A 72089-nucleotide genomic window follows, 5' to 3' on the forward strand; every position below is an offset into this window, starting at 1 on the left:
CATCATTCTGTGTACACATTTAACTCAACTGCATCATGGGAGCTCAGCATGGCAGGGCTGAAGGGTGAATGAGTGATGCTGTGTTCATACAGCACTCTTACGGCTTGGTATGAGTCATATGTGCAGAGAGCTTGTGACACATCCAAACAGCAGTAATTAAACTGCAGCACAGTGACACTGCCAATCAGAGTGCCCAGGAGGGGAAGGAGGACAGAGCGTCCGGAGATGATGAGGAGCCGTGAGCACCTGACAATCAGAGGACAAGTGTCCACATAAAGCCGTGGGGTGGGGATGCCGGGCAGCAGAGCGGGTGAATAGAGGAATTTGATTTCTTTTTACTTTAACGTGTATGAGTGCATTCCCTGCACGTATGTAGGTGTACTTGTGTTGCGCAATGCCTGTGGAGGTCAGAAGAGGGTGACAGATCCCTGGAACTGGAGGTACAGATTGCCGTTAGCCACTATGTGGGTACTGGAAATTGAACCCAGGTCCTCTGCGAGAGCAGTCAGTGCTCTTCACCGCATTTGATTTCTTTTTACTTTAACGTGTATGAGTGCATTCCCTGCACGTATGTAGGTGTACTTGTGTTGCGCAATGCCTGTGGAGGTCAGAAGAGGGTGACAGATCCCTGGAACTGGAGGTACAGATTGCCGTTAGCCACTATGTGGGTACTGGAAATTGAACCCAGGTCCTCTGCGAGAGCAGTCAGTGCTCTTCACCGCTGAGCCATCTCTCCAGCCCCCGAAATTCAGTTTTAAAAATGGTGTTTGAGAGCTACAGTAAGCAATGTGTAGAGAGGAAATCCTTGACTTTCATGTGTTCAAATGACAGAGGCTTTGTCCAGCCTTTGGGAAGTTACACTAGGGTTGGGGGACGGCTAAGAGGGTAAGAGTATTTGTTGTGCAAGAATATGGACCCAAGATTCAGTCTCCAGCAGCTACGTGAAAAGAAGCGGCAATGACCACAGGAGTGTCTCTGTGTCCCTGGGTGTCAGGCTGGTGGTGGATAGAGATTCAGTATGAAGGGAAAAGACAAACAACAGAAGAGCAGGACACTGGGGAGTGACAGAGCAGGACGCCTGATTCCTTCTTTCTGGTGTGCACATGTCCCACAGACACACCGGGACAGACACAGACACACAGACACACAGACACACAGACACACACACAGACATACACAGACACACACACGCACACAGACACACACACAGACACAGACACACACACACAGACACCCACACACACACAGACACACACACACATAGACACACACACAGACACACACACACACGCACACAGACATGCATGCACTGTATAAAACATGATGACCACGTTTTTTCACGTACAAGCCTGTTGACCTTCACATTCCTCTGCCCACCACACTTCCTTTGTTACCTTCCTCCCATGTACCCCTATTGAAGTTTCACTGTCCTTCTACAGCGCTGACTTATTCCTTACTCTGGAGTCTCTGAATGCCAAGGGAACCATGAATGAAGGAATCGAACAGAGTAGTTGCTATTTCTCAGAAGTCCAGAGTCCTCTGTTCCTTTTGGGTATTTTATGACTTAACCATGTGGGAAAGTACTGACCTCTGTTTTCCGTTTGTTCTCAAGTGCTTTCCTGATTTTGCCTATAGATGGTTTGTGGATGAGTCTAAATGAGAAGCTAGAGTCTGAAAACCCTAATCTTGCCCTTATAGAGGGAGCACGGGGAACAGACAGACATAGAGGACAGCCTCTGGACCCACATCCAGAGTGACAGAACGTTTTTCCTTTCGCTTGTTACTGTCGTGGGGTTGTTTGTTCTGCTGTGGGCTTTGTAAGCATCTCCTCTGCCATGATCCCACATCTTAACCCTGAGAAAAGATAGCAGGATATTTGACAGTTTTGTCTCTGTCACACTAGTGCACACAAAAGAAGTGAGGCTCTATGAGAGATGTCCAGTACCAACAAGAACCGATGGAAAATAAATGGAGAAAAGAACAGCAAACGTTTTCTCTCAGACCTCCTACAAACCTAAAAAATGAGGTAGATCGGAGTAAATCAAAAAAACGTGTTACATAAAAAGCCTTGATTCACATTTCTTAATTAAAATATTGACAGCAATGATTTTATTGCTTTGCCTGTATAGTTATGTGACAACCCATATATGTTGCTTCGATTGTAAATTTCATGTTTCTATCCTCTTCTGTGTTATGGCCACTTTGGTGTTGGAGCCTGTACATGCTGCTGCAATCATGTTTTACCACTTTTCAGCTACGGATCAGGAGAAAGAATGTATGGCGGGGGTGTTATTCTGGAAAAGGAGCTGAGGGAATAAAAAACTCCCTGCCTTTTATTTTACCTTGGAGGGGACTGGGGACAAATTTGAGCCAACCCAGGGCTACTTCCTGTCCCTCCCATATCCACCCTAGAAGGTCACTTCAGTCTATTTTCTTCCTAAGGTTTAAAATAAGGCTGGTGAGATTCAAATGTTTATGCTCCAAGCAAAAGAACCTTTTTCATTGTTTGCCAATCTGTGTCAGATTTAATCTAGATCTGTAAACAGTACTGCATTTTCAATTCTGATGCAATTTCCTTAAATTCACCCTACAGTGGAGGCCTTTATTGTTATTGTTTTCTTGCACCTTGTTTTTTAGTAATCTTAGATTTAAGAAAAGTTCCCTGAACCAATTGGTCAATCGATTAACAAATTAACTGCTAAATAATGGATTGGATCCTGTCTACATAGTGACAGGGAACCAAGAATAAAGTATTTCTCCACAATACATCTCTGAACATATGCCTAACAAACCAACACTTGCTTCTAGCTCGTTTACACAAATGCCTAGAAATGGAATGGAAAAACATAGGCCGATAATATTTTATCATTCACACAAGCTGAGCAGACTCAGGCACTGCATTGAGAAATGAACAAAACTCGTTTTCCTTTGAATTAAATTTTAATGTAGCAGAACTTTACATGATCCTTTGAACATAAATAAATGCAAGAAGACAACAAAATGTTTTCCACTTCTAATTATGCCATTTACATTGAACATGGTGTAGATGTACAAAAGAAATAATGGTACTAAATAGAGAAAAAATTGAGGGCAGTGGATGACAGGAGGGAGGGAACGTGACAGAACAGCATAATGAAGGTTGCGTTATGTAAGAGTTATCCTCCGCTGCTTTTCAAGTCTTGGTCATTTACCTTGAGGCTTTTAGTGTGGACTAAGAAGACACGAACAGTCATCAGGAGCCAGGCCGCAGGTTGAAATCTTGGCAAGGAAACATGGAAAGTAGAAACAGGAAGGAGCTGCGGGTTTGCTCTTCACTCAGAATATTCACACAGCTTCCCCAAAATGCATCACAGAAGACAGCAAGACTCCCCTGCCTGCCTCTTCTGTTCTTTGGGGTAGTTAGAGTGATGATCTGGAGAGGTGCTTGCAGATTTAGGTCAGAGGTGATTTTCAAATTTCCAGCTTAGAGGATTTCCTCAGAGTCTGGATTTTTAAGATGTTTCCACACAATGCAAAACATCAGATGGTTGTTGAAGACCTAAATTTTGAGGCCCTTGGCCATCTTGGGTATCTAGAAATGGGCATACAGGCATGTGCAGTAACTGACTACTTACACCCAGCCTTATGCTCTGTACCTGTTGGGGAGGAGTGTGGGAATGCTCCCAAAACATAGCATTGAACCCTATGAGATATACAGGGAGACGAAGAAACAAACGTAAAAATGGAGAAAATATCAGCTAGAAGATTAGGTATTTGGTCCTGCTTTGATCTGATTGTGGGGTTGGGTGACGGTCAGAGGATGCAAGGAAAATAGGTTGTAGAAAGAAATAAATTCATAACTGAATGTTGATTATTAATAATTATGTTTCTAAGGGGATAAATCGATTACTTGACAATGTTTTACTTTAGTGTGCTTGGATGTCGTGTGTTATTAATAAAAAATGTGACTTACTAGTTCAGAGTTGGGAGGATTGTAGTTTGGCTAGGACAGTTTGAAATTTACATGTCCTCTTCCCTGGGACATGGAGCTAAACTTGTGGCTATCTCACCAGAAGTGCTGAAACAGTATGTGTGTGATATTAAAATGGAAATACTATAAGAAATAAATATGTGGTGAAGCTTATCAAGGAAGAGAGAAGCAGTCCATGGGCAGCACAGTAAATAGAACATATTCCAAGTATATATATTAAATATTAATAAACACATAAAGGAATTATAAACAAATATACCACCATTCTAGAATTCAGAACAAAGGGACAAAACCATGAATAACTAAAACTCATTCAAACAAAAATAAGAATTATTTTATTCAAGAAGTTGATTCTATAACTAAACTTCACCAAATAGAAAACTCAAAACAAACAAAATAATATGACTTAACTCTGCAAAACCCTTAGGGATGAAATAATATCTGTGTTCATAATGGGATTCCAAAAGTTAACCTACAAAAAAAGTTTGATATATTTCATATAAATAACGTTAAGATATTAACAGAAAAGTCACCACACAGAAGTTGATATGGTTGATAGAAATAGGACGTCCAGACAATGCAAATATCCATGCTACAGCCTACATATCAGTAAGGTGAACACTAGCTATTAAAAATGAATGTTAAATTAAAATTGATACTTCACAAAGATGCACCAATGAAATGAAATCTGATCTCATTAACAGGAAGTTAGTTAAATAAAAACAAAACACCTTTATGTCCATATACACCACCTACAATTTAAAAGAATACAGACAGAATATTAGCCATAGTACCAGAGAGATGGCCTAGGGTGAAGGACACCTGTTGTTCTTTCAGAATTTGATTCTTAGCACTTAAATCTGGTGGCAAGTGAATGCCTGTAACTCCAGTTCTGGGGTATTGATACACCAACTTTTCTACCCTCTGCCACACCTGCACTCACATGCAGAAACTCACACATAGACACACACACACACACACATACACATAAGTAAAGGTGAAATCAATAATTAAAATATTTGCAAGAATCTATCACACATGAACGTATTTGCAGAACTACCAGAAATGTAAATTGATCTGTGGTCAAATTATTTGATGTCATTAGTGAAACTGGATAACCATTATCTCCACAACCTGACAATTCCATGGGTGAAACGCTAGAGAAGTCTGTGGACTTTTACACCAGAGACATATTTACCAAAGCATTTGGAAATGTATGGCCATTAGAGTTATAAGAAAAAGTTCAAGAATCTTTTAATAGAACATAAGAGGATAAGAGGCTACAAGGAGACCCTGTCTCAAACAAGACCAAAAAAAAAAAAATTAGAAAAATCAGTGCAGTGAATCACAAACTAGATGCACAAACTGCACACAGACTTTGGCTCCATCCAAAGTATAAGAACATATGAAGAAAAACATGGGAAGATGCCAGACACACTTAGGGGAAGATGAAAGCATGCTGCGGCTCCAACACACGAGCCTTAGCCCCGGAGTTCCATGAGCTATGTGCGTGTCATCAGGCAATGAGTGAATAGGGATGGCTGTGGGGTGTGCTGCTTGCAGCAGACCCAGGAGAGGAAACAGCAGTGACTCAGAGGCACCTGGGTGATGTAGGGGCTCAGCACAGGTCTGCTGTGTCTTTTCTTTTTCTATCTGACTTGTGTTGTATTACATGGGTTTCTCATGATAGGATAAATCCATTGCATGTGATAAAACTCCATGCTTTGTGAATTATTATGTGTATTTCATTATTCCTGCAGACAGACACCCCTTACAAGCTTTGTTCTATTTTTTGGACTTAAAGTTTTGTGTGTAGAAGGCTCTTACAGTACTTTTCATGTGAAATCCACATAATGATGCTTTCTAAATTTTCTTGGAGATATGAATAGGATGAATTAACTGAAACAGAGCAAATGGTCTTGGTCTGCAAACAGAGTCTGTTGGTGAAGAACTCTCTATATTTTTAAAATAAAACAGGAGTCAATTAGGGTAGATGAGTGCTGAAAAGACAGATTGGATATTGGTGCCCTCCGCTAATTTTAAAGTGTATTTAACTCAGGGGACCAGAGGAAAGGTTCAGTGATTAAGAGTGCTTGCTGTTCTTGCAGAGAATCTGAGTTCCATACCCAGCACCCACATGGGAGCTCACAACTTTCTGATACTTCAGTTCAGGGGATCCAGTGCCCTCTGGATTCCATGGGCACCTGCACACACATGGCCTACATATCATAGACACACATAAACAAATACAAATAAATCTTTAAAATCAGTTAAATCAGTTAAGCACATACTTGAGTGACCCACCACCAGGTAGGTGAAAGGGGATTCCTAACTTGAGTAGAAACAGATCCAAAAAGCATCACGACATTTCAGGCAAAAATTAATGCTTCTAAGGAATGTGAGGAGGCATCACTGTCCTCTTTCCATTTTTCATGTAGATTTGACAAGATTTTGGCCTATTGCACAAGTTTATGACTTTCTTTTGATTTTACTGGACCCCTGTAACATACACTTCACACATTAAAGAAAGCAACCCTTCAAACACCAAACTGATTCTCCTCTCAGAGCTGCAGGAAGGGACAATGGAACGTATTCTGTAGAGCTCCAGGACCCTAGGATCTCCTCCCTCACTCAGCTTGGATCCTGCCTTTTTCTATCACAACCACATATTCTTGCTACTTATCAACACAACACACAATCCTGTCATGTCTTCTCTCTTGGAACTGATCTTACCTGATACCTGTTATGGTCAGGAACCTCATATCACCATAGACAACCATGCCAGCTACCCTACCTGCAGGAACCATCTTTTGCTCCACTCTCTGCTCCTCTTTTCCCTTTGTTGAATTCACACTACCAGGCACACTTTATACTGATCGTATACAAAACTTGCAGGCACACTTTATACTGATCGTATACAAAAGTTGAATTCACACTACGAGGCACACTTTATACTGATCGTGTACAAAACTTGAATTCACACTACCAGGCACACTTTATACTGATCGTATACAAAAGTTGAATTCACACTACCAGGCACGCTTTGTATTGATTGTATACAAAACTTGATCAGAAGTTAATTGTTGGTATCCATGAGACCAAGGTTTTTCCTCTTTCTGTTTCTTCACTATGGTGACAATGCTTTAAAAAGTATCTGGAATACATGGAACACTGTGTGTACCCCAAAATATGTGGAGTGGTGTACATGGAGATATTTTCATGTAGAACTGGAAAATTATAAACAATTCATTTAGGAACCCAACTTACCTTCTGTTTTAAACTTTCCTACCTTACAATAGCTATATTACTGTAAATGTACGAATTTTATCTCACATAATGTGATATCTTCTCTGAACTTACGCGCGCGCACACACACACACAGACACACACATACACACATATACACATACTTCTACACTAAAGCATATATAATCAATGTTTTGCTAATCATGAAATACATTTCTTTGCAAAACTAAAAATTATTTACCTATGTATGAAAGTGTCAGTCACTGTCCAAGGAGATACTGAAGCAATCAGTAAGACCCATCCAAATGTCTCATGGTATTTAAACTAACTCACAACTGAACATAATGTTGTTACACAAAGATTATACATCTGTGTGTTTACAAGAGCCGGACATATATATCTGAGTATTTTTAGAAAACTTTTGCCAGCCTGTAATCCCCAAATTAAAAGTCATCTTGAGGTCCCTACTTCTGTGCTATTAGGGTATTTAATTTCCAACTTTTTCTTCCTGATAAAAATATTGTTTATGAACAAAGGAAGGTTGATATCTTGCCCCAGGAAATTTAGTTGATAAGAACTTCCTGGCTTATTTCACTATCATTTGGGTAATGGAAAAAAATAAGTTACTTAGAAGACAAATTTTCCAGTATTTTCAACACTGTTTATCTAGAGCGAAGACAGTTTGTATTTCTTGACTAACAGGTATACTCAGGAGAAATTGTGGCATTCCCGTGTATTAAATGTTATGAAAGTCCACGAAGAGAGTTTCATATGGAGAATTTGAAGTGTAGGGGAGAGGTACCACACTCTGATTCCCTCCCATGAAACCCCGCTGGATGTGCTGAAGGAGAATTTCTTCCTCCATTCCCACACACGTGCTCTGAGTTCATGGAGGCAGCAGGCTTGGAACAGTATTCCAATCAGATCCCTCCCCGGTCTGTCCCCATCAGATTCCCCCACATTCTGTCCCCATCAGATCCCGCCCCGTTCTGTCCCCATCAGATCCCTCCACCTTCTGTTCCCATCAGATACCTCCCCGTTCTGTACCCATCAGATCCCTCCCAGGTCTGTCCCCATCAGATCTCTCCCCATTCTGTTCCCATCAGATCCCTCCCCGTTCTCTTCCCATGAGATCCCTCCACATTCTGTCCCCATCAGATCCCTCCCCATTCTGTCCCCATCAAATCCCTACACATTCTGTCCCCATCAGATCCCTCCAAGTTCTGTCCCCATCAGATCCCTCCGTGGCCTGTCCCCATCAGATCCCTCCACATTCTGTTCCCATCAGATCCCTCCCAGGTCTGTCCCCATCAGATCCCTCCCCATTCTGTCCCCATCAGATCCCTCCCTGGTCTGTCCCCATCAGATCCCTCCACATTCTGTCCCCATCAGATCCCTCCCCGGTCTGTCCCCATCAGATCCCTCCACATTCTGTCCCCATCAGATCCCTCCCCATTCTGTCCCCATCAGATCCCTACACATTCTGTCCCCATCAGATCCCTCCAAGTTCTGTCCCTCCCCATTCTGTTTCCATCAGATCCCTCCCAGTTCTGTCCCCATCAGATCCCTCCCCATTCTGTTTCCATCAGATCCCTCCCAGTTCTGTCCCCATCAGATCCCTCCCCATTCTGTTTCCATCAGATCCCTCCCAGTTCTGTCCCCATCAGATCCCTCCCCATTCTGTTTCCATCCTACTCTCCTGTCCCCAGGATCTTCAGCGTTTGCTTCCCAGGAATCCTGTGCTTTCTCATCTTCCTCTCTCCTCCAGCCTCTCCACTGCTGACAGTAAAATGGTTTGAAATAACCGTGTGCAAATGCAAACCAGTCTCAAACACAGAGGGGAGAAATCTTATGTCTAAAGTTCTCAGGACAATGAGGTTTCTTGAACTAAGAGAAAGACAAGGTTTATCATCACCCATAGCTGTGACTTAACATTAATAAAGATATTTGTTGTTATTGGTGGGTTTTTTAAGTACAGAATGTGTAAGTATGCTTTGTAGGTACAAAGGGTACAACTAAAGTTGTGTGTGTGTGTGTGTGTGAGTGCGTGGTGTGTGTACACATTTCTTTATGTGAGTTTCTGTGGTGTATGCGTCCCATAAATGTGTATGGGGCACATTTGTGTACACATTTACGTTGTGTGTGTGTGTGTGTGTGTGTGTGTGTGAATTATAAAGTTGTTTTCACAATGGTTTTATGTAGCTATGTGACACACCAATGTCAATGACAGTGTGTTTGAAAGAATCTAGCCTTGTAAATAACCCTTCCCCTGGGGCTGTTACTATCCCTGGGAGAATATTTGATGGATCAATGGTTAAGAGTGCTTCCGCCTCTGTCACGAGGACCTGAAAACACTGGAGTTTGCATCCCAGGACCAATGAAACAAGCAAGCATCTGGAGCATGCCTATAACCCCAGCTCTGTGTTGTGCTGGGACAGAAGGATCGTTGGAGCTTGCTGGCTCCTAGTCTAGAGAAGAAAGTGTGAGATGCAACCTCAGGGAGAGCCTCAGAGGGAAAGAGAGTGGTTTCCTCTTGTGCATGTCTACTCCTAGAGGCATGCACCCACACACATGTCACACACATTCATACACAGACACACATACACAAAATAAATCAAATAAACATATATTTTTAAAAGAAAAATCCCATAGAGACCCTTTGTAAACAGATCACAAGGCTCTAGTCTACACCCTACCGAATCACCACCTCCAGGGGAGTTTCATGTGTAAGATTTCAAATTTAAATCTGTCCTGGATATTTATATGACTCATTTGTAGATGAGATAGTTATTAAAAGGCTACTTTTCTCTAGCATCTTAACAATTGAAAGACTCATGGTGCATATGGTAATTTGCTTCTCGAATATCTTGGTCCCCCAAGTTGTTTTTGTGTATTTTGTGTATGTATCAGTCTCAATAACATAACTTGGCAGTTGAATCTCATAATGTTACTAGTACTTCATTTTATGTTAAAACATCAAAATAAATGAGACAGACCCACTGTATAGATATCAGACTCTACAGGCATACATATGTGTGTGTGTATATATATATATGTATATATACATATGTATGTACATTAAGTGGGGGGGGCAGTGGGGAAGTGCTGATAGGGAAGGAATCTAAATACCATCAATCGAAACTGTATGAAGATCACAAAAATTCAATAAAAACTGCCCAACATCTCAAAACTGAATGTTAGCACGCTTAAAGGGAATCCTTGATCTGATTCTCTGCAGAGTGCCCTGCTGGGTTGTCCACAGGGCTCCCCCAGTGCCTCGGAGCCTATCCAGTAGGTTCCTTGAAGCAGGTGTTTGCTGCTCTTGAAGCTGTGGTGTCATTTTCTTTCTCTGGCAATCTCCCTTTTGATGCTTTCCCTCACACCCAGGACAGAGCCATCATCCTCACACCCAGGAGAGGGCCTTCATCCTCATCCTCACACCCAGGACAGAGCCTTCATCCTCATCCTCACACCCAGGACAGAGCCTTCATCCTCATCCTCACACCCAGGACAGAGCCTTCATCCTCATCCTCACACCCAGGACAGAGCCTTCATCCTCATCCTCACACCCAGGACAGAGCCTTCATCCTCATCCTCACACCCAGGACAGAGCCTTCATCCTCATCCTCACACCCAGGACAGAGCCTTCATCCTCATCCTCACACCCAGGACAGAGCCTTCATCCTCATCCTCACACCCAGGACAGAGCCTTCATCCTCATCCTCACACCCAGGACAGAGCCTTCATCCTCATCCTCACACCCAGGACAGAGCCTTCATCCTCATCCTCACACCCAGGACAGAGCCTTCATCCTCACAGCCAGGACAGAGCCTTCATCTTGGATTTGGTTCCCTGCTTCCTTCACCTCTGCCAGTGTAACTCCTGCTGCTTCCTGTGAGGGGCTTTCTTCTTCCCAACATTTAAAATTTCTTTGTATAACTCTGAGAGCCATGCGAAATTTGTCTATTGAAATTCAAAATCCAACCAAGCTGACCTCATTTCAAAATAAGAGCAAATCTCAAACCAGCCTACTTTATTCAAACCATTCTTTTCATATTTTGATTTATTTATCTGAAAATGATTTTTTTCCTGTGGACATTTTGTGTCTTCAGGAGAAAGTGTACAATGTTAATGAGAAAGAGGCATGATCGGGCCTTGGCATTTACATACCTTTTACAGCCCCAAACCCTGCTGCAAACACCATTTGCTGGAGTAGCTTTCTTGTGAGCATATTGGGAAATTGAATATATCTCCCTGGCCACAAACACAGGGACAGATAGACATGTGCACAGTACATATGAGCACACACATACAAGCCATCAGTGGGGTCTCTAAAGGCATATAGAATGCATTGACCAGAGGCTGCAGATGTGAAATAATACAGGCACTCATGAACAAACAAAATCACACACACACACACACACACACACACACACACACACACACACGCTCCCAGTAAGTTGTATTTATGATGTAACCTACACCCACAACCGCATGATGAAACTTGGGCTATTTCTTACTGGTTCCATTTTGTGTAGCTCCTAGTTCACCTGGGAAACGTGGCAAGTTGCACTTTGACATTGAATCCTTGTGGAAAGAATATTAATGTCCAAATAACATGGAGAAATGTACCAGATTTAAGAGGTGCGTTCTGAAAAGAAGCCCAGCGTTGCTTGGATCCGTGCCTTCCCACCTTCCTCAGCCCAAGGGCAGTCTGGCTTGTCACTGAACCATGGTATTTGATAACTGGAATTTCTGTAAGAGGGGTCAGATTAGAAGTTTGCTTCCTACATACCACTGACAAAATGAGATACTGAAGAAATCCAGTAAGACTCTTCTGGTGGGATGTCTTTGTGCCTTACAGTTACAAGACAAAGAGAAGCTTCCTTTGATTCTCATTATTGATTTTAGACACAAAGTCTGGACCAGTTGCTGTCATTTTACTGCTTGTCCAGAGGAAGAACTTTTGAGGTGGGCTTTATATTGCTTGAGGTCCAAACATCCCATCTGACCCAGTTTATTCACTCCCACTGATTTCAGAGAATTCCTGTCAGATTTGCTTTACCAGGACCATATCACAGTGTAGCCATGCTGGTGTCTATGAACTGGCCCCAAAAGATTTCTTCCACTAATATCCCTCAGGCAGGAACTCAGAACTAGGAGACCAGGCTGGGAAACTGGGATTCAAGTGAAATGTCAATTTGGGATTAGGACAAACAGGAGGGATTGCAGCAAATCACAAAAGAAATATTGACCGTTTGAAAATAGGGAAATCATAACTTGGTCGACTGGAAAAGAAGAAGGGGATTGTAACGCTAGGGCAAAGGGACAGAAGGAAGCAGGAGTTAGAGGGTCTGCACACAGGGACCTGGCCGGTGTGTGCGCTGATTCTTAAAGGTGAATGTCTGCAATTTACACGTACTTCACTATTTCCCTTTCCCTCCTTCTCTCCCCCTCCCTCCCTCCCTCCCTCCCTCTCTTCCTTTCTCTTTTCATTTGTTTCTTGGTTCATTGTACTGCACAGACATCATCCTCTTGACTTAGCTTACTGAGTCATGGAATTGTAGGTGTGTGTTCCAAGACGTGTCTTTTCAAAGATATTTTTATATGTATTACAGAGCAAAGTCTGAGGACATAGGATTGGTATTCCAAAATTGCATTCCTACTTCTTTAGTTTCCCTAATATTTCTGAAGGCAGTCTCTAGCTTGACATATTTCCCCTGGATCCTGCTTGTGGAGCCATGATCAGTGAAGCTCGCTGTGGGAAACCCAGTCTACTTCAAGGAAAAACAATGTCCAATGGAAAGTCCTAGAATTTACTGTTTATACAACCACAGCAAGAATATTATAGGTACTTTTATTTTGAGATTACCAAAAAAGGAAAATTAAAATAAAATATGCATACCTAAACTGGATACCAAAGCTTTGTGTATGCTGACTACAGGCAAATCGTAGGATAGTGTCCAGCATAGACAAAGCAGATTTTGTGGTGGAATTAAATTTGCTAGAGAGGTCATAACACACTTGTTATAACATGAATTGAAAACACTGAGTGTTAAAGTGCAAAAGTTGCACTTTTTAAATTGACTCAGATTTTTATTTAAATTACATCTCTGTCTTATGTAATCATTGTGTCAGTCCCTATACACAAATACAGTTTTACTTTTATTTTGCTTCTTAAACGGTATCACAAGAATAAGAAGAAGACGGGCTTAGAAACTACATGATGATGCCCTTTTAAACTATGTAAACCTGGTTTATGCAACAGTGTCAGCAAAAATATAATCAGCCTTTGGAGGAAGATTAGTGGCTATAATTATTTATTCATTTTAATTCATTACTAAGGCTCTCATTTTCTATTTGTGGCCATTGTATGATGAAAGATCAATACCCAAAAGATGAGGAATTGTGGATGATGATTAAGTATCGGGGAGGAGGCAGGTAGGCAGGTGCCTGGTATCTGTCTGCTAACCCCACTCTAATCCTAGTGCTCCACTAGTCAGCATCTTCCTCCCCTTGAAACAAACGGGAAGGGAAGGGGCCCATTTCCTTCCCACCGGTGGGCATCCTCGTTACTACCACATTGGGTTTCGGTCAGTCAGTCTCAGTGTCTGGAGAGGCACCTGAAATGCAACCAGCATGTAATATATACTTGTTGAAAGAATAATAAAGATACATGAAAGACTTGGAGAAGGATCATAACCTGTCAATGTCATTCAGCTTTCATAGTAGTCTTTAATTCTCTGTGAGGAACCACAAATCATCAACCTGTTTAGCTTTTATTTTCTGAGACAGGATAGGTCTCACCATGTAACCATGGCTGGTCTGGAACTCACTGTAGAGCAGATGGCCTTGATGTACCGAGATGTGCTGGCTTCTGCCTCCAGCATGCTTGAATTTGAGATGTGTGCCCCTCCCACCTGAGTCCGTTCTTGATTTGTTGTATTTCAAGTTAAATATTCAGAAAAAGAAATTTAAATTATTTTTCTTGTTTGCGATGTAGATGATTTTATTTTCTAAGTACCTCATAATCAATTGAAAACCATATTTTTCAATAATACAAATAAGAATACAAATAACACAACAATACAAATAGTAATATACTATCATGGTGGAAACATGACAAGTTTTGCAGGTAGTGATTCCAGAAACATGACCGCTTTCCAGGAGTTTCAGAGGTTGCCCTCACTGGGCTCACAGCTTTGTTCCTGTAAGACACCAGTCCACAGTTGTAGAAAAGCAGTGATCCTAGGAGAAGGACTATGTAGAGCAGGACTTCAAGAAATGAAAATATATTTGATCACACACACACACACAAGAGCAAAAAAAAATGATTTCTCATTTTTCTATAATGCCTGAGTACATTTATGTTCCTCATAAAGACAGAGTCATCCCTTCCACTCAACGCCATGCACCTCTGCTTATTTGGCCCCTAACAGTACTGCCCTTTTCAGTGCTAAATACTAACCATAGATTGTGATACTTAGTTTGTGCCTAAATTTTCCCACTAAAAGTTTTAGCTACTATGCATAAAAACAAAAGTCATATCCATTGGTTGTTTACCATTTGATGCTTGGTGCCTTGTATGTTGTGGGGTTGCGGAATGGAGTAAGCATCTGTGTCTGTTCCAACATCTAAAACCAATCTATGGTGAAGAAACTCAAAATTGTGTCTTCAGGGTCTTTGAAACGTTGAGTACTTGGTTCCCCTCAATGTTTACTGTTACCTCAGGCACAAACGTGTGCACAGACATTTTCTTTTGAGACTGGGTCTCACTATGTAGCTTTGGCTGGCCTAGAACTCTCTGTGTGGATCAGGTTGGCCTCAGTCTCACAAAGATCTGCCTGCCTCTGCCTCCTGAGGGCTTGGATTAAACCTGGGTCCACCACATCTGGCAATGTCTTTCTTCCATCATTTTTTCAGTTTTATAACTTTGACTCATCAGCCATTTCTCATCCATGACTGTAGACTTTAAATGTGGTAACGGAGCTGTACACTGTCAAAGTTTAGATCTGATTTGGTGAGCCCTTGTCCTTATGATGCGTTCTAGACAAATGTACAGGATACATTATGGCACATTCCTGATGCCTTTGGTCCAGAAGCCCTGTTGGGCTTGGTGTCAAAGTGCATATCTTGTATACCCGTCTCCTTCAAGATGAGTCTCCAGATCTCATGACTTTTCTGGAAGCCCAGTTCGTGATTGAGATTGTGGTGCCCATGGGGTCTCCCGTCACCACCTCGCTGAGGCAGAAAGCCAGTTCTTCCTGCTTCCGTCTTTGCAGGAGCCATTCTGCAGGGTTGGTGTGAAGGTGGGGTGGGGGCACGGAGCACGGGGGGGCAGGGAGACAGCGGCACTGCAAGTGCAAGTTCCTGGTCCCTGGAGGCCCTCCTTTCTGCTTTTGAAACAACTTAGAGCTAAGCCATCAGCTGCTGGCCCTGTCCTGACAGGGCTCCCTCCTCCCTCTTCCCAGCCTCTACTAATCATGCACCTGTACACGCCACACTTCAATGACATGTCGTTCATGTTCCACAAAGTAGCATGTGATCTATTCTGCATGAATGACAGTCTCCTCACAATCATCACAAACAGCGTTAGTTTCTTTTCTCATTGCTGTGGCCAGATGCCTGAAGCAAAGTAATTTAAGGGAGGAAAGGTTATTTCGGCTCACAGTGTGATTGCTCATCACAGTGGCAAAGGCTTCGCAGCGGAGGACTGAGAAGGTGGTACAGAGACCTATCAGCAGTCAGGGAGTGGAGAGGGAGCCACTTGGAAAAGGGATGAGCCAGAAACCTCAAGGCTCTTCCCCCAGTGACCCTCTTCCCCCAGGTGGGCTCTGCCTCCCCAAAGTTTCCATCCTTCTCACAAAGTGCCCTGACTTAAGGGAATAGGTCTTCAATTGCCTGAGCCTGTGGGGACATCCTATACTCAAACCATACTAGAAATCAAATTAATACTGTATTTGGATCTTATAATAACAAATTAAATTCACTGTGCTACTTAGCTCATATACCTTTTGGTGAATATGTGGACCATCTTCCCCAGACTGTGCATTCTCTTTCCTCAGTGACCCTGTATCGCATTCTTACAACTGATGCACAGAGGGATAAACCTTTGGAACAGTCTGATCTTTTGTCAGATGGCTTAGATCTGACTTTGAAGGGGAAGGAGTATAAAAGAAATTAATATGTTAGTTAAAAACATTAGAACCTGATTCTTAATGAATTGACATCATTTTTAAAGCAATACTAGTTCTTTTGGCAAGAGGGTCTAATTGAAGTTATGTGATCAAAAATGAATAGTGGCCACAATTTGCTATGATGTGTGATTTGATTTTACTGGGCAACCCCACCTCCCTCAGAGCAAGGAAAGAAATATGACACTTGTGCCTGAGGATATGGCTCACAGTTGACAAGGCCTGCTATGCAAACATGAAGACCTTAGGTCAAGTCCCCTGAACCCACTTAAAAAGCCAGGAGTGGACACACAGTTCTGTAACTAGACTGCTGTGGGAAGTGGAGACAGGAGGATTGTTCCACTTGCCAGACAGCATCCCAGGTCAGGTTCAATGGAAGACCATGTGTCAAGTGAATAAGACAAATAGGGACAGAGCAAGAGACAAGAAGTTCTCTGGCATGGGCATGGGCATACACACACACACACACACACACACATGCACACACACACAAACACACACACACGCGCGCACACATGCACTCGTGCACATACACCACAGGAGTGTGCAGATATATGCACAAAGAGACACAGACACACACAAACTCACACACACACACATGCACAGTCACACACACACACACACACACACAAAGGACACATTGTAAAGAAGCTCCAAAGATATAAACCTCAGGAGGTGGCACAAGGGAGCTTCTATTTTGATGATTTGCTTTCTACAGCAGAATTTAAAAAGAACTACTCAGACAATAAAGTAAGTATGCTGTCAGTCACCTGACTTTTCTGGGTCTCGGTTTCCTCCTCTATGAGATAGAATGAGAATACACACCCAGCATGTCGTCTAGGAGATCAGTTGCTTAAGCCATGAAATCTCTAAGGTTCTGCTGGCCACATCCCAGGCATTCCTACACAACAGAAGCTCCTTACCTGTGTGGATGACCTGCCATATCATCAGTGACATAATGAGGGCTCTCAAGTCAGTTCAACAAAAAGAGATGGAATTGTCTGTCTAAATAATGTTTAAAACCCACACTAAATATTCAGTTTATTGTAACATGAATTTTGAAAAGAACTAAAATTGGGACTGGAGGGATGGCTCAGTTGTTGAGAGTGTGCACTGCTCTTGCAAAGGGCCTGAATCTAACATCAATGTCAGACAAAACACAACTTTCTGCAACTCCAGTTCCAAGAGATTCAACAGTCTCTTCCGGTCCCTGCAGGCACTGGCACTCACACGCATGCACACACAAATGGAGACATATAATTCAAAGATAAAGATAAAATTTAAAAACCTACACATCAGATGCTCTTAATCCCGGTATTTGCCCTGTTGCTCAACATTTCAATGTGAAGTTTTCATTGCATATTTACCTTTGAGTGCATAGTGACATCACTTCAACAGCCACTTTTTCCAGTGAGTGTAGCTGAATTGCCTAATAAACCCAGAGCTTTTCAGAGCATGTAAATCTCTCTCTCTATATGTGTGTGTGTGTATGTGTGTGTGTGTGTGTGTGTACGTGCCATAATACATATTTTTGTTTGCAAAGGGACTCACATTTTATTTGGAGGCTTTCCTTCTGTGAGTCTTATATCTGTGTGCTGACATTACTTTATTCATTTGGTTTTAGAATACAAGCCACGAAGCTGTACAGGGACAGGGGAAAATGCTTCCTTTTCATGGTCCATCAAGTGTACTTTTGTTCTTGGTGCAGAACCGAGTTGTATAGCAAACAAGTTGTTTGGGAGAGATGTGTGGTGAAGTCATTTTGTTATCTTGTCTCATTTAGATCGTTTTAAAGTGGCCAAAGCCTGGGTTTCTCTTTCTTCGGTTATAACCTTCTTTCAGGTTCAGCCATACCTCCCGATCCCATCACACCCATGATGCTTGTGTGTATAGTACTATCCCTAATGCACTATAGTTCTGCTGTTGAGTCATGCTCAGTTTGCAGTCTCTCATATCAAAGCCTTTCTCCTTGAGATTGGAGGACTTGAAACCAGATGGCCAGGTCTCCCACTCTTCAGTTCTATTGCTTTACTCCTTCTTGACATAAAGAACCTAAGAAACTAGACAGGCTGCCTTTGGTCACCTCAGCTTTGGGATCACGCAGTCACCCATTGTCTGGTGTGACCTCAGTGGGAGGCCTTAGGGCAACCGTGTTGGAGGATTTCACACTATGTTCTTGCTATGATGGCCAAGTGTGAGGCCAGATCCACTGATCCCCTCTTCTCCAAATTTAGTCCATATGGTGTTAGAGCTAGTGTTTCCATGTCTAGGGACCAACTACTTAGTTGGGGGTGCCAGGAGGATTGTACATATACCTATAATACATTGAGTAAATAGATATTCCTGTTTAGTCTAGTCATTTTAATTCTGTTCAGCAGTGAAAAAGACCCAGTTCACATGCATATTCCCTAAAATTAAAGGGAAGGGAAGTAATTTTTCCTACTATGACCTATGACACACCATTTTCTTTTAATCTTTTAACATCTTAGTCAGTGGCAGAAGGAGTGGATGTAGGTACAGTCTCCCCCTTTCCTTGTTAGAGCAGAGGCAGGAGAATCACTCATACCCTGAACCTCTGTGTTGTCAACACGCTTCTCTGTTTCATAATGACTGAGAAAGGAGATGGGGAAGGAAAGAGAAGAGAGCCTGACTGAGCTCCTCTGTTGTTAAATAACGTCCAGGCACATTTCCAACCCTGAAGGTTTTGTTGCATCATTAATCTGCATCTCTCCCTTGAGGTCACCTTCCAGTGCCAGAACAATGGAGAGTCTTATACAACATCCTGGCAATCACTGTTTATAAGCAAGCCCCTGTAAGTCCTGTGTACAGTTATATATGCATATATCAATACGCCTATGCACTTACTTTTGTGTATATAGTATGAACGTATTTATTTATTTATACATCTCATTTATAGGGAAGAGTCCACTGCTCAACAGTATACCTTTCAAATGGGAAGGGCTAATAAAATCAAAGCCATAGGTTAACATTTGGCATTTGTATAACACTCCTATTTGCAAAGTGCTTTTAGAATAATTCAATACTTAATCCCCATAACAGCCCGTTCAGGGAGGTCCAGTTATCACCCCCTTACAAATGAGGAAATGAAGACCTGGAAAGGCTCCTGACATGCTACGTGGCTGATTGGTGGCAGCCACCAATGAACGTATGAACTGACAATGGTCTTGACTTAGAGGAGTGTTTCTTATCCTTTGTTCCTAAGGAATCAGATTTCTTAATAAACCTGTGACTCATGGACAAGAGGCCCAGACTGGCTGGAGTTGCACCAGACTGTCTCCACGGCGTCCCTGTGATGACTTAAATCATCTCAGGGCTGCTGAACCCTCTTCAGCAATAAAATAAAAAGTGTATTAAGTGCTAAATCCTGCCCATAACTGGTAGTTCTCATTGACTGCAAGTTTATGGAAGTTGTCAACCTCAGACACCAACTCATATGAAGGCACTCCAGCCTCGGTAGGGAGATGAATTGATCTAGTCAGAAATGACAAGGATAAAATTAACAAATTTAGCAATCTGGTGGAAGGAGGTACACTTGCCATTTTCACCCTCCAGGACCAACTCCATACAAAACTTCAGAGCTCAGGCATTTGCCTTCTCACCGGCATGCACAAGACCCAGACAACTCAGTTTTGCTTATAAACTTGAGATCACCATAGCAACCAGTTAGTATTTATATTGCTAAGACAGAATTCACAGGATCACTCATTTTTATGTGGCCTCACTGGGAGAAGGATAAAATGTTGGCTCCAGCTTCATGATCCCTGTTTGCTTCTCCTACCCGAATTTCCATACACATCTGTTTTGCCTGGAAAAACCACTCGGTGGAAAATACCCATGTGTCTACAGGAAGTTCTACTGTTGTTAATAGTGCCAAACGGAAGTGAGATCAGAAGTGAAATAATCATCTCTTTTGCATGCTGTTGACTATAGGATCTTTGTGTAAAATACCTGTGGGATTCAAAAGGAGCCTCAACACAGTGCCTTCTGAAGCACATTTGCATTACAACACAGATCCTCTCCTGACTTTGACGGAATGGAAATAAGCCCTGTTTAGTTTTACTCAATTTTAGTTGCATTTTAACTTCCTTGTTCTGATTGTAAACAACTTAAAAACACATAGCATCTCCTCATGGGAAGTGACTTGGTAATCTTTGGGTTCAAATTCTGGTCCAGCACTCACCAGTAACAGAGCCATTGAAAAGCTTCCAGCTTTGATTTTTTAAAACAAAATCAGGAGTCTGTCCCCAGAGACAGAGTAAATGGCTTGAGATCTAACTTTGATTGATTCAATACCATTTAGATCTCTCTTATCAACTCTACTTAAATACTTGTGATATTATTCCAAATAAAATGACTTTTATTCTTTCTTTGAAATCATTTTTTATTCAGCAGAAAAAAATTCTGAATATCATTGTGGTATCTTCAAATGCATATATGATTGTGTTAGACTCCTCCCTTTGTCCTACCTTCCCTGAACCCATCTCCTCTCCCCAGGTGGTCTCCCTTCTGTCTTCATGTCATACCCAAGTATACATACACATGTATAAAACACACATTCAACGTGAAGGCAGGCACAGTCCGCCTTCCCCTTCCAGTGCCGCACTCTCCTGTTCAGGTCTCTTTGTCTGCTACCTCCCCACAGCTCCCTTCTCTTCACCAGTAAAGCATATTAATTACAGATTTAACTCTTAATTCTGCACGTGAACTTTATCTTTTTTAATTTTATGTGTGAGTGTTATGCTTGCGTGCATGTAAGTGTTCCCGTGTCATACATTGCTGACAGAGGACATAAAAGGACTTAGGATAACCTGGAACTGGAGTTATAGGTGGTTGTTAGCTGTCATGTGAGTGCTAGGATTTGAACCCAGGACTTCTGCAAGAGCAGCAAGTGCTCTTAACTGCTGAGCCAATTATTGTGAATATTTTTTAAAATATTAATTGAGCCTGCCCTCTGTAGTGGCACACACCTTTAGTCCCAATACTCTGGAGGCAGAGGCAGGTGAATCTCTGTGAGTTCAAGGCCAGCCTGGTCTACTGAGAAAATAAAAAGAAACTAGGCGCCATGAGTGCTCAGGGGCCCACAGCCCACTTGTTAAAACTTAACAAAAACCAGAACCAGCCTTATCAAAAGGCTGCAGGACAGGCAGGCTCCGGTCAAGCTTCACAGATTAAGCCATAAACAAGTTTTACAGACAGAACTCCTGACCACCCTGGGGGCCCGATACCAGGAAATCTTCTGTGCTTCTGAGGCCACCTCCCATTTAGCAATCCCACTTCCCCTCAGCCCCGGCCCTTACCCCATATCTCTGCATACCTTTGAAATTACTGGTAAAATTACTATGTGTGTTTGAAATTAACCAATAACCCCGCTTCTGCTTCTGTACCCTGCTTCTGCCTTATAAAAACCCCCTGAACTCAACCTGGGGAAAGCATCCTACTCACAGCAGGGCGTGGTGGCTCACACTTCTAATCCCCAGCACTTGGAAGACAGAAGCAGGCTATCTCTGTAAAATAGATACCAGTCTGGTCTACATAGCAAATTCCAGGACAGCTGGGGCTACAGGGAGGCTCTGTCTCAAAAAGACAAATAAATGACAAAGTAAATAAATGAATAAATAAATAAATAAATAAATAAATAAATAAATAAATAAAATAAAGTGAAAAAAACAAAAAAATTAATTGAAATTTTGAGATTTTCATACATTGTAATTTGATGGTATTTAGATCACCTTCCCTATCCACATAGCCTCTTACTGCCCATCTGGGCAACTTAATTTCCTGTAACACACACACACACACACACACACACGGCCTATAGAGTCTAATTTGTGTCCCCACCCAGATGTTCTTCAGTATGAGTCCATCCCTGAGTCCTGGTAAACCAAGAGCCACATCCTGGAAAGAGACTGTCTCTGTTTGTCTCAGCTGCCATCGTTTGTCAGGATTTCCTGAGATTGGGTAGGGGTCTCTTGCCCACATCCCATGTCTAGGCTGGGATTTTGTCTGATTTGAGTTAATCACCATTGCTGTGAGTTCATATGAGTAACTTACCAGCTGTCTGAAACGTCTACACCCACCACCTCTGGCTCTTGCAATGTTTCTGCCCCTCTTTTATAATGATCCCTGAGCCAAGAGGCAGAAGTTAGAAATAGGCATCCTATTAAGGAATGAGCACTCTGAAGCTTCTCATTCTCTGCACATTGGCAAGTTGTGGGTTTCAGTCTTGATCACCATCTGCTGCTTAAGGAAACTTCTCTGGTGAGAGCTGAGAGATGAATTAATCTATGAGTATAACAAGAAGTCATTAGGAGTCAGTTTACTATTATAATTATTTAGTAGAAAACTAGTATTCGGCTCTCTCTAATGCCCTGTAACCTGCCTAGCCTCAGGTCCCTAAGACCGATATCACTGTCAGATATGAGCTCCCTCTTGTGAAGCAGGCCTTAAGTTCAATTGGAGAGTGGTTGGTTACCCCCATAATATCTGTGCCACTATTGCACTGATGGGCTATCTTGCCAGACCAGGTGTAGCTGACAAGATTCACAGCTGGGTAAGGTTGATAACTTTTTTATCCTTTTGGTAGCCTGAATAGCCTCTTCCAGCCCTGTGAAAGCTAGCCAGGAGGGATGAGGTGCTGAAGTCAGCACTAACTTGATTTCTCCTTGTTTCTTCTATAACTTATGCACGTGGTGTCTTCTGCGATAGGGTCTTGTTATCAAGGTTTTGTCTGTTTGTTTGTTTGTTTGTTTTTGTTACCGAAATCAAGGGCAGTGGCCAATAGTATTTGAAAGTCTATTCTGATCAACAGCTTCAAGAGAAAGAATCCATTACTGGCATTGAGGTTTTATTATTTTAGACTATGGTGTCTCGAATGGGCATTATCCCCCATTCTAAGGTAACTCTTTTCAGTCTCTTTGTTATTGCTGTTGTTGTTTTTCATCCCAATTCAGCAATATTATCTTTATTTATTTCTTTATTATTATTTTTATAGGTTTTTTTGTGTATTTCATACAGAACATCCCAAACAAACTTATTCATCTCTATACCTGTTTCCTAAATGGCACCCTCCCATAGCCCCCCCCAACTGGAGCCCATATACTCTGTCATCCCTGTTACTCTCCCTCCTCCCTCCCATTAAAATAACCCCATTTTTAGCCATATCTCCCTTATTAGCATTACTTTCTTTAAGAAACAACAGGATTACATTGAAAAACTTTGTAGAGGCTGGAGTATTTAGAAAGGGAGTGAATGCCAAACTTACACTATAGCAACAGCGACAAGTTTCACATTATTGTTGAAGGTTGGTAATGCAGTTTTGTCAGTATTTTTAATCACTTTTTATAATGTATATGCATATACTTTAAGAAGTTTCTACAGTGGTAGGTTTTTTGTGTATATGTTCACAGCTTTGTTATTTGTGTACGCTTTACATTGAGTGGTTTGCTTTCTTTTAAAGTCCTTGGGAAGCTTTTCATACTTAGATGGTAGAAAGTGATATGTTTACTTTCCTAGATTAAAGGTGCGACACACCCATGAGAGCCCTTCCGCAAAGCTCACATTACTGCATAACGTGCAGAAATCATGGTATCACCAGTTACCCATGGGATTTAGAAATTCCCCTCCAAGCAGCATTACTTCTCCCAGGTTCATACTGAAACAGTTCGGCACCCTTCAGAATTAATGAAATCAACTAACAGACTATTACTCTGAACAGCTAAATGTTGATGTAGTTTGGATAAATTGAGTAAAGAATGAAAATTTCCCTTCCATTCAATTTGTTGCAGACTGTTTTAATGGCAAATAAATGGTAAAAGGCCTGTTTGTAGACCATAGAGGAAATGGAACAGCATTTTTGGTCTGGTCTACTTGACTTTAGTCTCTTTATGACAAATCAAGTAAAAGAATCATTCAAATGAACTGACAAATTCCTTAGGCAGATCTCAGTGCGTGTCCTAGATGCTCCCATCAGACATCCCCAACAGGGACCACAGCAGCAGCATCTGAAGCAACAGCCTCAGCTGCACCAGCACAGAGCCTCCTTCACACAAGTGCACCGGGCTCTGCCCTTCTAAGGGTCACCTCCTCCGGTCAGCTTCTCTCTGTATCAGCTTCAGTTCCACATCTCTACATACCCTTCCTGTTCCCTCCACCTTGCTGTCCATAATACTATTCCTGTTAATATTGACTTAGGGATACCTATTAAATTGTAGCCGGTGCCAAAATGATACAACTAATAAGCACAATCATATGAAACCAGGCTTATCTGGGCTTAACGGATAGAAAGCCCTCCATACTGTTATTTTTCTGATAATTTCTTTTTTCATTTTCTTCCTATGTATAGAGATTCTTGAGGTGTTTTTTTTCCAGTCAATATATGGACAAGTTGATTTTCTTTTCTCCCAGAATAGTCAGTTTCAAAGGTGAGAGGAGATCAAACCGTTAGATATTTCTTTATAACAGGCATTTGATAGGACGAACTTTAAAATGGTTACATTGTAATGCTGCAGATAATTGTAGAAAAAATCCAAAAGACTAAATATCGTAGGTGTGTGAGATTCTTTCTTCTTTGGGAAATAATTCATCCTCTCTTCAAAAGTTCATTTCTGTTCCATAGGCCCGCTAGTTCAATTCAAGAACAGTTCACTCTGTCTAAATATACAGTGAGAAAGAGGTGATGGAATTATGTAGCTATATTCATAGAAAAACAAGCAATTCTGTGCCTATGAAAATACTCCTAGACCTATAATAAAATTAAATCCAGCCACCTTAACTAAGAATAATAAAAAGTAACAAATGCATTTTAATACCAAGAGTGTGCAGTGCTGTATACATGGCATTATAAAATATACAGATAAAAAACTACACAGAACTTTACTTTAGAAACTGATAAATCAATTTGTATTTGGGATCCAAAAATGTAAAATAATTTTAGGAGGTAAGTATACCTACCAAGTATATGTTACAACGCACAATGTGCTTTTAAGGGCTGAGGAACAAGAGCGACTGAGCATTGAATACATACAAGCTCTGAGGTGGGAAAACCCTTCAGTTGGGGAGTCTTCAATCCACTGATCCTTTACAAGCATTTCTTAAAATTGGACCATGTACTCCCTGTGGGAAAACTTTGTGGAAGACAGAGGATTAGAGCTGAGATTCTTGGAACATGTAGCACACACTGGCATACTGGAACTTATCGCAGAATGCCTCGGACGGTGACTTCGGCTTGAAGCAGTGTGAATAATACAGCAAGAGAAATAAGAAGTAGCTGAACTTTACAAAGCAACACATGCAGAGGGTCCACATGTGTGTCACTTAATTACTGTGACAGTAGATTGTGGTCTATGTTGCCAAACCTTTTTTAAGGAGAAAAGATCAAATTGTTGAGAATTAATGTTTTAACAGTTTGGTTGTAGCAGAGCTGGTTTCAAAATTGTGCGTTTGTGTCACTACGAAGTCTCTATTTCTGGTTGTTGTTTTGAGAAAAACACATAAAGGGCCCAGGCTGTCCTCAGACTGGAGACTCACTCCATTTCTCAAGTGCTGGGATTGTAGGTACATGCCATCATATGAAGTTTATGTGGTGCTGGGCTTGAACATAGGGCTTCCTGTATGCTAGGCAAGCACCTTACTAAGTGATCCACATCCAGCCCTAAGGCCTGCCTTCCCCTCCACTGAATTCCAGATCTTCTGGATGCAAACCATGTATTCTATGATGACAGAGCCTCTGCCCCTTGTATCCTGATAATCTCCCCAGTGCCTGCGATTGAATCTGACAATTGACACTACCTGTTAGTGGTTCTGTCATTAATACGACCATCTCTTCCTTCCTAAAAACCTGAAGCATTGGTAATAGAATATTGCAGCTTTCAGAAATGATACTGCAGAGGTATCTAAGGTAGCTACAGGTTTCTTAAATTAAAGGTACTCTTGGAGAAGAGTTAAGCATCAGCAACTCTGGTTCTAACCATTCCATCTGTGTACTCTGGGGAGAGAGACTGATTTCTACAACTTAAGTTTCCATCTATGCAATGGACAGAATAGGAGACCCTGCTTCAAAAAGACAAAATACAAAACCAAACCAAACAAAACAAAACACAAAAACACTAATCTAGTTATGATGTTCTGAGACTTAACTGACAAAATATATGTTTATGACCTAAAACTATTCTGACAGATCAGAAAGACTGGAATCTTCACTGCAATCATCAATCTCTGGTACTAAGAGATGTCAGAATTCTCTGTTGTAATGGTGGAATTTAATGACAGACCAATATTTGTGTTATTACTACATTTTTGTGAAGAATTAATAACCTGCAGTGTCAAGAATGCAGAACTCAGAAGTTAGACAATCAGAGACAGAAAATGAAACTCAATTTAATAAACAATGCTGAGCTACATCTGAGCTCTCACCTGGGCTCGGCTCCCGCCCTTGGTAAATCTGACAGAGTTTGAAGAAGAAAACACATTCTTTGTTTACAGACATTCCCACAGACATTGGAGTTTGGAGTTCCTTCTAAAGTTGTTTTGAATGTGTTGTAGGAAGGGTGTGTGTTTTTGTGTGTGTGCGTGCGTGCGTGCATGCATGTGTGTTTGCCATTTTTTCATTCCTAGAGATCTGAAACAGGGCTTAGTGTCCTTTCTCTCCTTTTCACTGCATTCTTGTGAGTTTTTGAGTCCCTCTGTTAGCTTAGATGTCACGGGAGGAAGCATGACATGGCCGTTGTCTCAGTTGCTTTGTCAATCAATCCACAGACAGACGTGCTTTTGACATGGAAATGCTTAACATGAAAATTGAAGATGCATTCAGGGTCCATTTCTTACCAAGGTAGTTTTTAAAACCCACTCCAAAGTACAATTCACTACAGGGACTAAAATACGTATCAAATTAACTCTCTGACACTATAAACAGAAAATAACAGATTGGGAAGGAGTACACCTTTTTTGAGCCACAGAAATACAAATAATAACTTCCATGTTAAGCAATCAATCATATATTAAAAGGCTCTCTTTATTACCTACTGAATTCATAATTTGTACTTTGCTATGTGAGAAAGAGAAGAAAGAAAAAAAGCTAATATTTATTGATCACTTGTACCAGAAAACTTATGGGTAGCAGTACTCCTGGGGCTATTGCAGCAAAGTTGAGATAAGACCCATGTAACAGGAGGCACCTCTCTGTTCTTCCTCAGCACACGAGTAGACAGACTTGGAATTCTTCTTATCAATTCATTCTACATTTGAAAATTCCTGCTGAATAGCCAGTGTGTCCAGACATTCCCAGACCCCTACTAGTACCTTAGCAATATTTGCAGAGGTCCCCAGGCCCCTAACTAGCACCACAGTAGCACAGCAGCATACTCAAGCCCCTGAGCACCTTAGTGGTAGCTAACCCCCTATGCTCATTCAGACTCTGATGATGAGCAGCCAGTGATACTCAGGTCTTGAGCAACAGATCACCCCCTTTGTCTCCAGATTCAGGTGTGACCAGAGGTCCCCAGCTTTCTTCCTCTGCACGCTCACTCGTTGTATCTGAAATGGTGTCAACTCTTGATATCATTTCTAAATGGATTTTAGCCTTGTACCTACTTTTCTGGTTAATTTTTGTCAGCTTGAAACAAACTACAGATACCAGTGAGAGGGAAAATCAATGGAGGAATTTCCTCCAACAGGCATGTCAGTGAGACACTTTTTAGTTACCAATGAACATCAGAGGGCCCAGTCCACTGTGGGTAGTGCCATCTCTATGTAGGCTGAGCAGTCGGAGAGCGGTGGCTGAGAGAACCAGAGGCTGTGATCCAGTTAGTTGTGGTCCTTGGTGGTCTCTGCTCTAGTTGACTCTGCCCCCATTGAGCTCGCCCTGCCTTCCCTTAATAATAGACTCTAACTTATAAGGCAAATAAACCCTCTGTTCCTCAAATTGCTTTTGGTCAGTGTCTTATCACAGTTCCAAAGAAGGAAACTAAACCTGCACTCACACATTCTCCCTTTTTACCCACTTTCTCTTGGCTTCCTGCTCTGCTCCCTCCCTTCCCTGTAACCACACCTATATACGGTATTGAATTCATCCTCCTCTTCCTTCCCTCCGACCTTTCCCACGAACCTCCTTCTGAACGACCAGGCATGTTTCCTGTGACATGCACATATGTCTAAGTTATTGTGGCCCTGTCATTCCCACTTGCCCTGTGTTGCACCCCAGCACCAGCCTCCTCAGGAGGCATTCCTCAATTTGACGACTATAATGGAACCCCGTAGAGAGATCCTCAATCTTTTTTACCTGCCGAATTTCAATGGTAACTTTTAAACACAACTTTTTATGCCACACTTTTCCTTTCCATCCTCCAGTGGTAATCTGAGCATGTTTTTAGATTTTTTTTCTAAATGTATATTTGTATTGAAATTTTTTGCATTTCATTCAATACATCTCAATCATATTTAGACTCGCTCCCATCTGCACCCCACAGCCCTCCCCCTCTGGATTCCATGCATTCTGTCATATATGTTAAGGTTATCCCGTCGAGCTTTTGTGCACAGATGTCCCTTGGTGCAAGTTCATCCGCTGGAATCTAATCAATCAGTTACCAACACTTCCTTGGCTGGGGCTGCGTCCTACTGCCGATTTCCCAAGCACCTTAGTAGTATGTTACCTCCTATGCTGAGTTTTTGTCTGATTGAGTCTGCATAGGTTTGTGTATGCTGACATAATTGCTGGAATTCATATGAGCAAGTTTCCAAATGCCCGGTAGACTCTGTTTCTTTATGATCATGCACCAACCCTGACTCTTACAATCTTTTGACTCCCTCTTGCACAATGCTTCCTGAGCCATGGGTGGGTGAGACAATATAGGAGTCCTATCCAGGGTCTTGTGTTCTGCAGTCTCTTATCCTCTACATCTTGGCCAGTTGTGGCCTTCTGTGTGCATCACACTCTGTTGTATGAGGAAGCTTTGCTGGTGAGAATTGAGGGATGGATTAAGTCTGAACATATTTTTGGAGGATAAAGTTCTGCTGTCCTTCTGACCTCATTTTTGTCTGCCTCATCACGTGGTCCATTTGTAGGTCATACTGATCTTTGTTACAACCATAGATACTAGGTCTCTTTTTTCCTTTACAGTAGCGGACATATTCTTCCTCTATTTAGAGTAGTCTCCCTACAGTCTGTCTCCTACATCTTAGGTTTAACCATGTACTATGTTGTTTTAGGTAGGTGATGTCATCTTTGCTGTTTCCCCTAAAGCTCGAAAAATGTGTCTTTCAAACACACCCCCCAATAGCACTCTGGGTAACATTACTAAAACTCATTAGGAACTAAGTCTCTAAGAAGTAGACAGGTCCACTGATATGTAGTAAATATGCACAGTTCTTGTCCCTTGGCCTGAGACAAAGACCTGCTCCCCTCCCATTCCAGCCAATCTGACCAAACGTGTTTAAAGAGTTGATCTGGACATACCTCACCCAGCTTGGAACTGTGATCCATGGGCATTCTCACTTCTCATCTTTGTTTAAATTGATCAATACACAATCATGAGACAGGAATGCCCCCAAACCTTAAAAGGCTTTGGATGGTTTTGTTTTCTGAGTCTCCTCTGCACTGAGGATAGCTCTTCTGTCTTTGTGGAATGCTTTGATCTGAAGAAAAGATTAAACACTCTAAAGGTAGAGCAAAGAATAAATAAATTATCTAGAACAGTTTACTAAAAAAGGTCTAAGAAAACAACAATACAAAATGAACATGATAGGAATTAATAAACATTAGCCATAATAACCCTCAATATTAGTGGCCTTAAATTCCTAGTAAAAAGAAATGGACTAACCACTTGGATTAGAAAAAAGGATCCAAAAATTTGCTCTCTTCAAGAAACACACCTCACCAATAATGAAAGTAATCATGTTAGGTTAAAAGGACAGATAAAGATAATTCAAGCAAATAGAACTAACTACCAAATATCTGACAAAATAAACTCCAAACTCAAACTAGTCAAAGAGATAGGGAAGACTATTTCATACTCATTAAAGGAAAAAAAATCACCAAGAAGAGATTATTATCATAAATGTGTATATATCACATATAGGAACACCCAGTTTTATCAAAGAACCTATTAGATCTAAAATCAAACATTGACTCTAACACAGTAAAAGTCAGTGACTTCGATATCCTACAGTCACAAATATGTCAACTAGACAAAAACTATATAGAGAATCCTGGGGCCAATTAACATAAATCAAACGGACTAACAGATATTTGCAGAACATTCCATCCAAACAGCAAATGATACACTTTCTTCCAAGCAGCCCATGGGACTTTCCCTAAAATTGACCACATATTGTGGCACAAAGCAAGTCTCCATACCTTTGAGAAAACTGAGATAACATCCTATATTCTATTTGACCACACAGGAAAAAAGCTAAATATTAGCAGCAATCAAAATGGGAAAAAGCACAGAAACTGTGGAAGCTAAATACCACATTACTGTTTGAGAACTGGGCCAAGGAAGAAATCAAGGGGAAAGTTAAAAATTCCTAGAACTGAATGAAACTGAAAACACAACATACAAAAATCTATGGGACACAATGAAGGCAGGCCTAAGAGGAATCTTATAGGTCAAGTGTCTACACTGGGAAATGAGACACCTCGCATATAGACAAATTAACGGTGTAACTGAAGCTTTTGGGAACTGTTACAAGAGACCGAGTAATCCAGAAAATCATAAGGAAGTGCTTTAGAAACCTGTATTCTATGGGCTCGGTGGTTAAGAGCATTGGCTGCTCTTATGGAGGACCTGGGTTTGATTCCCAGCACCCACTTGGAAGCTAATAATCCTCTGTAGCTCCAGTTCCAAGGGATCCAATGCCTTTTTCCAACCTCTACAGGCATTGCACAACATGGGTGCACTTACATTCAGGCAATACACTCATACACATAAAAATAATAAATAAAATATTAAAAAATATTATATTCTACTTAATTGGAAAACTTAGAAGAATTGTAAATTTTCTAGATATGTACAGCCTACCAAAGTGAATAAAAATGACAGAAATAAGTCAAACACATGCATAACAACCAATGAGACATATATAGTAATTAGCAATCTCCAAACTAAAAGAGCCAAAGAGCAGATGGATACACTCCAGATTTCTACCAAACCTTAAAAGAAGAAGTATCAATGCTTCTCAAGTAATTCCATAAAGTAGAAAAGGAACACTCCCAAATTCTGAAGGAAATATTACTATGATACCAAAACCAGAGAACGAGTTAACAAAAAGGGAAAAAAAAAATATAGGCCAATTTATCTTATATGCATAGAGGTAGAAATTCTCAATAAACTACCTGTTACACAAACACAAGAACACACCAAAAAGACTACCTGTAGTTATCCAGGTGGCCTCCTCCCAGAGATGCAGGTATGGTTCACCATATGGAAGTTAAAATATTAATCTACTATATAAACTCAAGGACAGAAAACCTATGATCATCTCATTGGATGCAGAAATGGTCTTTGACAAAATACAACAGTCATTCATGTAAAATTCATGGAGAGCCTAAGGTTACAGGGAACATATTTCAACATAATAAAGTCAATATACAACAAGCCCAGAGCCAACACTGTATTAAATGGAGAAAAATCCAAAGATTTCCCATTAAAATCAGGAACGAGAAAAAGATGTCTACTCTCCACATCCCTGTTCAATAAAGGACTGGAATCTTAGCCATAGCAATAAGACAACTGAGAGAAAGACATACAAATCAGAAAGGCAGCGTCAAAGTATCCATTCTTGAAGATGACATGATTCTATGCACAAGATACCCTAAATATTCCACCAGAAAACTCATAGATCTGATAAACACATTTAGCAAAGTAGCAGGATATAAAATTAACATACAATGATGAGTAGTCTTAATATATACCAGTGTACTATGATGAAATCAGGGAAATGATCCCATTCAATATAGCCACAAATAAACGAAACCATAAAATATGTTGGAATAAATCTAATCAAAGAAGTAAAGGACTTGAAACAAAAGCTTTAAGACATTGAAGAAAGAAATTGAAGAAGCTACCAGAGGATGCAAAGATCTCTTATACTCATGAGTTCTTAGGGTTCATATGTGAAAATGGCCATCCTACTAAAATCAATCTCCAAATTCAATGCAATACTCATTAAAATTATGGCACATTTATTCATGTAAGTTGAGAAAATGTTCTCCAATCTCATATGGAATCATAGAAAATCCAGAAGAGTTTTAATAATCATGGAAAACACAAGAGGCGATAAAGGCCACACTATCCTTGACTTCAAAGTATACTACAAAAGTTTAGTAGTAAAAACAGCAAGGAACTGGCTTAAAAACAGACACATTGATCAATGGAATAAAACTGGGGTCCCAAATTTATGTATGTACAATCACCTGATTTTTGACAATGGGTCCAAAATTGCATATTGGAGGACAGATAGTATGTTCAACATATGTTACTGGTCGGACTGGATAGTTCCATTAGAAGAAGTAAAATAGACCCCTAGCTTACATACACTTAGCTCAACTCCAAATGCACCAGGTATCGCAATATGAAACCTGACAGAGTGAACCTCACGGAGGAGAAGTAGGGAATACACTGGAACTTATAGGCACAGGAGAGGACTTTCTGAACAGGACTTCAGTAACACAAGCATTAAGTCCAGCTATTGACAAATGGGATCTCATGGTGGTAAAAACTTCTGTGCATCAAAGAACACCATCATTTGAATGAATAGATAACCTCCAAAATGGGAAAAATCTTTTTCAGATATACCTATGACAGAGGGTTAACATCTGGAATATAGAAGCGATTCAAAGAAGTAAACACCAATTAAAAATAGTCCAAAAATGTGAACAGAGTTCTCTAAAGATGAAATGCAAATAAGTGAAAATACTTTAAAATGTTCATTACTTATAGTCATCAGGGAAATGCAAATTAAAACCACCTTGATACGTCATCTTACCCCACTCAGAATGGCTAAGATCCCAAAACCAAACAAGGACAAGTCCTGGTAAAGATATGGACAAAGGGGAATGCTTCTCAGCTTCTGGTTAGAGTGAAAATCACTGCATCCACTATGGACATCAGTCTGGAGATTCTTCTGAAAGCTAGAAATCAACCTGCCATAGGATCCAGCCATGCTACTCCTGGATCTATACCCCCAAAACTCTGCATCCCACTGTAGAGATACTTCTTCATCCATGCTCATCACCACCTTTGTTTCACATCTCAACCTAGATGTCTATCAACTGAAGAATTGATAATGAAAGTATGCTACATTTACACAATGGAATATTATCCAGCTGTCAAAAATGCAATTATTAAATTCACATGTAAATAGGTGGAACTGGATACAACCATCCAGCATGAGGTAACCCAGAAGGACAAACTTCACATGCTCTCTCTCTCATAGCTGGGTGCAAGCTTTGAATTCTTAGATATACAGGTTTCAATTGGAAAATCCAGGGAGGTCAGGAAATGAGTTGCTAAGTGTGTAGCAGGGATGGATCCATGGGAAGTGAGATAGAATGCAGTGATTTAACGGAGGAAAGGGGAATAATGCTCTATGAGTGTTAACTGGGGTGAGAAATAGAGGAGAAGGCAGAGAAGGGGAATGGGGAGGAGTGACTGCATCCAAAGGCCTTTAGAACAAGTCATGTGGAAACCTACCACTCTAGAAGCTTCTTAAAGTCTGTACATACACATCATTAAAGGAGATTAAAAGTAATTACCTTGTAACTGGGAACATTACTCCTACTAGACTCCATAGGGAGGAAAGTGAAAGCCCAAGGCCAGGGATGGGCTCCCTGAAGCTGCTGACCACTGGTCCCACAGACCATCAAACAATACTTTCCATTGCCCCAACTGCTGGTTATCCTCCAGAACTTGACTGTAAGGGCCTTTTGCTGAAGACACTACATGCATAAGCTATGGAAACAACAGGGAGAAATCAATGGTGCTGATATCCAAGCTTCATCTCTAATGTCTAGGTTTGATAGTGCTGGAAGATTCTATGCATGCTACCAGAGGATTACCTTAACCATCAACTGTACCCAACTGTGAATTCTGTGTGCTTCAGCAACAACTGTCCTGGAAAGATACAGCCTCTGGTATAATAGTTACAGGACTATTGTGGGAGAAACTGATTGTTCTCTAACTGAATTTAAGATCAGTTCTGTGAGACCAAGCCCACACCTGACACTGATTTCAAGTGGCTATACATTGAAACATGTGGCTATTCAGGCCACAGCGGAGAGCTCAATACCATTGTCCCACCACAGGGATACAGTATTAAAGCAGCTCCTAATGACTTAATGCTATACTGTAGATTAGCACATCTCTCATCTCTGACAAGAGAAGTTTCCTTATATAGCAGATCATAATGAACTCAGGAACCCACAACTTCACGTGTAGAAAATAAGAAATTTCTGAGTGATGGTTCCTGAATTGCACACATATCTAAAACGTCTGCCTCCAAAGGATTGGGAACCACTGTAGAAGACAGAGTAGAACGATTGTAAGAGCCAGAGGTGGTCAACGATCACAAGCAGATTTTCCCAGACAACTGCTCAGTTACTCACATGAACTCACAGCAATGGTAATAGCAGGTACAAGTATCATGAACCTCAAGCCAGACAAAATCCCAGCAAAGAAGTGGGGAAGAACTCCAGCCACACCTGGTCAGTCAGTGGCTACTGGGAAGGAGAAGGCCAGTCGCCTTTAAGAGTATGAGTTTGGATAAGTTATCCAGGCTCTCCAGTGGGTATATCCATACTGAAGGACATTTGGGTATAGAAATTTGACTCTATAAGGCCGGGTGTGTTGGTGCACACCTTTAATGTCAGCATTGAGGAGGCAGAGGCAGGCAGATCTCTATAAGATCAAAGCCAGCCTCATCTACATAGAATACACACACCCACACACAGACACACCCACCCCCCACACACATAGTGAGGTGTAGATAGGGGAGTTGATCTAAATACTGTCAACTGTTTTGTATGAAATTAACAAAAATTCAATTATAAATCTAAAACTGATGTTGTATTAGCTTGTGATCTATGAAAACAAAAGATTTCCATTAAAGTGTTAACATAAAACCCTAGTCTTTAAATTGACAGATATTCACTTATCAAGAAATTCAGCTATACAGGATAAACTGTGTCTGAGAACTTTGAGTAGTGACAGCTTCCCCACAAGAACTACAGTGGCCTGGAAGGGCAAGACAGATGGTGCCAGCATCACCTTTCACCTCAGTCCCTGTGAGCTCTCTTGTTCATTTGGAGCATCAACCAGTGGGTTGGTTATCACTGATCCTGCGTAGCACCGATTCAAGCATGCTTTGACACAGCCTGTTATGATTACTAACTCCTGTAATGAGCCCCTACCTGCCTCTTCTTCTCTGCCTTCGACGTCACATGCCCCCACCATGAGAGCTCCTCTGACTGTTCCTCTTCCTTGTCAGTCTAGCAGGTGCTCTGCACAGATTGCTATCATTCCTCGTTATTCACTTCACTCCCTTTCTACTTCTGTGTCCATTTTATCCTCCCCTTGCCTGCTACATACCTGAGGCACCAGACCTATCCATTTGTCAAAAGCATTTGGTACTATATGTCTGTGGTTATTCTATCCGAAAAGCTAGGGCTGAGAACACCCACCTGCTGAGCTCCCCCTAGTTTCAAAGGGAAGATTCGCTCTGTGTGCTTAGGAGAAGTGGAAATCAGGAGGGTTTTCTGTTGCTTGTTTTCACACCTGCTCCACGTCTGATCCAGCAGCTCTTCTGCCGCGGTGCGTTTTGCTTATGATGGTTGCATTGCTTTGCTTTTCCTTTTCCTTTTTTTCAGCAGTAATTTCAGCTGGGTGTTTTTGAAACCCTGCAGGCTTGAAATTTTCTTCTGCCCCAAATTTAGGCGTTCCAATCCCTTTAGGATTTGCTCACATCTGGTCAGGTGTGAGCGTTGAGAATCACAGAAAACCATTAAGGAAGTATGCAAATCAGTTCTTCATACAGCCTAAACTGGTTGTGATGGAGGTGACATGACAGGGACACTTTTGCTTTCAGAGTGATTCCAAGTCCCCAGCAGTTCTCTGTTGGTCGTGCTTCAGCAGCGATGGGGCAGGTAGGCATTGCCATCAGCACCAGAAGGAAGAGCAAAGTTCCTGCCTGGGTACAGGGGGCACCAAATACCCAGGTCCATGCAGGGTTCCAGATGCAACACCATCCACACACAGTGTATGACAGCAAACCCAGGACCTGCATGTGCCTGTTCCACACTGCCAAGGAGAAGCAGAGAGAGCTTAGCACATTGCACCCTTCTGCATTAGACTTACATTCCTACTGACATGGATGTGGGCTTTGTTTTTTGTTTTTTGTTTTTGAGCTGTGAGATACTCCATTGCTATGAAATTTTGAAAACTTGTTAGAACATTGCAGGCTGGCCAAAATCAAGACAAATTTTCTCTGTCATTCTTCTTTATGGATATATACATTTATAAGTGTGTGCAATTTATATATTTCTAAATAAATAACATTTATTTTATGTGCTGTGGAATTTAGAGAAAATAAACTTTGTAATAAAAATGGATAGTTATGGAAATAGGCTCAGAAGGGCAGAAACCTGGCAATATGGACCCTGTGCTAGTAACAATCTGTCTGCTGCTGCTGTTCCAAAACCCAGCTGTCCTTACTTCAAATCCTAATCGAGTGGTTTATTTTCCAGTTGAGTCAAATACTGTAGAATTCTCTCCCCCATGCAGCCTGTAAGCTATTTTTCTGTCTTTTGATCTAAATGTATGAAGTTTCAGGAACTGGCTGACAACAAGGTCTTTCTATTTTAAAGAAAAGATTTCCAATTTATTTTCTTCTGTAGTTCTAAGTAAATATTTTGTGGGTGGAGGGCTATGGAGTTAGTGTACAGTCTGCTTTGGAAATCAGCTTTTCATCATTCAAGGATTTCTACCAGATCTGTGTGATGTTCATCGACACCACAGAAACTTTCCATTCATTTATATTTCTATTAGCACTTGATGCTGGTGATTTTTGAAAAAAGAGAGAGATTTCATAAGCATCCCTCTTCCTATCAGCATCCAGGTTCTCTGACCTGCACCTTGCTTCTGTCCTCTGTAATTCAGAAGGTACAAGGATGGGTGCTTTCACTCTGCATCTCTCTATAGCACTTTGCAAATGTGTCTGTCTCTCGTGGTGAAGTACTCGGAAAGGTTGGATGTTCACACACACACAGTTAACCACTTGATGTTCAGCAATGCTTTGTTGTGTTGTTTGAGATAAGGTCTCACTCTACATTTCACGTGATCTTGAACTCATGAGAATTCTCCTTTGCAGGCTCCCAGGTGCTGGAATTTCGAATGAGCCGCTATGCTTGGTTGTGACCTACTAATTTCACTCATTCAACACAAAGAGATGTTTTGTTGCTGTCATTATTTGGTTGAATATTAGGACTTTGTTTTACAAAAATGCATTAGGTGTTTGAACAGAAGTTCACTGCAACATCATGGATGGTTCCAGTTCATCTTTCTGTGAACTGTTGTCAGAATTGTTGCCCCCATTAATATATTTTTCCTAGCACCTTTTTTATTCGTCTTTAAAGACTATGGGGCCAGAAGCTTTGCTGGTTTGCTCTCCCCAGGCTCCATTTCCCAGTATTAAATTTTCTCCAGAAAAGTATAATCTGCAAAAGATTTTCAGAGAGGAAAGCTCTACACAGTTGAAACTTTCAGTTAATCGTGTTCCAGAAGGCACATCCCTTCAAAACCTGGACAACGCTTTCTTTTCAAATTCAAGCATCATGTTTTCTACACCCAGCACTAATGAGTGACAAACCAAGAATTAGTTGACAGTAAGACAGTATGTTCATTAGCAGACTCCACCCTGAGGAAAGTGCTGAAGAAATCCTCCAAGGAGGATTTGCTTTTATGGTCAGTAGAGTCAGCTATGTGGACTTCCTTCACAGCATTTACATCTTAGAAAAATTATTTTTCCTTAAAAATATACACATAAGGACTGGGAAGACTGATTAGAAGGTAACAGGGCTTGCTGAGCAAGCATAGCACCTAAATTTAAATTGTTAGATCCATGTAAAATTCCAAAACCAAAACAACCTCCTCCAAAAACCAGACGTAGTTCTGTCTGTAGCTCCAGTGCTGTGGAGGGTGGGATGATAGGAGGGTGGCTGGGGTCTGCTGGCAGTCAGCCTTGCCCCAGGTTCAGTGAGTGACCCTGTCTCAAGGGAATAGGCAGTCAGCTATTGAATGGAACATCCAACATCTTTCTCTGGCTTCCATACATGCACATGGACACATGCATCAGGACATACACATATGTGCAGACACCACACACATACAACACACATACTTATACATCTATACACTCATACATAAACACCATAAAAATAAAGAAAGAAAATTACACACACACACAGTACTGGGGAGATGACGCAGGGTGGACAATGCCTGTCTTGTAAACATGAGCAGCTGTGTTCCTCTCAGTACACATAAAGCTGGTGTTGCAATGCATGCTTATAACCCCCATGCGGGGAGAAGGGGGGAGAGAGAGAGATACTGAGGCCTTTGTGGCTGGTTAGTCTAGCCCAAATGGTGAATTCCATACTTAGTGAGAGACACTGTCTTAAAATATAAGACGGATAGTGTGTGCAGAAGACATCTGACATCTATGCATACATATGCAAGGCAAGTGCATGCACAAATGCATGCACATAATGCACCTCATGCATATAAACTCATGTATATATGCACATACATGCATATGCCATCTATCTATAACATATATGTATTTTTATAAACATATATATTTATAACTATATGTATATTTATAGTGTTATGTTCAATAAAGCTTTCAAACAATGAAAAAAAAACTTCTACTAGACTATTGAATCCTCATTTATGTTCTGTGAAGAGACTGATCATTGATGGATATTCTGTGTTGTTAGGACAGGTTTACTCTCTTATATTTTCCTAAAATAAATACTTCATATCATTCATAACCCTAATAGCATCGCCTATTTGATTTTCTGAATTGTTATAGGCTAATGGGACGCTTTCACTCACACACACACACAGCTCTCTCTCATTCCCCACAGGACAGGCTACCCAAAGCCTCCTCTTTCTACAGGTGGGACCCAAAGGTTGGTTTTAATTACTTAGTATTCCAAAGAATGTGAACTTGTATATACTTGGTCTTTTCTGAAAATACTTTCATAGAACAAATGAAAATGGAATTACGTTATTAGCAGTTGCATGTTTCAGTTTTTAGAGATTCTAGAAAGTGCTTAGGGGTCAGTGGTCTAACCAGCAATATAAAGGACTGCTATTTGACAGTGTTTCATATTATTCTTTAAATTTTTGCTAGTCCATTTAAATGAATACTTTTTACTGTTCCGCTATTAGTGCTATATTTAATACACATATGAATTTTATTTGATATGTGTATTAGTCACTTTTCTGTTGCTGTGACAGAAACACCATGATCTAGAGAATTTATAAAAAGAATTTATTTAGCTTATGGTTCCAAAGGGGCAGGAGTCCGTCATGGTGGGGAGGCATGGGAGCAGAGGTGGCTGAATTAGGAGCAGAAGCGAAGCTTTACATCTTCAAGCAGGAAAAGAAAGCATAAGGTGACTTGAGATCTGGCAAGGCTTAAGAACTCTCTAAGCCCGCCCCCAGTAACGTGCTTCCTCCAGCATGAACACCCCTTCTAAGACCTCCCAAAGCAGCGCCAGCAACTAGGGACAAAATGTCCAAATACTTGGAGCCTATGGAGGGACATTCTCATTCAAACCATGACATTATGTGTGGTCATATAATTTGTTGTCTATACTTTACTTATGATTGATTTTTTGTGAACTCTTTACTTGGGAGCTGCATCTTGTGTTTATTCAAATTATTATTTACATTTCCTCCAAATGTGTATTTGTTTTTGATTTTGTGTTTAGTGTATACTGCCTATATGAAGTTTTCAGTTGTTAAACATTTACTCTGTTTATTTTTGACTCTGGCAGGAAATTTTAAGTAAAAGTAAAGATCAGCTTAGTAAAACTTATGTACATCTGTTGGAAAAAATATTAGGAGAAAATTCATGCTTTCTTTCATAGTAACTTCAACTCTCTGAGAATGTATTTCTACATACTAAAATTTAAAAACAGCTTTTGCCATAAAAATCCTGGTTGATCCAGAAACAAGACCTCTGAAGTGTGGTGGAAGCCGGAGGAGAACAGAGCAAGCACATTTGGTGACTGGCTTGGCTGGAATATAAATATTAGCTTCAGAATTCTCACACTGAGTTCTGGCCTCCCATCTGGGTGGACTGTAAACAATACCGCATCCCTTCAGGCAACTGATTTTGCTACAAAACCTTGGATTAATAGGAATTCAATTACAGTTTACAAAGGTTATAGGGAAAAAAAAAGGCTCTGCTAAATTGTTTGTGTTCTCAATGCAGTCTAATATAAAAGTAGCCAGGGGAGGCTGGACTTCCTGAAAAGACTTCCCCAACCACAGGTGTGTGCCCTTTGTGTAAATCTGAAAACAAGAGGTCACAGGAGGTGGACCCATTGGCTTTTCAAATTACCAATATGCTGAGGTTAATCTCATTTTTATTTGGTTTTAGTTCTTAACTATTAAAAAGAAATAAGTCTGTTTTTCCCTTACTTTAATATTTTAATCTCTTTAGAGATAATTTTTTTAGAGTACATGAACCTTTGCTAACTCAATTCCTCAAAAACAGGAAGCTTAGAAGCAAGGAATTAAGAACACTATTACAATATATATTTATTATTAAATATTCATTATGTTATATATTTGTCATATATCTATATTATGTATATTTGTTATTAAAAGATATATTTAATAAATTACAGTGCTACACAAATAAGAATCAATTGACTTTGTCTTGGAGAATGATATACCACTAACTTACCATTTTGAGGGGAGGATGTTGCATTTTTGTTTCCTTCTCTTATTGAATATTGTGAATATTTGTGTACTTAGTACAGAACATTTAAATTAATCTTAATCATCTTTATATTCCCTTCCCCACTGGCACCCGCCCACAGCCCCCACGACTGGAATTCAGGCATTCTGTCATTTGTCTCAAGGCTTATTGTGTCAAGTTAGTGTCCCCAGACATCCCTCAGTGCAAGTTCATCCACTGAGGTCTAGTCAGCCTGTCTAGAGTCTCTCACTTGAGAAAGATCATCTCTTTCTCACCCAGCAGTAATCAGTTGTCAATAGTTCTTCAGCTAATTTTGGGGTCAGCTGTTCCATTTCCCCAGCTCAATGCTGGGTTTTTGTCTGTTGAGTTTGCACAGGTGCTGTGCATGCGGACACCATTGGTATAGATTCATATGAGCAGGGTCCTAGGAACCTGAAGGACTGTATTTCTATATAGCCATGCACCCTCTTCCTGGCTCTTACAATCTTTCTTCCCCGTCTTCCGCAATGAACCCTGAGCCCTGGGTGGTGCAGTTTAACACAGGAGTCCTGTCCAAGACCCTTACTCTGCAGAATCTGTCTCTAAACTTTAGCCATTTGTGACCCTTTGTGTTCCTGGCCCTCTGTTGTATGAGGGAGCTTCATTAATGAGAACTGAGAGATTCATTAGAGTCCTTTTTAGCCCTGTTCTATGTTCTGTGAGCCTTAGGTGTAGAAGTAGCATTGGAGATGTGCCACTTGGACTTGGGCAATTCACAGAAAACGTCTGTGTGACCAGTAGTGGAACTCTGTAATAGTCTCTGACTGCTGCAAAAGAGGCTTCTTTGATGAGTGGTGACTGGAGTATTTGTCTATAAATATCAGGGCACATATTTTATACGTAGTAGGAAATCACATTAGTCTAGGGATGTGACAGTTTTGGGATCTCCTCTAGGTTTTATGACCTTTCCAGCCATGTGTATTTGGCTATGTAACAGTATCACACATGAATTTCCTCCCATTCAGTGAGCTTTTAATCCAACTAGGTAGCTGTTGATCGCCCCCAAGAAAAAAGTGGCACTACTGCACCACTGAAATATGCGGTGCTGGCCACTGATGTGGTTGTTTGGTCTTGAAGCTGGTATGGACCATCAATTCGTATTTTCATAGTGCTTTCCAAAGCTATGACAGCTAACCTTCAGGGGAAGTGACTTCCAAATTAGTTCCAGCTCCACTGCTGTAAATCCTGTGTCAAAAGTATGTTCTGTCTTCAGCGGTAAGGTCTTACCTTCAAGTTCTGGGAGGAAATCAAGGACTGTGGCAATAGTCTGTGTAATTTTGGGAGTCTTATGGACCATACTGGCCACAACTCAAAGGAAGGTTTCTCCTGTCTGTCTAGGTGTCTTGTTATGTAGCCTTTAGCTGTAGCTGCATAGCTGTATCTATGTAATTTATCATCAGGTTATTGGAGTAGTATGATTTCCTCTGGTTCTTCACACTAGCTAGGCATTATTTATCTCTCCTCTATCTCTCCCTGTCTAACACTTGCACCATGACTTACTTCCCCATGTAACGTGTCCCACTGTTCCCCTTTTGTCCCCTGAAAATACCAGTCTCCTATGGCCCCACCTCTCTACAGCTCCTTCTGTCCTATGATCCCTAAGGTTCTGTACAGAACCCTCCCTCCCCCTCCCATTTAAATAGCCCCGTTTTCTCCATTTCTCCCTTAATAACAACACCTCTGTCCTTCTGTTCCTTGCTCTGAGGTTCCTTCTTTTCCTTTGCCTCCCTGGTTCCTTTTCATTATCCTTGTTCCTGCAGGTACATCTGGGCACATACTCAACATACTCACATATAAGGATTTGGTGCTAAGATCCACATAGAAGGGAGAACATACGTCATTTGTTTCTTTTGAGTATGTGTTACCTCACTTAGTATAACCATTTCTAGTTCCATCCATTTATTTGAAATTTCATGATTTCATCTTTCATTACCATGAGTAGAAATTCCTGTGTAATTGTATGACATTTTCATTATCCATTCATCAATTGAGGGACACTTAAGTTGCTTCCATCTCTTAATTATTGTGAACAGAGCAGCAACAAACATGGATGTACAAGTGCCTCTGCAATAGGGTAAGTCCTTTGGTTATATGCCAAGGAGTATATAACCATGTCAAATTATAGTTTAATTTTAGGTTACTTTTTAAGTTTAAAAAATTATTGAGAATTTCATACATGCGTATAAGGTGTTTTGATCAAATCGATGACCACTCCTTCCCCTCCAACTCCTCCCATATCTCCCCATCACTTATTCCTGAAAACTTTGTTTACTCTGTTTTTTTTATGGGGCTATTTGTAACCCTAACATTCCTTCCTCTGAAGAGGTGACCCTAAATTTTTTTAGAGATTAGATAAGAGCTCCCAAATACTTTTGACATTTTTGGCCTTTAGAACAGAGTATGTTGCTAAGAAGCCCAAAGACATTTTGACTTTTAGACAAGAAACTGACTACTTTTCTTTGGGGTCTTTTTACCCTAACAGCCCAGCCAATTCCTACCTCTTATTCTTGTCATGCCATCCTCTGAAGAGGTTACCCAAATTGCTGATGGGGAATTGGGACACAGACTTCTCTGGCTTCTTACATACTGAACAGGGACACAGGGTGAGGCAATTGGAGTACCCTTCAGTCGGTCTATCTAAAAGACTCCCAAATTGCATAACTCTTATCTGTAGGGGGAAAAGAAAGTTCTTGACTGGTAAATAGAAGATATGAAGGAGAAATGAAGGCAAGAGCAATTAGCATTACAAGTTCTAGACAGGGAACTAGAAAAAAGTCAGAACAGGGCAAATTTCAAATGCTCATATCAGAGTCCATTTTAATTTCTTGATATGAGCTTCCAAAAGAATCCCTCTATTGGGTTCCTCCTCATTTTTCTTTTGTCTGCCAAGGCTCAACTCAAGAGTGATGGACTCAGGATCTGTTTTCAGGCACTGTGATAACTGTAGGCGTGGCTACAATAAGTGTCAGTTCCATCTCAAAGGCTTCTAGATAGGGGGAGAAAACAAATTTAGCCATCATTTTAGAAGAACAATAGATTATCTTCCTTAGCTACAGGGGGGCACTACAGTATTGCAGACCAAGATTTGAAGTCTTACATCTGAGCAGCATTTTCTGATTAGAAACAAAATTATCAATGAGAAACAATTATCTAAATAACATTTTATATGGACTTAAGCTTAATGGTTGGGAAGGGTAAATCCTTGAACTCTTAAAGAAATATACTGATCACTTTAATCTTTGCTTATACTTAACTTTTGGGTGCTTAAGACCATACAGCCAGCCCAAATAAACCAATTTACTTACACTCTTAAGGTAGTTTGAAGGTCTGTTCCTCAGGGGTCACATGATTGGGAGAAGCCCCTAGCTCCTTTCTTTTGCCAGTTCCATCTACATGAAGATAAGTCAAAGGTCCTGTTCAACAGTGACTGGCTTCAGTTGGAAGCATGGAGGAAATGTTTCCTCTTTGTTGACTCTCCTTTTTGTAGACTGGACACTGGTTCAAGTCCATCTCGTGGGGTCTCTAAGGCCTCCCTGAACAAGAGAACAGATGACTCATCACAGTCACTGGACATTTTGAAAGATGCTTCATAGTCCTCTGGAAATTAGTCAACCTTGGAAGGCAAGGAGCAAAAACTATCCTTTAAGTTCCTCTGATCAGGTTAGTATAGGCTTCAAAGTATGGCTGTTAAACACTCAAGAAGGTTAGTTCCACCAGTTTGGAACTTTTAATAACCATGTACTATGTAGATAAAGCTGGGGAAAAGCCACACATTCTCAGATAAACCTTGATTAGACCTATATTTTGTTCCTTGAACTAGTTTAACTATGACCTCAGAAATTTTAAGATTATGTGTATATTATGTTTGTCTCGTATATATATATCACACACACACAAAAAAAAACTACATAGACTTTGATCACCTGCTTAGGCTTTCTAATGATTTCTATTTTGGAAAATATCTCCATGCCCATATCCTTTTAACATCTTTTACACGCTCATTTTTTTTAAATAATTATGAGACATAATAACATTAACAAATAAATTTTCCATCTGTTGTCAGAATTCTTTTCCTGGGGATACTAAGCAAAGCTTATTCCCTTTTACGGTTCTGGTGTCACACCAAGGTTTGATTAAAGTTCTACTGGGGAACTAATGGATTTACTGAGCTTACTTACAGAGATGATTGGGGGGTTGCTGAGCTGTGTGAGTGATCTGGGTACGCACACCGGAAAGCCTCACCCAGCAGTGATCAAGCCTTCTCTTTCTAACCTTCCCCAGGTTGTATACTTTAGTCGTACCCAAATCCAGGAGACCATGGATGATTAGGGTCAAATTACATATAGTTGGCTGGGAACAGAAGCTGGATACTCTGGTGAGGGTCCAATGACCCTGCTTGCCCCTCTTTTAATGAATGAGCACAACCATCAACAAGCCCAACTGTGACGATGTTTAGTGATCAGGTACAGCTGAAATAGTGTTGGTGGTAGTTATTTCATGCAAAAGTGACTGCTGTATGGTGTCATCTTAACCTGGAATTTAAAAGGATTTGGTGCTAGGACACACAAATGATGGAGAACATTTTATGTCTTTTATTTTTCTGTGTCTGTGTTACTTCACTTAGTATAACAGTTTCTATATCCATCCATTTACCTGCAAATCTCATTATTTCATCTTTCTTTACTGCTGAATAGAACTCCATTGTGTAAATGTACCACATTTTTGTTAACCACTTGTCAGTTGAGGGACACTTAGGTTGCTTCCATCTCTTAGCTATTGTGAAAAGGGCAGCAACAAACATGGTTGTACAAGTGTCTCTACAATAGGATGAGTCCTTTGGGTATATGCCAAGGAGTAGTATAACCGGGTCATATGGTAGGTTCATTTTTAGTTTTTTAAGAGTTCTCCACACTGTTTTCCATAGAGGCTGCACGAGTTTGCAATCCCACCAGCAGTGAATGAGCGTTCTCCTTTCTCCACTTCCTTTCCAGCATTTGGTATCATTTTTTCTCTAGCCAGTCTGACTGGGGTAAGGTGAAGCTTAGGGTGGTTTTAATTTGCATTTCCCTAATTATTAATGATGATGAATACTTTTTAAGATGTTTCTTAGCCACCTTTATTTATTTATTTATTTGAGAACTCTCTGTTTAGATCTTTAGCCCATCTTTTAATTGGGTCATTTGGTTTCTTGCTTCTTTGTTTTTTAAGTCCTTTATGTATTCTGGATTTTAAACCCTGTCAGATGTGTCACTGGTGAAGTCTTTTTCCCATTCTGTGGGTTTTCTCTTCACTTTTTTGACTGTTTCTTTTGAAGTACAGAAGCTTTTTAGTTTAATGAGGTCCCTTTTAGTTTAATGAAGTCCCACTTGTCGGTTCTTGACCTTAAATCTTGAGCAATTGATGTCCGATTTAGAAAACCTTTTCCTATAGCTAGCTATAGCCTGTAGATTATTGCCAAAGTTTCCTCTAACAGTTTCAGAGTTTCAGGCTTCACATTGAGGTCTTTGATCCACTTGGAATTGACTTTTGTGCAAGGTGAAAGATAGGGGTCTAGTTTCTTTCTTCTACAGGTGGAGGTCCCGTTTTGCCAGCACCATTTACTGAACATGCTGTCTTTCCTCCAGTGAATGTTCTTGGCCACTTTGACAAATATCAGGTGGCTGAAATTTGATGTACTCAGGTTTGGATCTTCAATGATATTCCATTGATATAAGGGGCTATTTTTGTTCCAGTGCAGTGCTGTTTTTATGACTATGGCTCTGTGATACAAATTAAAATCTGGCACAGTGATCCTCAGCATTGTTCTTTGTGGTCAGGGTTGCTATGGCTGTACAGTGTCTTTTGTGCTTTCTTATGAATTTTTGGATTTTTTTCCTAATTCTGTGAAGAATTTCATGGAGATTTTGATTGATATTGCATCGAATTGTAAATGACTTTTGGTAAAATGGTCATTTCCACAATATTAATTCTTTAATTCAGGAGCACGGGAGGTCCTTCCATCACCGATGTCTTCCTGAATATCTTTTTTTTAAAGATTTAAAATTTTCATTGTAGACATCTTTATTGTCTTTTATCAGGTTTATTCTGAGCTATTTATTTTGAGACTATTGTGAATGGAAGCGTTTCTAAGTACTCTTTCTCCACTTGCTTGTTATTGGTATATAGAAAGGCTGCTAATTTTGTAAGTTAATTTTATAACCTGCCAATTTACTGAAAGTGATAATCATTTTTAGGATTTTTCTGGTAAAATTTTTGGCATCTCTTAGGTTTAATACCATATCATTTTCAAAAATGGATAATTTGATTTCTTCTTTTCCAATTAGTACTCCTTTAATTTCCTTCTCTTGATCTAGCAAGAGTTTCAAGCACTGTATTAAAAAGGAGTGGAAATAGTGAACAGCTTTGTCTGATTCCTGATTTTAATGGGAGTGCTTCCAGTTTTTCCCCATTTAGAATGATGTAGTCTGTGGGTTCATTGTATATAGATTTAAATATAGAGATATGTTTCCTTGAGACCAATTCCTTCTTGGGCTTTTAACATGGATGTTGTTGGATATTTTTCAAGGGCTTTTTTGCATCTATTGAGATGACCATGTGTTTTTTGTCTTTAAGTCCATTTATGTGATTTAGGATGTTTATTGACTTGCATATATTGAACCATCCCTGCATCTCTGGAATAAATTTGACATGATCAGGTTGGATGACTTTTCTGATGTGTGTCTGTATGTAGTTTGCAAGTATTTTGTTCAGAATTTTTGCTTCTACATTCATTAAAGTATAATGGACCTATAGTTTTCTCTTTTGTTTCTGTCTTTACCTGATTTGGCTATTAGAGTGATGCTGGCTTCATAGAAGGAGTTTGGACATTCTCCCTTTATTTCTGCCTTTTTGAATAAATTATGTAGTACTGGAGGTAGATCTTTAAATCTCTCCTAGAATTCTGCTGTAAATCCATCAGGGCCTGGGCTTTTTGACTGGAGAGGGTTTACATTACTGTTCATTCTCCTTATGGAATTGTTCTCTTGAAGCTAGTGACCTCTTCTTGATTTAACTTTGGTGATCCCCATGATGTTACATACACATCCATTCCTTTTAGGATTTCAAATTTAGTAGTACATAAGGTTTTAAAGTATTTCTTTATAATGTTCTGGATCTTTTTGCTGTCTGTTGTGGTATTTCCCATCACAACTCTGATTTTCTTCATTTGTAGTTTCTTTTGGTTAACTGGGCTAAGAGTCTGTCTATCCTGTTTAAATTTTCAAAGAACCAGTTGTTGGATTTTTTTTTATTCTTTGTATTGTTTTCTTTAATTTCTCCTCTGATTTTTGTTGTTTCTTCTTGTCTACTTGGTTTGGATTTCATTTGTTGTTGCCTTTCAAGAGTCTTGATTTGAAATGTTAAGTAATTTAATTGTGTTATTTCTGTTTTTTTAAATATAGGCACTTAGAACTATAAACTTCCCTCTTAGGACTGCTTTAAATTATCCCAGAGGTTTTGTTGTGTTGTACTGTCCTTTTTATTTAATTCCAGGAACAGACCTATTTCTTAATTTCTCCTCTGACCCATTCATCATTCAAGAGTGTGTTGTTTAATTTCCATGAGTTCTTGTGGTGACTAGGGCTTCTGGTGTTGACTTTAAGGTTTATCGAGTTGTGGTCTAGAATACATGGAATTATTTCAATATTTTTGCATTTATTGAGGATTATGTTGTGCTCCAGTATGTGGTCAGTTTTGGAGAAAGTTCCATGGGGCACTGAATAGAAAGTATATTCTTTGGTGATTGGGTGGAATATTTGGTAGATGTCTGTTAGGTCCATTTGATGTATGGTGTTGTTTATTTTCTTCAGTTGTTTCTCTGTTTATTCTTTGTCCAAACAAGTAACGGAGATGGCGGGTTACTGAAGTCCCCTATGATTAGTGAGTTGGGGTTAATCTGTGTCTTTAAGTCCTATGGTGTTGTTTTCATGAAATTAAGTGCACAAGAATCTGGTGCATATACGTTCATGATTTTAATATCTTCTTGGTGAATTGTTCCATTGATCAGAATCAAGTGACTCTCTTTATCTCTCCTGATTAGATTCAGTTTGAAGCCTATTTTTTCAGATATTAGAATTGCACCCCCTGCTTGTTTCTTGGTGCTGTTTGTTTGGGATACTTTTCCATCATTTTGCCTTAGGCAGCACCTCTCCTCAAAGGGGAGGTGGTTTCTTGCAGACAACGAAGAGAAGTATTTTGTTTTTTAATCCATTCATTTCACCTTTGTCTTTTGACTGGGACATTCAGTTCATTGATATTAATGTTATTACTGAAAAATGTGAATTGGTTCCCATCCTTTTAAATTCTGTTTGGTCTAAATTTCTGTTTCCACAGTTTTACCTTCGTTTAGTTTCTTTCTCCTGCCCCTTGGGTTTAATAATTCCTTTCTTCAGCTCTTTGTATTGCTTCAAGAATTCTCCAAAAGGCTATTTTTGTGGACATGAATTCTTTCAGTCTATCCCTATTTTGGAATATTTTTCTTTCTCAGACAAGTATATTAGAGATTTTTGCTGGTAAAGTATTCTGGGATGGCATCTATGGTCATTTTGAATGGGGAATACTTTGGTCCGGTCTCGTCTGGCTTTCATAGTTTTCATTGAATGGTCATCTGTTTTTCGGTTGGATTTTCTTTTGTATGTGATGGTGTTTTTCTTTTGTAGCTTCCAATATTCTCTCTTTGTTTTGTACATTTAATATTTTTACTATGTTATATGTGCTGGATAACTTTAGTGTCAACTTGACACAACTGGGTTGAGGGCACCTCAATTGGGGAATTGTGTCAATTGGACTGGCCTGTGGCCAAAACTGTGGGGTATTTTCTTGATGAGTGATGTGGGAGGGCCCAGCCCACTGTGGGTGGTGCCACCCCTGGGCAGGTGGGCCTGTGTTGCATAAGAAATCAGGCTGAACAGGGACCAGGGAACAAGCCAGTAAGCAGTATTCCTCCATGGCCCGTGCTCCAGTTCCTGCCTCCAGGTTCCTGCCCTGAGTTCCTACCTTGGGCTCCGTGTTGAACTGTGACCCAGGAGATGTAAGATAAAACATTTCCTCCACAATTTGGTATTGGTCCGAGTATTTTTGCACAGCAATAGAGAAATGAACCAGAATAGAAATTGATACCAGGTGTGGGCTATTACTGAGACTGACCTGACCTTGGTATTTTTGATAATTTTGAGAGGATCACATAAGAGTTTGGAACTTTGGGCTAGAAAATCCTTTGGGTGCTTAGTTTGTTGCTGTGGAGGTTGCAATAGTATGCTGAAAGATTTGAGGATGATGAGGTCTGGTTTGTGAAGCTTCAAAGAGAAGTAGAGACTATCAGGGCTGTTTGTGTCATGTTTTGAATTGAGAATCTGTGGGTTCTGGTTGGCTGGGGCTGAAGAATCAGATGGTAGTAAGAAGAGACCAGAACCTGAAGTAAAACATTTTCTTTACTGGGACAATCAATGCTGGTTAGCTGGGATTGAACAATCAGCTGTAAGTAAGAAAAGACCCACATCACTGTGGTGAAGTCTTCTGGGAGGTATTTCCTCAGGGTCCGCACACAGAAGCTGTGGTTGAAAGGGGGCATGAGTCTCCATCTCTAGCTGGAAGCAGTGCTCGGTAATGTGTAAGAGTCTCTTGCATGGTTCTGGTGTTGAAAGCATGAAGGGGTCACAGAGAGCAGCTGAGGCTTGGCACTCAGAGAGGCCAGGAAAAGCCATTGGCGAAAGCGCCACCTCAATTGCCATGAGGCTCCTGGAGTAAAAAGGGTCATGTTGAGAATCTGAGGTGTTGCACCCGAGAGGCCAGAAGAGGACATTGGTGAGGGTACGGCCTCAGTTTCAGCTGGGAGCTCAGCTTTCTGATGATGCCAGGACAATGGGACAAGCACCATGGACAGCAGTCGATGTGGAATGGAGTTTGTCTGGGTCTGTGAGGCCAACTGTGTGTGCTGTGGACGGCAGAGTCAGAGAAGTGGAGCTGCCAGAACCCTCTGGAGCCCAGAAGAGCATGAGTGAATCCCCGATGTCCAGCCTTGAGCTACTTTGCTGGACTTTGGTTTTGCTTAGGTGTGCCCAGTTCTTCCCTTTGAAATAAGACAGTGGCACACACCTTTAATCCCAGCACTTTAGGCAGAGGCAGGCAGATCTCTATGAGTTCAAGGCCAGCCTGGTCTACACAGTGAGTTCCAGGACAGCTGGGGCTACAGGGAAACTCTATCTCAAAAAGACCAAAAAAAAACGCATGGTACTTTCTTTGGATTTTACAGGAGCCCCCAGTTAAGAGACTTTTAAAAGAGACGGTGATCTTTTAAGTGTTTAGATGTTTTATGGACTGTGGGGCTTTTAAGGTTGTACTGTCTTATGTTATGATGTTAATATCACATCTTGGGGACAAGATTTGGAAAGGTTATGGTTTAATAGTGATGTATTTGTGTGTCAAGTTAACAAGGGGTCAAATCGTGCTAGATAGCTTTAGTGTCAACTTGACACACCTGGGTTGAGGGAGCCTCAATTGGGGAATTTCCGCTATTGACTGGCCTGTGGCCATGTCTGTGGCGTATTTTCTTGATGAGTGATATGGGAGAGCCCATCCCACTGTGGGTGGTGCCACCCCTGGGCAGGTGGACCTGTGTTGCATAAGAAACCAGGCTGAGCAGGGGCCAGGGAGCAAGCCAGAAAGCAGCATTCCTCCACAGCCTGTGCTCCAGCTCCTGTTGCCAGGTTCCTTCCCTGAGTTCCTAACTTGGGCTCTGTGATGAACTGTGACCCAGGAGATGTAAGATAAAATAAACTCCGCCCCCCCAAGTTGGTATTGTTCAGAGTATTTTGTCACAGTGATGGAGAAACAAAACAGAAAAATATGCCCTGGGGAGTTTCTTTTCTGGTCCTGTCTATTTGGTGTTCTATGTGGTTCTTGTATTTGTATGGGCATGTCTTTCTTTAATTTGGGGAATTTTTCTTCTACAATCCTCTTGAGGATCAGTTCAATACCATTATCCTGAGATTCTTCTCTGTCCTCTATGTCTGTCATGTGTAAATTCGTTCTTTCCATGGTGTCCTACATTTCCTGTGTATTTTCTTCCTGTGTTTTAAAAAATTTTTCATAATCTTTTCTTGAGTGGTCGAATTCTTCAACTTTGTCATCCAGTCTTGATACTCTGTTTTCCGTTTCGTTCATCCTATTGGTGAGGCTTTCTCCGGTCATTTCTTCTCCTGTCATTTCTAACTGGAGTATTGAGTGTTTCACTTCCTCCTTCATTTCAGTGTAGTTTTCTTCAACATTTCTCTTTTGTGAATTCCTTCAGAATTTTATCCATATCTTCTTTTATTCTTTAAATTCATTGAATTCTTTGATCATGTTTATTGCGCTTTTAAATTCCGTGTCCTGGGTTTTCTCTAGGAGGTTTTGTTGTAAAACTCTTCTATAAGACTGTTGCTGTTTGATGGGTACATATTGTTTTTTCATTGAGATTTTGCCATGTGGATTTCTTTGGCTGTTTATGATTCTGTTGGGAGACTCAAGCCTTCCTTTGTTGAGTTGAAGTTTGTTCTGTTTGTATACTTGATGTGCCTTGGTTATTTTCATATTGCATATGAAAAATTGTTGGTCTAGGCTTCAGGTTCTCCCTTTTGATTTTATATTGGAGGGACCAGGTGGCTCTAGTTCACCTACTCAGGAGTTCTAGCAGAGGCCCAAGTCAGGGAAAAATCAGATGCTCTCTGACTTCCTCCTAAGGTTTGGGCACCTCTAGCCAGCAGGCACAGCACAATTTGCGAAGCTGGTTAGGCAGACACTGAATTCAGCTGGTCTCAGGCAGTCTCCAAAGTCTGGAACTGCATTAAAGGGCAGGGAAGCCTAGTCCTCCAGGAGTGGGAAGGGCTGCAGATGACCCCAATGTAGAGGGATGGGCAAGGCATGATGTGGAGAGGTCACCAACACTCATAGCTAAGAGGGTAGTCCAGAGATCTGGGGTGCTAAGAGCAAAAGGGGTCTGTGTCCAAGGTTAGAAAGAGAATAGGATGTGGGGACTGGGAGATTGCAGTTGCTCAGGCTGTAGAGGAGTCGAAGCGCACCACTAACATACTCTTAGCAACATATGGGGAACTGTTAATATTTTTGTCGTTTTAAATCCACAGAAGTTAAATAATTTTTAAAGATTTATCTTTTAAGATAGCTACACCTTTTAAACAATTGTCTTCAGAGAAAACAAAGAAGTAAATTTTGAATATATTATGTTTCACAAATTTTAATCAATTTAGAAAAACCAAAATATTACCATTAAGAAATCAATGAAGCAATTATTTATTTACTTGTCACTGGGGGACTTGGGAGCCTGGAGTAGAGAAAGCTCACACTCTCCTCTTTCAGAGTTTAGAATATCTCACCAGTATCTTGGCTGTTCCCTTCAACACACATTTCAGAACAGACTCAGGAGAAGTTTCTTAGCTAAATATGTGCACTGCACTGTACTTCCATTAAATCTCTCACAACTGCTTTATTTTATCCTACAATTTATTTCTTCTATGTGTGTGTTTGTGTGTTTCTGCTGCTGATTTAGCTGTCTATATGTTTGTGCATATATATGCATGTGTATGCATATGTATGCATGCATATATGTGCAAATGTATGTAGATGCATGTATGTATATGTATGTGTGTAGATATGTGTATGTATATGAGTGTACATGTGTATGCATGCATGCATATGTGTGTATTTACATGTGTGTAGTGGGCACATTTGTGTATATTTTTATGCATGTATATGTGTGAAAGTGTGTGCATGTGTGTATGTGCATATATAAGTTCATGTTTATGTATGTGTAGGCATGTGCATTGGTGTATATGTGCATGAATAAGCATGTATATATGTATGTATGTATGCACATGTATGCATGTACATGCATGTGTGTATATGTGTATGCATGTGTATGTATATATGTGTAGATGTATGTGTGTACATGTATATGTATATGCATATGTATAGAAATGTATGTGTATTCATATGTATGTGTATATGTGTGTGCATGTGTATACATGTGTTTGTGTAGGTGTCTGGATTTGTATATGCATGTATATGTGTACATATATGTGTAAGGGTATGTATATACATGTGTATGTGTGTATGTGTGTGCATGTTTAGTTGTGTGCACATGTGTGTGTGTATAAGTTAGAGGCCAGCTTCAAGATATCATTCCTCAGTGGTCACCCACCTTATTTTTTGGAGACAGGGTCTATCATTGTCCTGACAGGGCAAGTGGGGTAGGTGATTGCCTGGCAAGCCTTGGGGATCCATGAGTCTAGACATTCCTAGCTCTAGGATGACAAGTGTGTGTGACCTCATCCAGCTTTATTTAAGTGGATCCTGAGGACTGAAATTCTGTCCTCATGCTTGTTGGCAATAGCTTAATGAGCCATTTCTAATCAGAGTCATGAACACATCAGGCTGCTGAAACTCATTTTCAGTGTATTCTTTTTGAAGAACTTGTCAACCAAATTAAAGTTTATTGTTAGCCTCTAGGTTCTGTTTTCAGGTGGTAATGACAGACACTGGGTCTATTTCCATCCACCATCTCCATAGGTGGGCTGAGTCCTTGTACTGCTATAAGCACCTGTCCCCAGGCTTTTTGCACTTGCATGTCTCTGACTTCAATCAGAGAAGCTCACCCTGACTTGCCAGGTCTGCACAGAGCCAGGTGCTGAAAGAAATCAGCTCACTAGGAGGGATTTCTCTAATACTGATTCATTTTTAAATGGTTGTTTTGAGCAAAATGACTAGGTAAAGTGGCCCTCTTCCCCAGGTGTAGAAGACAGTATAGAGACCTGTCTCTGTTTTTCATCAGCAGCTATCCCTGCTCATGTAAAGATGGGTCTCATCCTGCCCTGTGCAGTGCTGTGTCCCCAGGAACCTGGTTCCTCCAAGTGGTGGGGCCTGTTGTGGAGAATTGACTGCGGAGAGTTAGCTGAGGTGGGAGGGGCTTTTGATTCCATCTTCAACAGAGGCAGCATGGCCAGTAGCATGAGAAAAAGGATGGCCCTGGTGTCACACCTGCACAGACGCAAGAGGGGGCATTTAGGGACCCGGGGCGAGACTGCGGGCCCACGAGGAATGGGCAAAACCTAATGCTTCCGAGCAGGACACGGAAGCAACCTGGGACAGGGTGCCAGGTGTGTCTGCCTTTTGTGAAGCACGGGGTGTAAGTTTCTATATTATATGCCTTTGTAAGTTACTATATTTCCCCCCTACCCAAGATATAAAATGAAACATTCAGATAAAAGTATGTTATATGGTTTGTCTAATGAGACCCTGAGAGAGTGAGGGTGGGAGCAGGAAGGTGAGAATTTAGTGGGACAAATTAGTGCAAGTTGGCAGGATGATGGCGGTAGGAATGACAAACCACAGAGGTTGGAAAAAGCTCGAAAGATAATGGCGACACTGATGGGTATTTTACTGTGGATTATAATATATGTAACTAAAAAGAGGCCAGTCACACAGAAACATGGGCCACAGCTGTGTTGTAAATGTGGGGTGACAGCCCAATTGCAGATATATGAAGATTTGTTAAAGGTTATAGAAAAACTAGAAAAACTACTGCAGACCAGGGACACTAGAGGAGAACCCAGAGAGGGGCTGAGGCCACTTTGCATAATAAAAGATGTGCCCCAGGCAGGGGAAGCTGAAAAGGGGAGACCCAGTTACAGAGCTTGAGGGAGGGAAAAAAATGGGACACTTAACTTGTGTAAGGTCCAAGGCCCCCAAGGAAAAGGCAGATAATAGTAGAAAAGGAGATGACCTAAAAATAAAAGTAGCTCAAGCTGCCTGTCAGATTCAACTGTTGATACAAAAGGAAAAAAGCTAACAGTGTTGTAGCTAGGAAATGCTCCACACTGAAACTGTTAAAACTAGGAAAAATTTGCAAGTAAGCAAGCCACTTGGATTGTAAGAGTGTGAGACATGGGAGCAAATGACATCAGTCTAAGTCCTTCAGAAGTTTCACAGCTGAGTTATATAATCACCCATCCATCCTTGTGATATAGGTTGTTCAACCTAGGCCAGTGTAGAGGGCAGCAGTCCTTAATGGGATGGCTGGTGGAAGGCATTAGACATACATGGTCATCACCAACTGAAACTCCGATAATTAACAAAGGCTGGAGGACTATAAAAGAGGGACAGGCATTACTGAGAGAACTAGGTATGAGTAAAGCAATATATGATGTCCAGGTCACTGGTCCAGAAAAGACAGAGTTCACCAGAGATATAAAGGAAAGCTTAATTCAACTGGGAACTTGAGAATGGTATGGAGCTTTAATGGTTTTGCTAAGCCCTTTAACGGGACAAGATCTTTGTGCAGTGAGAGAGGCTTAAGCAGATATGATTCTAACCAGCATGTAAAACGTGTCTGTAGAATAACAGACCATGCTAAAAGAGACCAGACAGAAGAATGGTCCGTTTGGGTTACTTGAAGACAAATGTGGCAAGACTTATGCCGAGCCCAAATTCCCAGAGAAAAAACTGATAGAAAGCCAAATTTGGTACTAAAGATTTTCTGGAGGGATTTAAAACCAGAACAACAGTTTACAAAAGGCATTCAAAGAATAAATACTGTCCCAGGGGTGGTTAAGAATCTCCAAAGTTTAAATAATGTGCATTTCTCTTTTGATAAAGGCTACACTAGGTGTGAAGGCAGTTTCTCCCCCAGCAACCAGGTGTGGTCAATGGAGAGATGAAAGATATGGCTACAGTCAGCAGGATGACCCAGGGCTTGCCTGACTCAGGTACCAGCAGGTACAGCAGGGACAGGAGAAATCCCCTGCCTCCTTAGCCCAGTGCAGGGTTAAGCAACTGGAGCCAGCACCTGTAAGTGTATCAAAAAGAAAAGAATACAAAGAGACTCCATGTAAAAAATTCCGCCCCCCAAGTGTGAAATGACTCTCCAAGGGATAACTAAAGATAATAAGGAACTACTCAAATTAATGCCTCATACCCATGCTATGGTACCTAACAAGGCTCTATGGAGAAAACAGTATATACAAATGGATAAAACCTTTCCAGGTTGTGTTAGAGCTTGTCTATAATTGATTTAGTATATGATGTTAACCTTCCTTCCAGTGTTTTATAGATGTCAGACCCATTTGAAAGATAACTGGAGAAGCAAAGGTCAGCTATAGCTATAAGATTCTTGGGAGTTTTTTGGTTGGGTAAGAAAAAAACAAAGGCTCCCAAACTATGCAACTGATAAGAAAAACTACAGTACCCAGGGGTGGGTTGCCCCACTATGAGCCGTTGGTCAGAGAGAGATCCTAGAGGTCAACAGATTCACCAAGTCGATTGCCACTAATGTCGATTCTACACTAGAAAGGTCAGTAAGGCCATGTTGCTGAAGACACTGCATAATGTGAGCGTGGGAGGAGATAAAGGGATGGAGCTGAGGCTAAACCAAAAATCTCCATGCCACTGGATGTTGGAAGTTCATAGTGCCAGAATGTTGGGGAAAAACGGACCCCCATGATTCTACTCAGCAATGCATCCCACATGCTGCACACTATGGACATGCCAAGCAATGCCTGCAAGTGCAATAATGGCTTGACCAACATACATACAACTGACAAATTTCTAATTGGATAAGGCCCGCTCCTGGGGGGGAACACACATCTGGTGCTGTAGACCAGGCCAACCCCCTGTGTCGAGAAAGTTTACAGGCCCTAGTGGGGAAGCCATTACAAATATACTGTTTAATGAATATAGTACACTTACTGGGATATCCTCTAGGCATTTGTATTTACACTCATGTTTTTTTAGATGTGTCTACTTCCTTCTATTTGTCTTTATAGTAGAAGAAACACCACTGAGATAGATCAATGGCCACGGCTTGAAGACGGATAATGGGGAGGTCCCAGAAGTCACTATCTCACCATGATACAAGAGAGATCACCCTACATCTGTCATCCCCTCCAAGGCTCAGAGACCTTAGTGGAAGATTAGCAGAAAGATTATAAGAGTGGAGGAAAGGGGTGGGGTGTATCCCCAGGAGCCTAGTTCCTCTGAGGGGTGGGCCTGGTGCTAAAAATTGAATTCAGAGGGTTAGCCATGTTGGGAGTGGCTTTTGACGCCATCTTGGATGGAAGCAGCGTGGCCAAGCAAGAAAAAGTATGGCCCCAGTGCCGCACCCACATGGACACGAGAGGGGGCATTTACCTACCTGGGGTGAAACTGCAGCCCCATGAGACATGGGCGAAAGCTAATGGTGACTATCGGTATGTTGTGGAAGTGATCTGGGCTGGGGGTGCTCAGCGTCCACCCTTTGTGAAGTGTTGGGTATTGACTTTTGTAAGTTACTCCATTTCCCACCTACCCAAGATATAAAATGAAAAATTCAGATAGAAATATGTTATATGGTTTGTCAAACTGCACCTGGAGCAGGAGACCCTGAGGAGAGTGAAGGCAGGTCATACAGAGAACGGGAAGGAGAAACTTTAGTGGGACAAGCATTGTATTCCCCTACATGATTTCCTCACCAAAGGCCAAGGGTGGAATTTCTGTGTACACCAAGGGTTTGATTTCCTGTGCGTGTCAATATTCCAAATTTAAAAAGCCTATCAAACAGAAGAGACTTGAAAGTGTCAGACATGCAATGTAGCTTCCAGCCTGACCTGATGGAGCCCCCGAGTCCTTGTTTCAGCCCCTGACAATTCAGTGCTGCAGTTCCTTGGGGAGACTTCACTCTTTCCCGTTCCGCTGGTGCTGTGCCAGTCTCACAGAAAATGAACCAGTGAAGTGATCCTGCTTGTTACTTAGTCCCTTTCACACCCAAACCCCAACCCCAATTCTCTTCTGAGTCACCTCCTCCACCCCAACCTCTTTGTGGCTCAGTAGCAGCATCTTACCCCTGTTAGAATCTCAGTGTAAAATCACAGTCCCTCCAATCACAATGGCAGTCAGGGCCCACTCTGATGAAGTCAGACTCTCCTGATCTCTCAGTTATTTTGTATTTTGCACAGTGAGGGTGAGAGCTGTATAAAACGCCAGCAGTGGTTTGAACACCTGGAGGTCCTTTCTTCACAGACCATTTCTTTTCTTCCCCATAATAGTTTAGAGAGGTTGGCCGGACAGGACCACCGTCACTCCCATAGTACATAGATGACAGACTCACGGCTGCAGGGGAGCAGAGCACTAGCATGCTGGCCTGGTGATCTGAAGTACACGGGGCCTTGTGTTCTGGAGGTTCCAGCCAATCTGATCCAGACGTGCTCCATAATGTGGGGGGCTGTGCCTTAGGGAAGGAGTCACTGAAGAAGTGACTTGCAAAGGGCAAGAGGATCAGTGGATTGTGGGCAGTAGGAAATGCGCAGAGACAACGGGAAGGAAGAGGCTTACAGCTGCTTAGCTGCGTGCTGTGTTTATGTGTTGTATATGATTTTTTTGTTGTGTGTTGCACATATCAACCTGTTGTTTGTATATGCTGTATGTGTTTTGTGTGTGTTGTGTGTATGTGCTACGTGTGTATATGTTGTGTATGTTGCATGAGTTTTTTAATGTGTACACCGTGTGTGTGTGTGTGTGTGTGTGTGTGTGTGTGTGCGCGCGCAAACCTATGTGGAAAGGGAGATGCTGGGATGGCAGCATTCAGTGGGATCTCAGGGTAATATTTCCTTCACAAACCCTGTAGTGAACAATATCCAGAGAGTAGAGCTGCAGAAACTATTCGGCCCAGGAAACAAAAGATCACGACACTTTTAGCAGCAGTCACATGGGATTCACACAAGTCTTTGCAGCACCATTTTCCCAAGACTCACTGTTGTGACGCACAAAATAAATATGGTAAAATATCATTTCAGCAACATATGCAATTACATAAAATTTAATGTAAAATGAGGTAAATGTTCATAACTACCTTTTAAGCCAGAAAGAGCTCTAGATAAACAATATCTTGAGGCTGGTGAGCTGGCTCATTTGGTAAAGTGTGTGCTGCACAGGCAGAAGGGCCTGAGTACAGACGTCCAGTACCTGCATAAGAGTCTGGGCACACAGGACACACCTATGATTCTCTTGCTGAGTCAGCAGACACAGAAGAGTCCCTGGGGCTTGTCGCTCAGACCGTCTAGCTAATCAGACAACTTTGAGTTCTCTGAGAGTCCCTGTCTCAAAAACCCTAGGTGGAGAACAGAAGCACATACCCTACTACAGCCCTCCACATGCATACACTCACACACTGCTGGACCCAAACTCACATGCACACACACACAAAACAGTATTTTATTTCCATTCTGAGAAGTGTCAACAGAATTCCATGATGTAAGAATTAATACAGGCAATTCTCTAAACCTCTGTCTCTGTCTCTGTCACAACACACACACACACACACACGCGCGCACACACACACACACACACGGACGCATCACTAGGTAGGATACGATTAAAGCATCATCCCTTCTTCCTAACTTGGAAGTCTGCTCAATTACTCTGACCATTGGGAGACTTCTTCTCTGTCTTCCCAAACACCCAGGCCCCATGAGGAGACTCACACCATCCTCATCTCTCCTACAACCTTTCCTCCAACCTCCTTGGAAAACAAAGCTCTGCTTGCTGTCCCTTCCAGAGCACAATCAGTGTAGCCAGTTGGAATTCACATGAATAATTTAACCTCCCGGCAGGGACTGGACAGGATCAGAAGATGCAGCTTTCCAAAATTAATAAAGGCTTTTATAGAGCCATAAAAAGCCATAATTCAATCATTTTAAAAAGGGCATGGAACATGCTTATTAAAGGCTGGGTGCTGCTAAGGTGTGTTTAGGGAGCCCAAGAATGCTCACTCAGCAGCATTGGCCCAAACTCACAACTAGCCCTTCTTCTGACATGCAGATAACCTGAAGCGCACATTTAATAAGCAATATTTACTGAGGATTCTTCCCAACTGCTCAGCGAGGTACCAGCACTCATAAAGAAGGTGATTTAAGCAAGGGAGGCTGTCTTTCTTTTTTTAACCAGTAGCAATCTGAGTCTGGAGAAGGAGACCCACCTATTTCTGGGTACAGGCTATCCTATTTTCTTTACCCTAGTCAAATGATTTGGGGAGAGTTGGCACATGTTCCCTACCTGTGTCATAGTCTTCTTTAAAGCACATTGCACAGGAAAACCATGAGAGTGGTTCCTCCCTTGTAAAAGCAGTGTACCAAGTGTTGGCATCTAGCTAGGCTGCTCCCCAGTCCTGCAGCTGCCTGGTGGCTCCCACGTCCTGGTCTTCCAGTACCTACCCAGTAGATTCGCATGCTCTGCTGTGACCACAAGTTTCCCAGGATAGGATTGGCAAACCATACCAGTGCTGAGGGCTGTTTCACTAGAGAAGACCACTCAGACAAAGTTTTGCTGAATGAAAGTCATTGCTGGCCAGAGCTACTTGCTACAGAAGGGCGTTCAAACCCAATTGTGTAGCCCTGAGCCATCTCCACGGTGAGCTTTTATACAGAAAAACCATAACCAGGGGTGAAAAGTTTAAGTTCGCAAGCTTATGGGTGGAAAGCCCCTTAACAATTTCTATTCTATTAAGTAACAATTACTATTTTGCAGAAGCAAGCCAAGCATAACCTACAGAAGCCATAAATCTGCAGGTGGTAAGTGCAATCCAGGACACACTAACCTCTTCCTAAGACAACAGCAGTCCAGCTGACATGTGTTCCCATCAGGCCAACTGCCTGATAATTTCAGAGACTAGAGACAGCCTAAAATTTAACATGGTGTAGCTATGGTCAAGAAGGTACCCTTTTCCACCATGCTCTCAATTGCAGATCTAGTTACACCACTGGTGCCCTGAACAGGTGCTCAAGAAACAGTGGTTGGAGGCTGAGACGTGCTGCCTTGGAACATAGAAAGAAGGATCTTACTGCAGTCTTCCTTCCTGGAGGCAAAGAGAGGGCTCCCTCCTGTAATTCACTTGGAGAATCAGCAGTGTCCTCCTCTCTTCCAACACAGGAATTACTTTTCTCATTCCCCAGGCCTCCAAATCATCATGTGCTAAGTAATTTCTCTCCTTCTTTCATTTCAGAGGGAGAGCAGGTAGTGACTAGCCACAGGGCAGGTTAGAACTTGCTGCATGACTCCAGAGAGCCTAAATCTCAGACTTCAGGGGTCTCAACAGGTTCCTTAAGCAAGCCTCTTCTGCCCCATTTCTGGAATTGCTATTTACTGGGACAAACATCATAGAACTGCCACAGTGGATGAATTTTTAGCAAACAGCATATAAATAAATAATCAGCTGTGAGCCAGCAAGCCTCCCAGTGACTTGTCTGAGCCATACGGCTCCCTTTGTACATCACTCTCCTGATTTCTTTCCCAAAGAATAGGAGAGGGGAGAGTCTTTGGACACCACAGATACTAAGTGATCTGTGTGTTTGCCTAACCTCAAGTGACAAAGTGCTGGTCCTCATATATTACGACCTTACCCAGTGAGGATTAGGTCATGGTGGGCCAAAGTTTTGCTAATGAGATCGCCGTGGGTAATCAATAAGGGTCAGCTGACATCTTGTCAGCTCCATCAGTGTCAGTGGGGGGGCTGAGGCAAGGCAGTCACTAGCAGCCTGTCGGAACTCCAGAACAGGAGCAGATGGGCAGCACTGGGAGCTGCTGGCCCCAAGACACAGGCAGCTCATGGATGGGAGAAGGTCATGCACACGTTCATGGAACCACACCTCTGTTTGTTCTGCAGAGAGCTAAGGATGTGTCAGGTGGCTGACACTGAACAGCACTCCTGTATCTGGGGCTTCCTGGGGAACATCCATAGCCACTGACAATATTGAAAAGGGTCAAAGAAAAGTAACAAAGAGCAAAGAAGAAATGAAGGCTAAGACTAAGTGAAAGGAAGGGGGGGTTCGGTCAGGACGACACGGGAGGTGGAGAGGAGAGAGGAGGGCAGGGAATGGGGAGGGGGGAACCCAAGAAATGAATGGGACAGGACCCAGGCTCCAAGGAGATATGGGCAGGGGGGGAGGGGGGGGGGGGGAGGGGGGGGGGGGGGGGGGGGGGGGGGGGGACAGGGGAAGAAGGGAGAAAGAAGGGGGACATATACTACATACTGATGTTTAGGAAGGGAAGTAACATGGGAACTCACGACTCAAACGCTAAACAGAAAAAAAGGGTTCTTTCCGTTTTTCATCACATTGTGAGAAGGGGAAATACGTCTAATGAATTGGGCTTTTCTGTATATTCGTGGTAGCGCAGGCAGCACAGGAATATTCCGGAGGCAAAATTGGGTGAGAAAATAGGAAGACCAAACAAAACCACGGTTGTATTAAAACCAACTGTGGTAGATCATAGCAGGGCCCTGGAGACAGGAAGTAAGCAATGTGGCCTCAAAGCGCTGATAGACCACGGAACTGCAGCAGAGGTTCTCAGGGGCTATTTCATTACAAGGAGTTGGGGGAGCTCCAGCAAATCCCTAAAGGAAGGAGAAATCATGTAGTGCTCCATGTGACTGGGGATACTAAGCAGCGGCCCTAACACACACATATGTCTATGGTGTGTCAAGAACAGCAACGCAGCCAAGGTGGGATGCAGGGAACAGAAAGAATGGATCATGGGAAGGGGGATATTGAGGAGAGAGTTCAGGTGAGAACTCACAGGAGCATTCGTACAGAAGGAATCACGTTTTAACCTAAACACGGAACACGGTAGCAGGAACATCCTGTATAGGGCATGAGAGTGGAGGGCAGGCAGTGATGGAGAGAAGAGAGACTCAAGATCAGGCCCCACCTCTTCAGAGCACTTGTTACTTTGTTACAAAGTTCCTCCATGAGCAGAACCCTGAGAAGCAGCTCTGGAAAACTTCCATAAGGGGCAGAGTTTGGAGTGTCTACCTTTAATATTATTTGGACAGAAGAAGCATGGCACCTGACGGTCAGCCTCTTCCTTTCCCACTTGAACACACTCACGGCCAAGATCAGCGGGTATCACAGGCAAGCCTGACGGTTCTTCCAGAGTGACCACATCTTGACCGACCCAGAATCATTTCAAGAACCATCACCCAGCCTGGAGACCTTTAAAACCAGATGGAACTTTTACTCATTAGCAGCATTTTTAATTGTGGAAAGGCAGTAAGACCTATGAAAGCCCTGGGTTCAGCTTGATTCACAAGCATGAGGACCTGAGTTCCAATCTCCATCACCAAGGAAAAGCCAGGTGAGGCTGTATGCATCTGGAACTAAAGCACTGGGGGTGAGGGGCAGAGATGGGCGGACCTCTGGTGCTTACTGGCCAAAATGTCATATGATTGATTCTGAGAAGCTATGTCAAAAAGTAAAGTTTAAAGCAATTGAAGACCCAGTGTCCCCTTCTGGCTTCTGCACGTGCCCACACAAGAGAAAGCAGATACACATGTACCACAAACACACACACAGACACGCACACACACAAATACACACGTACTCTACACACAAGGAGAGTGCATATATATACTTATACCACATAAGCACACATGTAAGCATGCATAGACACACTGCCCACAGGAGTGTGCATATGCACGTATAACACACACACACACACACACACATGGAGATATGACACACCAGAGTGTTCTTTGCCGTTTTTTCTTTTAATGCTGTTCTTTTTCTTGCATAACTTCTTCTGGTGTGGCCCGTCCACCCAGTTAGCACAGTTTGAAAGCTCCTCTTGCACTTATGTGTACACCTGACTTTTACATCCTGTCATTCCTTTGTGGACGTCATGTTCTGCATTTTGGGTTCCATCCCAGTACTCCCTGGTTTTCCGTGGTCCTGGCTTTTCAGGATGACTGTTGATAATATCCTTGGTTCAATTTACAGCATATTTCATATTCTTAAAGTCAGACTTTTTAAATTCTGCATTAACTTTTGAGCTGCTATTTTCCATACACACCCGAGGAGCATTTCTTATCTGAGTATGTTATGATCAGTCGACCTTAAACACTTGCTGATTTCTTTCGTACATGCCACACTTGGCTCTGTCCCCAGACAAGGTCTGGAACAAGTTCTGCCTGCATTGGTTGCTAAGATCAAGCTGAAAAGGGAGGCAGTCTTTGGTTGTATGCGTGTGTCTTGCCTCAGTAGCCCAGTGTTAGCCTCTCCTTACAAAGGTATTTGATTTTCATCTGCTGTTTAATTAGGTCTATCTGAGCTGGGGGAAAAATTAAAACAATCTTCACCTCATCTATAACTTGGGCACTGGGCCTTACACCAGCAGGTTGGAAAGATTTGCCATCTACCATTTACCTTAGGTGTTTGGCACAGGAGCACGCTGAACACCTTTGTTTGCTCAGAGACCATACACTTTCTCACCCACAGAATTCTGACCAGGCAATTTCCTTGTGGACGTTACACAAACCCTGCAGTTTCCCAGCCTGTCAGCTGCTTTTCTTCAGCAAAGTGGATATCAGCCTCAAAGGTGCTGGCCATTGAGTTGTTCTTCCAAAAGTGTCTAGGTTTCCCTCTGGTTCTCCATTGCAGATAATTCTATCAAAGCCTACATTGACTCTGCCAGTCTGTTCTGCAAACTCATGAAGACATTGATTTCTAAAGAAATAATCTGCATCATGAACATGGCCGAATGTGATAAGAACAGTAGATTTGTACAAGGTTAGCCAGGGCCTTCTTCAGGGGCACAGGTAAGGCCTGAGGTCACAAAGGCTCCTGGCAATGTTTAGATGACAATCAACAGACTCATGAAACACATAGTAACAACTCTGTGATAGTAATAAACACAGAATTCATGAAAGACATAGAAATAACTCTGTGATAGTGATCAACACAGAATTCAAAATGTTTTAATAATTAAAAATATTTTCTTAATCATTTTTATTTTATTTGCGTGAGTGTATTGCATGAGTGTCAGTGCACCCGTGTTGTGCAATGCCCATGGAGGACAGAAGAGGCCATCAAATCCCTTGGAACTGGAATTATGGACAGTTGTTAGCTGCCATGTGGGTGCTGGGATTCAAACTCGGGTCTTCTGCAAGAACAGTCAGTATTCTTAACTGCTGAGCCATCTCTCCAGCCCCAATCTTTTAATAATTTTACCTTTGAATTTATTATCATGGTGTATCATTGACCTTTTAAGTCAGATTAATAATCACCAGATTTGTATAGACACTCTCTATTTTTTTAGGTTGTTCCTATCCTATATGGATTAGAATTCAACTTGAATACTCACATTTTGAGAGGACACGGAGTTCAGGGCTTATCTTCAGAAGCAAGGCCCTGAAAACCACATCTAAGGAGAATAATTGAGGGCCAGAGTGAGTAGACGAAGAAAAGGCATGCAAATCTCTTCAAGTTCTGTAAACCTGTCACTTGGAAAGCATAGAAGCATATTGTAACATATCCTAACTCACTCAGCCATCATTTCACCCCTCATTCATCCTTCTGAGATTCAGGATCAGATGATACAGGGCAGGCAGCCATCTCAGTGCCTGAATTATGAAGAGTCATAGTAAGACAGGGTGAAGAACAGAGATGGTGCCTGCCTCCTAAGCCAAGAGCAAGATTTTATCTGATGCCATAGGGGGCTGCTGCAGTGTTTGACTGACAGATGCTGTGTTTGAACTTTTCCCTTGGAACATCCTTGGTGTTAGACTGAGACTACACAAAGGTAATACCAAGAAAAAGCAGATGGGATCTTTGGCAGTATATTAGGGATGATGTGTAAGATTGCAAGAAGAAAGTTGCTGTGCATAGTTCAAGAGGGACTGTAGGGAACAGATTTTAGGATCAGGACCACAGCCTGGCAAGAAGATTCAGATGTCTCTAACACCACCACTGAGCAATACTTTCTACAATTAAACATCAAAAGCTGCTCCAGTAAAGTCATATTTACAGGGGGAGTATACAGTGATTTTAGTTCACTGTCCACCACGAGAACACGGACATTCTAGGAAATGTCTGTCTCTCTTTCCCCTTTTGTGATTTGGACATGATATTTTGTCATGTGCTCACTGTGAGAACTTACGATGTGATGGGCGTATGATAATGGCGACCCTTCACTCTTCCTTTGCTGGCCTGAGCTTCCTGTCTTTCCTGACTCTTCTTCCCATCCCGACGCATGGAAGCACCTCAGAGCTCAGGCTTTGCCCATGTGCAATGTCTTCGTGTTGTACTGGGGCCCTTGGTAGGTTTTCTTTATTCTTTGCTGATGCATGCAAAGCTGGTTGACTTCTCATATGGAAACAGCTTGGGAGCCACTTTACGAACTCTTAATCTCAGTCCTAGAGCCCAAGGAAGATATCATTCTGATTTGGCCTGATGGGTCCCCAAGTGTTCATGTGGAGGGTTCCAGTGCCATTTTAGGGGTATAAGATGGCAAAACTTGGGCTGAGTGTATAGTTCAGTTGATAAATTATTGGCCTAATGTAGGAATTCCTGGCTTTGATCGACAGTCTCATATAACTTGACTAAACCACCAGTCCTTGGATCCTGGATGTGGATGTTGAAGGACCATAATTTCAAGGCCAGTCTAGCCTACACAGTGTCTAACAATGTGGGGTACTACAAACTGTGCCTAAAAAATCTAAACTTTTGTTTTGAAGGCCCAAAGCCCCCAAACTCCAAGACATAGAAAGGAAGGGGGCGGGGAGGAAGAGAGAGAGAGTTGTATTAGAGCATGATGCCTTTGGGAGGTGATTAATGATTCACTCTGAACAGTGGTGGATATCTAAAAAAAGAGAGAAAGAGACAGGAGCCACCACACACATCCACACAACTCTACTAGCATACTCAGATACAGACTTTGTCCTTAGACCAGTACCATGAGACAAAACAAATCTCTTTTTTAAAAAATAAAGCTCCCCCAGACTCTGGTATTTTTCTAGTAAGAGAAAACAGACTACTACATCCAGCAACTTAGTACTTACTATGAAGAGAGACTGAAAAACTACGAAAGCAGCATTTGTCTCCAGAAGCTCCTTCATCCCCTCCCTGTGTGCCCCTTTCTGACTTCCAAGAACTCAGAGAAGCTGCACAGAAGATTCTTTGCCTGTGGTCGCAGGATCCCTAGGTGTCTGGAACTGAACTGCTCTTTACTTTTGTATTCAGGGCTTTGTAGCCAGCAAGTGGTCACTGCACTCTTTGTGACAGCGTCTTAACATTCTTTGCCCGAATTCTTCACTTCATCTTTGATGAACTCGGAACTCATTTCAGGAACGCTTCCTATTTTCCGCTGCTGCAGAGTTTGGTTTCGCTGAGTTTAAAGGGCAACATTTCCAGTTTATTCCTATTTCACACATGTTAAAGTTACTAGAACTTCAATACCCTGAATTTTAAAAATTCCCTGAAGATGTACACTATTTGTCTTTAAGTTTACAGATAAAAATAGATAAACCAGAGCTAAAATGAATGTTTATCATGAATGTTTATCAATGTGTACCTCAACTTCATTCATTCTATGTCACATTCCACTCTATGTCAGCCCCACTCTGGGATTCCATAGAAAGGAGGGAATTTTAAGGAGACTAACAAAAGAATTAAAAAAAAAAAAAACCCTGAAAACATCGACTTGTTAGGAATTTCTTACTCTTGGCTCCAAGTAAATGATCTCCATGACCTGTCAGAGCTCCTAAACTCAGAAAATGAGGTACAGGTCAGGGATTTTCAGTGACAATATTAAATATTCTCCCTTTTTAATAGAATTTTTGCTCATGACTGACCCCCTTCCAGCAGCCATTCCTTGCAAATATTTCCTCGGGTAGGGTTGGGGCTTCATACCAACGTCTGCATGTCCATACTAGGATTTTGTCTGGCTTGAACTTATGTGTAAATTCCGCAAAAAGCTAGAAATCAATCTACACTATGAGCCAGTCACACTGCTCTTAGGCATGCACCCCCTAGAAGTTCGTATGTATTACAGAGTTGTCTGTTTATACATGTTCACCACTGCCTTTTCATAACAGCTGGGAAATGGAAACACCCTAAACATTTGCCCTTTTAATGATTTATTTACCTCTTCTATTTAAACTCCATCATTCAATTCTACTCTTCCATGCTTTTAGTGCCTGTCTCTGCCTGTGTTGTTAGACACCTGCTTTATTAGGCCATCAGAAAAGAGATAAGGAGTTTGAGTCCCCTATTCTCACAGCAGACTTCCACTGTGGAGAATTTCTATTCTGTTTCTTTGCAAATATGCTACACACACACACACACACACACACACACACACGCACATGTGTGTTCATTCATACACTGAGTTCCTGCTATGAAAGCTCTTCAGACCTGTGCCTCCTGACCTTCAATCAGACAATCTACTGTTTTTCAACAGGGGAAGATTTCAAATGCTTGTTTTTTGGTTTCTCGTCTTCAAACCTTCGTATCTTAAACATCACTGATCCACCAGCGGAAGCAGTGGGGATAAACTCATCCAACAGCAGAATCTGGACACATATGGATACATTTCTTCCCATACTTTCTGAATCCCAATGGCTCCAGGCACATGGCATCTTCCCTAAGATTCTGAGGTTTCCTCCCAGAATTTGCAAGATTCCCTTCTTTCTTATAACCTAACAGCTCATTCTTTTTCTGCGTGTAAGTTGACTGGATTTTTTTTTCCTTTTCTCTGCTCACTTGCAACCAAAAATCCTTAATGGATCTTGAGTAGTATGAATGCCTTTTTAATTATGACCTCCACAGGCCTTGGAGCTAGAGGGCACTGTAAAAATGTCTATTTAATGAGTGAGTGAATTAAACAGATTTTGGTATGAGAGGAAAGATGAGAACGTATAAACACGTGGCCAGGAAAAGCTGAACACGGATACTGTTTGTCCCGCTTTCTGTTTGCACTGCTTGGCTTTCTCTCAGTTTTCCTGGTCTGGTTTGCTTTTCAGCTGCAATTTGCTTTAAAGGGAATATGGCCGTGTTTCTTTGAACTGAAACTATCCAGCAATTTATAGCCAAATTTAAGTTTGGCATAACAGGCTTAATGTTCAGCTTTCTATCTGTGTATTGTGCTTGGCAAAAACCCAAGGAAACTTGGGATTTTATGCTCCTGAATTTTATAAACCAGTAAACACAAAGGTATTGAAATTGTATTTCTTAGCATGAAACATTTCGTCTTGTGCATAAGAAGTATCAAATCGGACTGTGGTGTGAGCAGTGAGCGGATTCGTGCTGCTTCCTCCCTTTAGAAATCATCTTATTTAAGAAGCGATGTCTGTGGAAAGTGATGATAAAACACACACAGCAATTTACCCAGTTCAGTGTTCCCAGCTTGCCAAGCAGTTTTCATTTGGATTCCTCCACTTTTCCTTTCAGAGGTACCAGAGTGGTCAGGGATATTTTATTATCCCCCCAGATTCTAGAAATGTGGGAGAGAGTGTTAAAGAACTCAACGGCTCCCACAATCTTGCCTGGTTGATGTGAAGCCAGGGCCCAAAGTATATTCTCCTCACTGTAACCATCAGGGGAAGGAAAATCCTTGCTTTCATTATTTTTGTTGTTGTTGTTGTTGTTTCCTACATTTTTTTCAAATAAAATATATATTTTTTCAATTAGAAGAAGCATTTCATTACAACAGCATTAACCTATTCAATAACATTTTTCTGAGCTAGGGTACATCTCTTTCAAAATTGGCTGTACATTTTTAGGTTTACAGATGAATTATTACGCTTGTACAATCTTTTACTCATTATAAACTCTATAAGACATAAAATTAAATGAGGTTTTAACATTTAAAAAAGATCTCCACTTCGTTGTCAAAACACACAATTTCATACAGAAAAATTCATTCCAAGCCTATTGACATTGAGACGTTTTCACATGCATTTCTAATCTCTATATATATGACTATTACTGGTCACAGTCACTTACTTTCTGAGTTCCGTGGCATCTGAGTATGAATATAAACTCGTCAGATAAACAGCCTTCTTCTCCCTCTAGAGCCTCCATACTCTGTCATCCCTGCCAATGTCCACTGTGTTGTCAGGACCCCCATCTATTGCTGTTCATTTTTCCTGTAGTATGTTGGGTTACTGTCTGGAAGAGCCTTTATCTATCTTGTCCAACAACTCTACTGAAGGTATCACCTGTCTGGATATGCTGTTTGTCAAGTAGCTTTTAGTTATATATGTATGCTCTTATGAAATATTATATTGGCCCCTTTAATCTTTGGTTATACTTCCCTTTTGGGTGTTTAAAGACATACAATTGGACCAGATAAACTGATTTGTTTTCACTCTTGAGGTCGTTAGAGGATTTGTTCCTCAGGGGTCCCATGGGGTTGGGAGGAGCCCCTGGCTCCTTTCTTTTACCAGTTCCATCTATGTGAAGATAAGTCAAAGGTCCTGCTCGACCATTGTTGGCTTCTCTTGGAAGCATGGAGGAAATGATTCCTCCGTGTTGACCCTCCTCTTTATAGACTGGACACTGGTCTTTGTAGACTGGACACTGGTTCAGGTCCATCTGGTGGGGTCTCCACAGCCTCCTTGTTCAAGAGGACAGGTGTCTCACCACAGTTACAGGACATTTTGAGAGATTCCACTAGAAACTAATCGACCTAGGAGGGCAAGGAGCAAAAAATGTCCTATGTGTCCCTCTGACCCAATTAGTATAGATCTCAAGGTATGTCTATTAAACATAACTAATCGACCTAGGAGGGCAAGGAGCAAAATATGTCCTTTG

Source organism: Nannospalax galili, unplaced genomic scaffold (assembly GCF_000622305.1).
Source record: "Nannospalax galili isolate Female #2095 unplaced genomic scaffold, S.galili_v1.0 scaffold15, whole genome shotgun sequence".
NCBI lineage: Eukaryota > Metazoa > Chordata > Mammalia > Rodentia > Spalacidae > Nannospalax > Nannospalax galili.